The sequence below is a fragment of the Rhinoderma darwinii genome, chromosome 2 (assembly GCF_050947455.1).
Source record: "Rhinoderma darwinii isolate aRhiDar2 chromosome 2, aRhiDar2.hap1, whole genome shotgun sequence".
Classification (NCBI taxonomy): domain Eukaryota; kingdom Metazoa; phylum Chordata; class Amphibia; order Anura; family Rhinodermatidae; genus Rhinoderma; species Rhinoderma darwinii.
Genome location: NC_134688.1, coordinates 417290154 through 417362242, shown reverse-complemented (window position 1 = coordinate 417362242; position 72089 = coordinate 417290154). Strand labels below are relative to the sequence as shown.

The 72089-nt window shown below is 41.7% G+C and overlaps 1 long non-coding RNA gene across 1 annotated transcript; it reads left to right on the top strand.

Moving 5' to 3' along the window:
- Positions 1-16159: 16159 nt before the first annotated feature.
- LOC142741457 (uncharacterized) lies at positions 16160-37190 on the top strand. The gene is made up of 4 exons (XR_012881149.1): positions 16160-16236; positions 17348-17424; positions 36531-36668; positions 36831-37190. It is a non-coding gene; the product is annotated as an uncharacterized LOC142741457 (long non-coding RNA).
- Positions 37191-72089: the final 34899 nt, after the last annotated feature.

Sequence of the window (72089 nt, the reverse complement as noted above, 5' to 3'; positions counted from 1 at the left end):
CAGAAAGTGGAAAAATCTTCTATTGAACTGATTAAATGGTCGGATCATGCAGCCATTACTATGAGTGTTAGGGAAGTTCACAATACAACTTCACATTTCTTATGGAGAAATAATGCCTATTTGATGTCTCACCCTAAGTACAAAGACGAATTGCGCAAGGGTATAGAAGAATATTTTCTACTGAATGTTAATTCTGTACGGGACCCTTTTGTTCTGTGGAACGCCCATAAAGCGTACATGAGAGGTATTTTTATAAAGTGGGGACATAGAGCAAAGAAGGAAAGGGATAGTCAATTTGATGACACAATAGCACAACTGCGTCTGGTAGAAGCCCTGAACAAATCGAGTATCTCCCAAGCCAACACTGAGAAGATAAGGAATCTTCGGATTAAATTGAGGGGATTGTTTAATGTATAAATATGAAAAGAATTTGCAATCTATAAAAGCACATTACTACTCTCAAGATAATAAAGCCAGTAAGCTTCTGGTGCATAGATTAAAAGCCAGGGCCGTGAAGAGTAAGATACCATTTCTCAAAGATCCCCTAGGAACCACTAAAATATATTCAACTGGGGATATAGCACAGAAATTTAAGGAATACTACGAATCCCTATATAATTTACACTCCCATACAGCAAATCCACAACCAGTCCAACAGGTCGTCAAAGATTTCTTGACTGACTTAAAACTCCCACGTCTATCACCCCATCAATTGGCCGATCTAAACCTCCCTTTATCAGAGATAGAGGTCTCCAAAATTATCCGGGCTCTCCCGTTACATAAAGCCCCTGGACCTGATGGCTTATCTGGTGCCTATTATAAAACTTTTGAAGAATCTCTTCTTCCTCACTTGTTTGAAATCCTGAAACATGCCATTATGAAAGGTTCTTTTCCAAAGGAAATGCTGAGTGCAGTGATAGTGACACTTCCGAAACCAGGGAAAACACCTGACTCACCACAAAACTTTAGGCCCATATCCCTCCTTAAAGGGAACCTGTCACCAGCATTTTAGCTATAAAGCCAGCAATATGTTCTAAGTAAGCTCTGTAACTTTAGTATTCCGTTTTTCAGTGGTCCCACGCCGTATGCAAATGAGCAGAAAAGAGTCAAATCTTCATCTGAAAAGAGTCAGATTTTCATTCCTCCAGCGTCTCAGAGTGGACTCCACCTCCTTCTTTTTGATTGACAGCTCCTTAGCCAGTCAGGGCCGGACAGGTGCCGGCGGTGGGCGGGGTTAAGAAGCTGAGTCCCAGAGGGAAAACTAATTACCATAAAAGGCGGGAAAAGTTTAAACGACTATATTTACTGACAGAGGAGGACTTCAGGAGAGAAGAGAACAGGAACGAACTCTGGACAGCTGCGGCCATTGAGGGGTCAGGCGAGTTTGACAGGTAAGATGTTGATGACAGGATCCCTTTAACTCTGACGTAAAAATCTATGCTAAAGTTTTGGAAAACCGCTTGACAGACGTGATCCCACTTTTAGTCAATAGAGACCAGGTCGGTTTTGTTAAAGGTAGGCAGGCTCCGGAGAATACCAGGAGGGTTCTTAATATTTTAGACTATGTAGACAGAAAAAGGACTAAAGCTGTTATGGTAACTCTAGACGCCGAAAAAGCCTTCGATAGGGTTAATTGGTCATTTGTCTTTGCGGTCCTAGAGGAAATGGGATTTGAAGGTTCTATTTCAAATGCAATTAAAGCTTTATATTCCGTTCCGTCGGCGAGAGTTTTTGTCAATGGTGCTTTATCTGAGGACTTCGAGATAACGAATGGGACAAGGCAAGGCTGCCCATTGTCACCTTTGATTTTTGTCCTATCCATAGAGCCCTTAGCTCAAGCTATTAGACAACACCAAGATATTCAAGGGATAAAAATAGGAGGACGTTCTCATTGCATTTCTCTATACGCAGACGACATAATATTAACCTTAGAACAACCAGAAACCTCATTATCAGCTGCATTTACGATCATACAGAAATTTGGACAGATAGCGTTTTATAAAGTTAATATGGGAAAATCACAAGCTATACCCCTGAACTGCTCATTGTCGGACCTCGGATCTATGAGAGGGAAATTTCCGTTAGATTGGCAACAAACACACATAAAATACCTGGGGATAAACATCACTCCTAAACTTTCGCAGTTATATCAGGCCAATTATTATTCTATGTTATCACAAATAGACCTAGATTTGAAACAATTAGCAACGCATGAAGTCTCGTGGATAGGACGTATAGCGGCTTTTAAAATTCTAGTACTCCCGAAGTTATTATACCTGTTTCGGACATTGCCGATAAAACTGCCTTTATCCTTTTTCAATAAAGCACATAAGTTGGTAAGCGCGTACATTTGGCAGAAGAGTAGGCCGCGAATAGCGGCTCGGTTATTGAATAAAGGGAAAAAACATGGTGGCTTGAGTTTACCCAATATTCAACATTATTATCTATACACCCAGATATCCCAATTGAAGTATTGGTGGGAGGGAGACACTTCCAAACATTGGGTACACATTGTAACATCAGTATCTCCTATAAACAATTTAAAAGCTCTTCTAATAGTAAAATTACACTCTAAACCTCAAAATTCATCCCTGCCATATTTTCTAGCTACTTCCTTACAGAATTGGGTAAAGTTCCACTCCTTGTGTAGTACATCTTCATTCTCTATACTCCCAAATTCACCGTTAGACGTTCTAGAGTTCCTTATACCTGACTTGGATCTTCGGTCCTGGAAGATAAGGGGTCTGACACAGATGATATCTCTAATGGAGCATAACCAAATGGTACAATTTAACTCCTTACACACTAAGTTTGGTATCCCGAACACCGAATTTTATAAATTTCTCAGAATCAGGCATCTTTTGCAAGCGGATTGCCCATTTGAGGTTACAGCTAATGCGGATATAATCCGATTATGGTCTCAACCTGGGACGCATCTTAAAGGATTGCGGCCTATATATGATCTTATGGGATTTAAGAACACATTTGAAAAGTCTCCCTCATTTTTGGCCTGGGAAAAGGAACTTACGAGTGTATATTCTACACAGGAGTGGATTTATGCACTTACTTTTGTAGCGAAACACTGTAAATGTACTCTTCATTATGAGTCAGTGATGAAGACAATGCTCCGATGGTATTACACTCCAGATAAGCTTCAACGCATATACCCGAATGCCTCTCACTACTGTTGGAGAAATTGCGGAGGTAGAGGGACTCTGTTACATATTTTATGGACCTGTCCGCTGCTCAAAAATCTTTGGAAGGCCTAATTTCTTTTATTGTCAGGCATTATAGGGACTACATTTGTTCCTTCCCCATCGCTAGCACTGCTCTTTCTAAACATTAAAGATATTCCGAGGGAATACAGAGTAATAGCCGCACATATATTTATCGCGACCAAATTAGTAATAACCCGACATTGGAAAAGTCAAACAATCCCCCCAATAACAGAAATCAATGCACATGTCAACAGTACATGCTCGCCTGAGAAAATGATGGCACATAAGAACCATTCAATCCCTAAATACGAGATAGAATGGGGCCCATGGTTGAGTAGCGTTCATAACTTTATTTCTTAGAGGGGAACTCTGCATAGGGGGCTACTTGATCCCGAGAGGCATTCACTCGCTATGATACAGAAGGAGAGATATTGTATTATTTCATTTGTATTGTGTTATTACTATTGTATTGTATTTGTATGATAATGCTGGTATTTCACATTTTACGCATTGGAATGCAAATGTCTGTTATTTATGTGTTGAAAAATTTTCAATAAAAACTTATTGAGTAAAAAAAAAAAAAAAAAGCAGGGAGAAATCTAGGGTAATCCCCTGGCGTCGCATAGCAATGCTTCAGTAATTACGGACGGCTACGGATGCACCCATAGACTTATAAAAAGGACATGTTCTATCATTTCTACGGCACAGGCTGCCATTCGTAAAAATACGGAAGGGTCTCCGTAGCCCATAGAAATGAATGGGTCCATAACTACGGATGAAAAATCATGTGCATGGAGCCTTAGTGCTATTTAGTAATTATTCATTTTTGGTCATGGTTTTCCTATTGCATGCAATGACAAAACCTAAATTTTTTTTGCTATATGTTTTTTTTCTTTCTTTTAGCTGAGGGATTTTCGTGCAATTGATCTAAACTGATACATAAAGTTTTTCAATCCGTTTTTGGATCAGGTTCTATTTACAATGTTTATATGATATTTGCATCCTATAAAAAAGAATATGGTAGATATCCAGGGAGTTAGAGGGTATGAAGAGCTAAAGCAAGCCAGCTCAAGACATAGATGAGATGGGCAAGGTGTTGTAAGTTTTTGAATGACTATGTAATAAAGAAGTGTGCGTTTGTGTTTGGAAAAGTCAAGAGATATTTTTTTCCACGGATAAGTTATTATTTGTTTTGCTGCTAGTAAGAAAAGTAAGTGTGCACTAGTCTAAAGTGTGCGATGTCTTAGTTGTCACCTGAGATTTAGGGTATGTGCACACACACTAATTACGTCCGTAATTGACGGACGTATTTCGGCCGCAAGTAGTGGACCGAACACAGTGCAGGGAGCCGGGCTCCTAGCATCATACTTATGTACGATGCTAGGAGTCCCTGCCTCTCCGTGGAACTACTGTCCCGTACTGAAAACATGATTACAGTACGGGACAGTTGTCCTGCAGAGAGGCAGGGACTCCTAGCATCGTACATAACTATGATGCTAGGAGCCCGGCTCCCTGCACTGTGTTCGGTCCGGTATTTGCGGCCGAAATACGTCCGTCAATTACGGACGTAATTAGTGTGTGTGCACATACAGGGGCGTAGCTAAAGGCTCATGGGCCCCGATGCAAAAATTCTTACTGGCCCCCCCCCCCCGCAGACTTCTCATGGCCGACGGTCCGCAGCTTTCAGCTGCATCGCTGGGTCTCCTAAGTGACCCAACAATGCAGCACTAGCAGCCGGGGGCGTCACTAAGGCTGGGTTCACACACACTATTTACGGACGTAATTCGGGCGTTTTAGCATTGAATTACGTCCGAAAATGCGGCTCTAAAGCGTTGGCAAACATCTGCCCATTCATTTGAATGGGTCTTACGATGTTCTGTGCCGACGGTCATTTATTTTTACGCGCCGCTGTCAAGAGGCGGCGCATAAAAAATAAAAAAGACGCCCGCGTCAAAGAAGTGCCTGTCACTTCTTCAGACGTAAATGGAGCCGTTTTCCATGGACTCCATAGAAAAACCGCTCCAATTATGTCCGTAATGGACGCAGCGAAAGACGCCTGCACATGCCATTACGGCTGAAATTACGGTGCTGTTTTCTACTGAAAACAGCACCGTAATTTCAGCCGTAACAGACGCTGCCGTGTGAACATACCCTCAGGGCTTAAAATGTCAGGGAAATAGCCCCAATACATATGTGTCCGCCCAAAAAAGTGTGTATATGAGACAGCATAGCATATATATAGCACTACGACCCTACAAACTATGGATAGGATTAGATACATTGGCTCAGCAGACAGTATCACACATGATAGGATTAGATACAGTGGCTCAGAAGGCAGTATCACACATGATAGGATTAGATACAGTGGCCCAGCAGACAGTATCACACATGATAGGATTAGATACAGTGGCTCAGCAGACAGTACCACACATGATAGGATTAGATACAGTGGCTCAGCAGACAGTATCACACATGATAGGATTAGATATAGGGCTCAGCAGACAGTATCACACATGATTGGATTAGATACAGGCCCAGCAGACAGTATCACACATGATTGGATTAGATACAGGGCCCAGCTCGCTGACATTGCGTCTCCAGTGCTGGACCCAGGATAGGTAAGAATAATAATTTTGCTTCTTTATGTGTTACTGATTATTTTTGTGTGTTTGTGTTTTTTTACAGGTTCGGTTGTTGGACTTGGGATACGAGGACTTCAATGACTGCGTTTTTTTTATTCTCAATAAAATGGTTAATGAGGGTTGTGTTTTTTTATTTCAATAAAATATTTTTTCTATGTGCTTGTATCTTTTTAAACTTTATTATCACCGCCTTAGTAATGGCCGCTGGCTTATAGACAACCTCCATTACTAAGGCGAGGCTTAAGCCGGTGCAGAGATCAACACTAACTCCCATTATTACCCCGGTACCCACCGCCACCAGGAGTACTGGGAAGAGCCGGGTACGAACCAGTACCCGACCATCTGTAGTGACGGGCAGGCACCGGGGTGGCCGCAGGCTGGTAGTATTAGGCTGGGGAAGGCCAAAAACAGTGGCCCTTCCCACCCTGGTAATGCTGCCTGCTGCTGCTGTGTTGTATCTGGTTGGTTATGAAAATTGGGGGGGACCCCACATCGTTCTTTCCAATTATTTTTTATTTTTTTAAATGATGTGGGGTTCCCCCCATTTTTCATAACCAGCCAGATACAATAAAGCAGCAGCAGCCTAGCATCACCAGGGTAGGAAGGGCCACTGTATCTGGCCTTTCCACTCCTGATAATACCAGCCTGCGGCCACCCCGGTGGCCCACCATCACTACAGATGGTCAGGTACTGGATCGTACCCGGCTCTTCCCAGCACCCCTGGTGGCGGTGGGTACCGGGGTAATAAAGGGGGTTAGTGTTAGCCTCTGCATCGGCTAACACTAAGCCCCGCCTTAGCAATGGATGCTGTCAATCAGCCGGCGGCCATTACTAAGGTGGTAATAATATAGTTTAAAAAAAAACACAAAGACATAGAAAAAATATTTTATTGAAAAAAAAAAAAAAAACCCACACAGCCCTCATTAACCATTTTATTGATAATAAAAAAAAAGCTGTCATCGAAGTAGTCCTGGAATCCGACGTAGTACAACGACCGAACCTGTAAGAGAACACACAAAAAACGATTAGTAGCACATGTGTTAGGCTTAGATACAGGGCCCATGTGTGATACTGTCTGTGGGACCCTGTATCTAAGCCTACCACAACGTAGGCTTAGATACAGGGTCCAGCAGACAGTAATCTTATACAGTATAAGATTACTGTGTGCTGGGGCCCTGTATCTAAACCTACAGTGTGGTAGGCTTATATACAGGGCCCATCAGACAGGATCACACATGGGCCATGTATCTAAGCCTACCATGTGATTGGCTTAGATACAGGGCCCAGCAGACAGGATCACGCATGGGTCATGTATCTAAGCCTACCATGTGATTGGCTTAGATACAGGGCCCAGCAGACAGGATCACGCATGGGCCATGTATCTAAGCCTACCATGTGATTGGCTTAGATACAGGGCCCAGCAGACAGGATCATGCATGGGCCATGTATCTAAGCCTACCATGTGATTGGCTTAGATACAGGGCCCAGCAGACAGGATCACGCATGGGCCATGTATCTAAGCCTACCATGTGATTGGCTTAGATACAGGGCCCAGCAGACAGGATCACACAATCTGTGATCCTGTCTCATGGGCACCCCTAAGCCTGCTACAGTGTGGTAGGCTTATATACAGGGCCCATCAGACAGGATCACACATGGGCCATGTATCTAAGCCTACCATGTGATTGGCTTAGATACAGGGCCCAGCAGACAGGATCACGCATGGGCCATGTATCTAAGCCTACCATGTGATTGGCTTAGATACAGGGCCCAGCAGACAGGATCACGCATGGGCCATGTATCTAAGCCTACCATGTGATTGGCTTAGATACAGGGCCCAGCAGACAGGATCACGCATGGGCCATGTATCTAAGCCTACCATGTGATTGGCTTAGATACAGGGCCCAGCAGACAGGATCACGCATGGGCCATGTATCTAAGCCTACCATGTGATTGGCTTAGATACAGGGCCCAGCAGACAGGATCACGCATGGGCCATGTATCTAAGCCTACCATGTGATTGGCTTAGATACAGGGCTCAGCAGACAGGATCACATAATCTGTGATCCTGTCTCATGGGCCCCCCTAAGCCTGCTACATCGTAGGCTTAGGGGTTGTGCAGTCCCTAAACATTGATGGCCTATCCTCAGGATAGGCCATCAATAGCTGATGTGTCTCCCGGGACCCGCAAATCAGCTGTTTTGAAGGGGCCGCAGCACTCTACGAGAGCTGCTTCCCCTTCATTTCACTACTCGCCCACACTGTGAATCGCCGACACGGATTCACAGTGTGACCGGAATGAAGTGACAGGAATGAAGGGGAGCAGCTCTCGTACGAGTGCTGCAGGCCCTTCAAAACAGCTGATTGGCGGGTCCCGGGAGTCGGACCCCGCCAGTCAGGGCTAACCTTACCTTCCTCTTCGGCCGCGGCGGGAGTTCTGTCGTCTCGATGCTGTGCGCGGCGCATAGCGCTGTGACGTCATGCGCTGCGCACAGCGCTTCACGTCAGGACCTCCGCTGCGATCCGGAACCAGGATGGTAAGTAAAGTATGTTACTATAGTAACAGGGGCCCGCGGCCCGAGTTACTATAGTAACTTTTTATTGATGTGGTGCGGGGGGCCGTGGGGCCCCCCTGGCTTCGGGGCCCGGTCGCAATTGCGACCGCTGCGACCCCTATAGCTACGCCAGTGTGCACATACCCTCAGTGACTTTTAATTAAAGAGGTTCTGTCACCAGTTTATAAGTGCAACACAGTGTACATTCTATGTCATGTATGCGTTCCTTGTACAAATTTTTGAGGGTGGCATACTTTTGTGCAGGTTGTGTGGGAATTGCTTATCTGGAAGCCCAAATTCTTGATCTATATCGCTGCGGGCAATTGACAACATAGAGAGGAGTTTGAGATACATGGGTTAGGGATGGAAGAATAGAGGTACAGGTGGATGAGGAATTTATTATGTGAAAATTAGGTGGAAATTTGGGGAGGGAGAAACAAAACTAAAATACTGATAGGGGCTTTGGAATGGAAGTAAAAGAAAATCTAATAGGAAAAATACATACATGAGTAAGCTTGGTGTGGTACACTTAGGGGACGTAACTAATAGGCTGTATGCCAGCATGGTGCACTACACGTAACCGTGTGATTGCCACACTTATAGAAGCCATATGTGAGTGCAATGATAATACTAGGCAGCCCCCTCTCATGAATAGAGTGGTTGTTCATCAGTATTTTGCACCTGTGCGTTTTTTCTCTATGTAGCATTGTGGTTTGTCTGCATCCTGCTGGGAACTGGTGTATAACCTGCCCTGGTATGAGTAAGTATGGCCTTTTTCAGTGGTTTAAAAAAAAAAAAAAATACTGTTCTTTTTTTGGTGATTGATAAATATATGAGGTAGGAAATTATAATAAAGTAATTATTAGGGGGGACTTGAACTACCCTGATATAAACTGAGCAAGAAAATATTTTTCAACTATATAAATAATAAGAAACTTAAGACTGAAAGTGTTTGCTCTCTCAGAATCTACTTGGTGTAATGGTGGAGGAGGGTGAGAAATAGGTCAAACTATTTAATTCATTTTTTTTCTACTGTATTTACACAGGAAAATCCTATGACAGATGAAATGATTAGGGATAAAGTAAAATTCTGCATTAAATGTCACCTACTTTACCAAGCAAGTACCGGTGGCAAACACCACCCTGAGTTCAGTGCCGCATCTGCCATGAGGCCAGGTGAACCGACGGCCTCAGGCGGCACTACCTACCCAAAGGGACGGACTGGACCGGGGGGGAGGGGCCATGCAGACGCACATAGCAGACGTGCCGAACGTCTGTAACACTCCTCCTCCTCTCTGACGCTGCACACAGCACATGCAGCCAGAGAGGAGCAAGTCTGCAGGAGGAGCGACGAGCAGCACCAGAAGCACGAGGTAAGTTCCTGCCTTGCTGGGACCGGGACCTGTGATGTGAGTATACTGCTAGGGGGTGTCTGGGCATTTTACCGACAGCAGAGGGCTCTATGGGGCTGGAATAATCCACCCCATAGAGCCCTCACATCACTATAATGCAACGATTAGTGTGGGTGGGGGAGGGTCTGAGCGTCTGACTTACTGCAGAGAGCTCTATAGGGGGGGATTCTGCCCCCACCCCTTTAGAGCAGTCAGTCAGATGCTCAGACCCCCCTAACCTTTCAGTATAGTAACTAGTCAGGGCTCTATGGTGGGGGGATAATTCCCCCCCTATAGAGCCCTCTGCTGTCAGTAAAACGCCCCCCCCCCCCTGCAGTATACTCCTGGCTTTGTAGCTTTCCTGTGCTTAATTAGCGTGGGAAAGCTACAATCAGAGCTGTGACTGGTGAGTCTCACAGTCACTCACAGTGCACACTGCATGCAGCAGCTGCGGCAGCCAGTCTGACTGTGAGTCTCTGACCAGTCACCACCCACACGCAGCAGAGACAGGAGAGACTAATAGTAAACCCTCAACTACTACAGTTTCACAGGCATTGACTATGACAGCTTCTATAGTGTAGTGGTTAGCTTGTCTGCCTTACACATGAAGGTTGCTGGTTAAAATCCCAGCTCGGGTTTTTTTTTTTTTTATATTAATATCTTGTATTGGGCTTTGTTCACACTAGCATTAATATAGGTTTACCTCTATTCCGTCAGAGGGAGAGGATCGATACGTTAAACGGAAAGCAACGGTTCCATTAGAATTACTATTGCTTTCAATGGTAATTCTTTTGTATCGGTTGCTTTCCGTTTGTCTCCGTTCGCTAGGTTTCCGTTCTTTTGAACGGAAATAAAAGTTCTGCAGACTGCACTTTTGTTTCCTTTAAAAAAAAACGGAAACTTAGCGAACGGACACAAACGGAAAGCAACTGATACAAAAGAATTACCATTGAAAGCAATGGTAATTCTAATGGAGCCGTTGCTTTCCGTTTAACGTATCGATCCTCTTTTCCTCTGACGGAAGAGAGGTAAACGTATATTAATACTAGTGTGAAAGAAGCCTTAGGGCCTGTTCACATCAGCATTGGCTTTCCGTTCTGGGGTTCCGTCGGAGGTAACCCCGCAACGGAAAGTTAAACTGAAACCACAGCTTCCGTTTCCGTCACCATTAGCGCAGTCGACTGCGCTATTGATTCCGTCACAAAAACTGAAACCTGCCAGAATGGTGACGAACGGAAACCATTAGCAATGTTTCCGTCACCATTGATTTCAATGGTGACTGAAACGGAAGCTGTGGTTTCAGTTTGACTTTCCGTTGCGGGGTTCACCCGACGGAAACCTCCCACGGAACCCCGGAACGGAAAGCCAACGCTGATGTGAACAGGCCCTAATCCTTCCCCGTAAACCTGCCCCCGCTAATTAAAATAAATATATTATATAATGTATCCTGTATCCGTCAGGTCAGCGGGTCCTGCAGGATCGACCTGTTACCAATCACATCTAAGTTCATAACTTAGATGTGATTGGTAATAGGCGACCTAATGGATTCAGGTTTCAGCGCTATATACAGCTGCTCTGTATACAGGATACAAAGCAGCTGTATCTCAAAAAGTACAAATCATTTTCAATAAAAAGTAATTAAAACTTGCACCAATCGCAGTAATAGATATCTTTATATATCATAGTGACATGTCCGAAGTTTTTATCGGTGGGGGACCGAGCACTGAGGCCCCCACCGATCGCTAAAACGAAGCAGCAGAAGTGCTCGGGTGAGCGCTATGCCGCTTCATTTATGATCGACTTTCAGCCGAGTGAGCGGTGTACGGACTCCTAGACTTTCTATTGAGCCCGTACACTGCCCGTACACTGCTCCAAGGAAAGCCAAACAGAATTGAAGCGGCACACCGCTCACCCGAGCACTTCTGCTGCTTTGTTTTAGCGACTAGTGGGGGGTCTCAGTGTTCGGACCCCACTGATCAAAACTTCTGACATGTCAAAAGTTTTTTAAAAAGTTGTTACACTTTAAAGAGAATCTTTCACCTGCCCACAGATTTGCATTTGAGTGCAGCATGTAATGGTCAGGGCTGCACAAACTCTGGGGCACTTTACATTTTTTTTTCCTACCCTCTTTCCTTACTTAGATATCGGTGCCGTAATGTTTGGCGCCGATATTTAAATAACCCCATGAACTGCCAATGGGGCGGTAATTGGCAAGGGGGCGTGTAAAAACGCTGTGACACTGTCCAATCAGCTACGGACAATGACAACAGCAAGAGCTGGAGAGAGGAGAGCATGTGCGCGTGCACACGCTCTCACTCTTCAGCTCTCGGCAGGCAAGTACAAGTCTGTGATCTCAGGTGAGAGATCAGTCTTGTCGTCCTTGTCTGCCGAGAGCTAAAGAGTGAGAGCGTGCGTGCGCGCACAGCTCCGATGCCATGAAACAGAAGAAGAATTCACACTCTTCTTCTGTTCCTCAGTGGTGGCGGATCTGCGCGCTCGCACGCACGCGCTCTCTGTCCAGCTCTTGCTCTGAAACTGTCTGTAGTGATTGCACAGTGTCACAGCGATGTTACACGCCCCCTTGCCAATTACCTCCCCATTGACAGTTCAGGGGGTTATTTAAATATCGGGCGCCAAATATTACAGCACTGATATCTAAATAACGAAGGAGGCTAGGAAAAAAATTTAAAGTGCCCCAGAGTTTGTGCGGCCCTCCCCATTACATGCTGCACTCAGCTGCACATGTATGACGAGGTGAAAGGTTCTCTTTAAAAGAAAGGTGTTCTAATTTTTTTATTTTTTATTTGATATGTTTTATTTTATGGGCCTAATTTTTCTAATTATTTTAATATGTTCCCGAAGGTAGCTATTTATTCATATGTCTGTACGTCTGTGGGGGCAGCGATCTTTATTTTTATTTTTCATACTGCTAATTTTTGTTTTGCAGGTTCCGCTGGACCATTTGGACTACGTCGTAGATTCGTTGGACTACTTCGCTGATGTAAGCTTTTTTCTTTTTTTTTTTAATAAAATGGTTAAAGTGGATTGTGTGGAAGAGTTGTCATTTCAATAAAATAAATTTCTTTATGGCTCTGTTTTTTAATACTTCATTACCGCCTTAGTAATGGCTGCTGTCTGATTGAGAGCGTCCATTACTAAGAAGGGGCTTAGTGTTAGCCAGTAATAAGGCCATCACTAACCCCTATTATTACCCCGGTACCCACCGCCACCAGGAGTAGCGGGAAGAGCTGGGTACAATCCAGTACCCGACCATCTGAAGTGAAGGGTACTTGGGTGGCCGCAGGCTGGTACTACCAGGCTAGGAAGGGACAAAAACCATGGCCCTTCCCACCCTGGTGATGCTAGGCGACTGCTGCTGCTTTATTGTATCTGGCTGGTTATGAAAAATGGTGGGGATCTCACGTAATTTTTTTTTCAATTTTTTTTTAAAAAATGACGAGGGGTTTCCCCAATTTTTCATAACCAGCCAGATACAATAAAGCAGCTGCAGCCTAGCATCCCCAGGGTGGGAAGGGCCACTTTTTTTGTCCTTCCCAGCCTGATAATACCAGCCTGCAGCCTAACCGTCGTTTCAGATGGCCAGGTACTGAATTGTACTCGACTCTTCCCGGTATCCCTGGCGGCAGTGGGAACCGGGGTAATAATAGGGGTTAGCATTAGCCTTTTTACTGGCTAATGCTAAGCCCCAGCCTTAGTAATTGAACGCTGTCAATCAGACAGCTGCCATTACTAAGGCCATAATAAAGTATTAAAAAAAAACAGACATAAGAATTTTTATTGAAATCAAAACTCCCCCATGCAACCCTCTTTCACAATTTTTTTTTTTTTAAAAGTAGATCATTGAAGTAGTCCAATGAATCTATGACGTAGTCCAAACGGTCCAGCGGAACCTACCCAAAAAAAGTTAGCAGTATAAAATGTAAAAAAAAATAAAATTTGCCACAATAGAAACCCCTGATCCGCCGTTTGCTCTTGTAGGCCACAGCCTGGTTTAGGCCTGAGGCCTACAAGAGATCGGGAGCACGCTGATGACGTCAACTTCCCGGCACGATGACGTCACTGCATCATGCCGACCACGCCAGGCCACTGAACTCGGTTAAAAATCATAAGTCAATTAGGTAATAAAAAGGGGGCATAGAAGATGTTAAACCATTTTCAGTGTTAATGCTGCGTTGCTGATCTATGATACTAAAGTAATAGGGTATGTGCACACACACTAATTACGTCCGTAATTGACGGACGTATTTCGGCCGCAAGTACCGGACCGAACACAGTGCACGGACGCGGACATGATTACAGTACGGGACAGTTGTCCTGCAGCGAGGCAGGGACTCCTAGCGTCGTACATAAGTATGATGCCAGGAGCCCGGCTCCCTGCACTGTGTTCGGTCCGGGACTTGCGGCCGAAATACCTCCGTCAATTACGGACGTAATTAGTGTGTGTGCATATACCCTTATAGTAAAAAGAGTTCTTTAAATCTTTTCTATACATTAAATAGCACTTTACAAATAAACAACAAATGTTTTCCTATTTTAAAAAAATGTATATATTGCGTGTTTGATGTGTAAAGCCAGTAATGAGAAAACTCCGATAGATTTGGGGGGGGGGGGGGCTCCTTTTTATAGTTCGCCTCAGGCAGCAGAGGGGCTAGGTTCACCCCTGCCTGAGTTGTGCAGGATTAAGTACCGTGATAGACAGACCATTGTTTCTAATATTTCAGGAATCTATAATGACAGGATCTATTTCACAACACTGGTGCTTAGAAATTATTGAGGCCAGTATTCAAAAAAGGGTTAAAAAAAAAAGTGAGCCCGGAGACTATAAGCTTGCTCCCTTTTCTTTTGTACATGTTTATTAATAAACTTGTAGAAGCCTTATAGAGTATAATCCCAGTATTTTCAGATGATACTAATCTCTGTAAAGTAATCAACACATAGGAGAATTATATATTATTACAGAGGGATTTAGGGAAGCTGGAGGCTTGCACGGAGAAATGGCAAATTACGTTTAATGTGAATAAATTTAAGGTTATGTACTTGGGCTAAAGTAACAAATTCTACAATTATGTATAAAATAGTAAAACACTGGGTGTAACTGCTACTAAAAAAGACTTTTGCATATTGGAGGACAGTAAACTTCACTTTAGCAACCAGGGCCAGGCAGCTGCTGCCAAGGCAAATAAAATCATGGGCTGCATCAAAAAGAGGCATAGTTGTTCAGGACAAGAACATAGTTTTGCATTTATACAAGTCACTAGTCCACACATGGAATATTGTGTACAATTCTTGGCACCTGTGTGTAGGAAGGAAATGGCTGAACTTGCGTGGATGTAGAAAAGAAAATGAATGGATTGCAGTAAAATGTCAGGTTATCAAACATGGCGTTTTAAGCTTAGGAGAGATCTAACTTGTTACCATGATAAGGCGGACATATTCTACATCTAGAAGTTAGAAGGTTTCATCATCATACTAGAGACGGGAATTCTTTACTATAAGAGCAGTTAGACTATGGAACTCATTGCCACAAGATGTGGTGGTTGATTCATCAAACAATTTCAAGAGGGGCCTAGACGCTTTTCTTGAAAAAATATAATATTACAAGTTACGTTTACTAGATTACTTAAGATGGGTATTGATCCATTTATTCTAATTGCCATAATTAAAGTCGGAAAATAATTTTTTACCCTAATATATGGCAATTGGCATCAGCCCCAAAGGGGGCTTTTGTTTTCCTCTTGATTAACACGGTAGGATTATAGGTTGGACTTGATGAACCTGTGTCTTTTTCTCAACCGTAATAACTATGTAACTTTGTAACCTCTAATGCATCTTTTTTCTTAGCTGAACAATTTTTTTAACCCCTCATTGTAAGAAAGACCTCCCATCTAATTTAAAGAAGCAATCTGTTTTTTTTTCTATGACTAAGTACCTATCCCCCTTATAGATATACTCAGTGAGTATTACCTTATGTAGTTATTCCATTCTATCTGAATTATTCTCTTCAGTTAAGTCATGTTACCTCACTCTGACCTGATAAAATCTACAGCAGTTGATGTAGATACGAGTCAGCCTCTTCACTTTTTGATTTATGGACTGTACCAAACAGGTTCTCCACAGAGGGGATACAGAAACAATTGTTATTAACTACTGATGAGCAGACACATATCTATCATATAGTTATAATGAAGGAGGTCGCAGCTCAGCCTCCTGAATTAGAACTGTGGGACAGTTAGTAACATAAGTTTCTGTATCCCCTCTCTAGAGAACCTGTTTGGTACAGTCCATAAATCAGGAAGTGAAGAGGCTGATTCTTATCTACATTAACTGCTGTAGATTTTATCAGGTCAGAGTGAGGTAACATGACTTAACTGAAGAGAAAAATTCAGATAGAAAGGAATAACTACATAAGGTAATACTCGCTGAGTGTATATATTAGAGGAATATGTATTTAATGATAGAAAGAAAAAAAATAAGGTGCTTCTTTAATATTCTAGTTGCCAGCCTTTGAACCCTCTCTTGCTCTCCTTTATCCTTTTTACAACGTGATCACTTTTGATATTTGATTTGCAGACTGTCATGTGTAACCTGGATAAACAACTCCCAGCTGCTTTACTTTTTATGATATTTATTGCATTCAACTCAGGTTGTTAAACTTCACATACAATAATGTACAATTTTTGGCACCTGTGTATGAAAAAGAACAGAAAGCATAGCATTTACTGATAGCACCACCTCTCACACTAAGCTAGGACAGATTCTAATACCAGGACGCTAATCTGTCATAATCTATTGAAAGTTAGTTGGGCTCTCCTTTATGCTGGGAAGCGGTTCAAACTTCTTGTCCACTACTAGCTCAAAATGGCCGCAAGTCTGGTTCATTCAGTCTTTTTGTCACACGAACTTCTAGCTGCTTACACTAATAAAATCTTCTTCACACTGAAATCCTTCCTCCACCTATCAGGTGAGGTTTCTGCTGTTTCTCTTCTGTGAGACTGCACAGACTGTTCAGATGACACGTAGTCATCACTGTCTTACACTGCTGCCCCCTCCACACAGTCTCCCAGTCTCCATTAGAGCATAATTACCAAAATGTAAATCCCCCAAATCCCCCAAATCAATACTTAAGTACGCCCATTTCTAACTGGAACACCCCAAAACATTTGGAAATGCCCACTTGTCATGCAAATTTGCATAAAACACACCCCTTTTGTGGTCTGGTTTGCGGGATTTTCCAGCCAAAATCTGGATTGTTGGCAAGTATATTAGACTACCAACTGTCAATTAACCCTATCCTTCCCACTTGAACCATGCACCAGATTATGATCTCTAGCCAGATTGTGGCTTGCCCTACAAGATCTGCAAACGTAATGTCTGTCATATTTTAAGAAAACCATGGGAAAGCCATCACTTTCACCATACACATTGGATAATATAATAATAATTAACCCACTTAACACCTGTAACGGAGTCAAACAAAAAAACCTGTAATTGATTTATTTCTGTTCCTTATTTGTTCACAGATGCAGTGGACTAAATTTATGATGTTCTGACGACTGCTACATTGGTCGATTAAGTCTTCGCTTTACCAGTTCATTTGGTAAGCACAAATTGTTGCATCATGATTTTTCTCTTTTTAACCCTTCACATAGTTACATAGTTACATAGTTAGTACGGCTGAAAAAAGACACATGTCCATCAAGTTCAACCATCAACCATGATGTTGTGCATGATCTTCGTTTGCAAGATCTCCATTTTATTTAGTCCATTTTTTTATGTCAGTACTGACTACATGAAGAGAGATCACAGATTTGAAGAACTCTACTTCCTTCCAAGTGTTTTGCATTTCCCTACCTGAACAATATTACTTAATGTAAGTGCAATACCATAATCGGCTGTCTTATGTAGGTTAAGATGTTTCTTTACGTTATGTCTGGTTACTCTCGCGGATTTTGCTACTGTATATGCAGGTTAGGAATACAAACTGTATTTTCCAAATTAACAACTATAGACAACATGCAGATGCTTGCTACATGGATGATAAGTTCAAATATTGCAAAAAAGTATTTGCATGCATTTGGGAAGAATAGGTAGTACTCTGAATAAAATATTTAAGTACTGCTGCAGGCAGGACAGAGAAATGTGTTATGGAATGAAACTGAGATGCTGGGCTGTTATATTGCATTAGCCACAGAGGACTGCTTGTACACTTCCAATCATATGATGAACTGCGAGCAGGCATGCCAGCAAATGCAATGATTGTTCAGTAAGGCAAAGCATAATTTCCGCAGACATCACAGCTAAACTAACTTATTGGACATTAATACAGATCTATGGCCAAGTGGCAGAACAGCAAATACCAGAATAGACTCCTAATGCGCCAATTTCTAGGCAGCAGTATGGATGTGTTTGGTGGGAATAGTGTCGAAACAGAATAATATCCTAGACTATCTATCACCTCCACCTCTTATGGCAGAGCTTTGCTGCAGGCTTTAACACTAGATTATTCACATCTTAAATACTATTACATATTGCCTGAAAAAAACTTTTACAGCGCTAGCTGCCCGTCTAACCCACTGCAATATTTACATGCTTTCCAGCAGCAGTATAAATGTACACTGTCTTCATTTATTTCACCCAGATGTTTATGGGATGCGGTTTTACTGGAAAGCATTTGGTTTGCGTACTTAGGCGAGGGAGAAATATAAGTACTTTTTCCCTAGACATCTAAACCACAGCCTATTTTGTATACCTATTTGGAGATGTTAATTTACTTTTTAACTCCCTGCCTCCTCCTGCTTCTGTAAGATACTTCAGCCGAAAATCGGGGTGTAACTATAGAAGGGCAGAGGTTGTAGTTGCACTTGAACCCTGGTACCTAAAGGACCCAACAGCTCCTTTGCTACAGAAGTGTACAGCAGTCGCATCAATTGTATGTGATATTAGATGTTCCACCTCTGCAAAATCAAAAAAAGTATATTGCTGCTAAAATAATGTATAGAAGCCAAATTGTGTGAGTGATGTGTATCTTCTGTATTTTAATTGGATCATAAAATACTTAATTTTTGTAACCACTCATGCTTAACAGATAAAGAAAACATGCACTAATTACATGAATTTAATACAGGAAATTAAAGCTATTTTGGGGTACTTAGTCTTTATTTTAAACAAAAGGTAAGACAAAAAATGAAAAGTCAAAAAGACCAAAAGTACCACAATCACTGACGTAGCTATAGGGGTCGCAGCGGTCGCAATTGTGACCGGGCCCCGAAGCCAGGGGGGCCCACAGCCCCCCCCCCCCGCACCACATCAATAAAAAGTTACTATAGTAACTCGGGCTGCGGGCCCCTGTTACTATAGTAACAGACCGTACTTACCTTCCTGGTTCCGGATCGCAGCGGAGGTCCTGACGTCAAGCGCTGTGCGCAGCTCATGACGTCACAGCGCTATGCGCCGCGCACAGCATCGAGACGACAGAACTACCGCCGCGGCTGAAGAGGAAGGTAAGATTAGCCCTGACTGGCGGGGTCCGACTCCCGGGACCCGCCAATCAGCTGTTTTGAAGGGGCGGCAGCACTCGTACGAGAGCTGCTCCCCTTCATTCCATTCACTTCATTCCGGTCACACTGTGAATCGGTGTCGGCGATTCACAGTGTGATCGAGTAGTGAAATGAAGGGGAAGCAGCTCTCGTACGAGTGCTGCGGCCCCTTCAAACAGCTGATTGGCGGGTCCCGGGAATCCTGTGGATAGGCCATCAATGTTTAGGGACTGCACAACCCCTAAGCCTACGATGTAGCAGGCTTAGAGGGCCCATTAGACAGGATCACAGATTGTGTGATCCTGTCTGCTGGGCCCTGTATCTAAGCCAATCACATGGTAGGCTTAGATACATGGCCCATGCGTGACCCTGTCTGCTGGGCCCTGTATATAAGCCAATCACGTGGTAGGCTTAGATACATGGTCCATGTGTGATCCTGTCTGATGGGCCCTGTATATAAGCCTACCACACTGTAGGTTTAGATACAGGGTCCAGCACACAGTAATCTTATACTGTATAAGATTACTGTCTGCTGGACCCTGTATCTAAGCCTACCATGTGGTAGGCATAGATACAGGGTCCCACAGACAGTATCACACATGGGCCCAGTATCTAAGCCTAACACATGTGTTACTAATAGTTTTTTTTGTGTGTTTTCTTACAGGTTCGGTCGTTGGACTACGGTGGATTCCAGGACTACTTCGATGACGGCTTTTTTTTTATTATCAATAAAATGGTTAATGAGGGTTGGGTGGGGTTTTTTTTTATTTCAATAAAATATTTTTTCTATGTCTTTGGATTTTTTTAAACTATATTACTACCGCCTTAGTAATGGCTGTCGGCTGATTGACAGTATCCATTGCTAAGGCGGGGCTTAGTGTTAGCCGGTGCAGAGGCTAACACTAACCCCCTATATTACCCCGGTACCCACCGCCACCAGGGGTGCTGGGAGGAGACGGGTACCATCCAGTACTTGACCATCTGTAGTGATGATCGGCCACTGGGGCGGCTGCAGGCTGGTAGTATCAGGAAGGGAAAGGCCAGATACAGTGGCCCTTCCCACCCTGGTAATGCTAGGCTGCTGCTGCTTTATTGTATCTGGCTGGTTATGAAAAATGGGGGGGACCCCACGTCATTTAAAATAAAAAATAAAAAAATAATTGGAAAGAACGATGTGGGGTCCCCCCCCCAATTTTCATAACCAGCCAGATACAACACAGCTGCAGCAGGCAGCATTACCAGGGTGGTAGGTGCCACTATTTTTGGCCTTCCCCAGCCTAGTACTACCAGCCTGCGGCCACCCCGGTGCCTGCCCGTCACTACAGATTGACGGGTACTGGTTCGTACCCGGCTCTTCCCAGTACCCCTGGTGGCAGTGGGTACCGGGGTAATAATGGGGGTTAGTGTTAGCCTCTCTGCTTGCTAACATTAAGGCCCGCCTTAGTAATGGAGGTTGTCAATCAGCCAGCGGCCATTACTAAGGCGGTGATAATAAAGTTTAAAAAGATACAAGCACATAGAAAAAATATTTTATTGAAATAAAAAAACAACCCTCATTAACCATTTTATTGAGAATAAAAAAAACGCCGTCATTGAAGTCCTCGCATCCGAAGTCCAACAACCGAACTTGTAAAAAAACACAAACACACAAAAATATTCAGTAACACATAAAGAAGCAAAATTATTATTCTTACCTTTCCTGGGCCCAGCGCTGGAGCCGCAATGTCAGCGAGCTGAGTCCTGTATCTAATCCTATCATGTGTGATACAGTCTGCTGAGCCACTGTATCTAATCCGCTCATGTGTGATACTGTCTGCTGAGCCACTGTATCTAATCCTATCATGTGTGATACTGTCTGCTCAGCCACTGTATCTAATCCTATCATGTGTGATACTCTCTGCTGAGCCACTGTATCTAATCCTATCATGTGTGATACTGCCTTCTGAGCCACTGTATCTAATCCTATCATGTGTGGTACTGTCTGCTGAGCCACTGTATCTAATCCTATCATGTGTGATACTGTCTGCTGAGTTATTGTATCTAATCCTATCATGTGTGATACTGTCTGCTGGGCCACTGCATCTAATCCTATCATGTGTGATACTGTCTGCTCAGCCACTGTATCTAATCCTATCATGTGTGATACTGTCAGCTCAGCCACTGTATCTAATCCTATCATGTGTGATACTGTCTGCTGAGCCAATGTATCTAATCATATCCATAGTTTATAGGGTCGTAGTGCTATAGATATGCTATGCTGTCTCCTATACACACATTTTTTTTTGGGCGGACACATATGGATTGGGGCTATTTCCCCTGACATTTTAAGCCCTGAGGGTATGTTCACACGGCAGCGTCCATTACGGCTGAAATTACGGGGCTGTTTTCAGGAGAAAACAGCACCGTAATTTCAGCCGTAAGGGCATATGCAGGCGTCTTTCGCTGCGTCCATTACGGACGTAATTGGAGCTGTTTTTCCATGGAGTCCATGGAAAACGGCTCCATTTACGTCTGAAGAAGTGACAGGCACTTCTTTGACGCGGGCGTCTTTTTTACGCGCCGCCTTTTGACAGCGGCGCCTAAAAAAAATGACCGTCGGCACAGAACATCGTAAGACCCATTCAAATGAATGGGCAGATGTTTGCCAACGCTTTTGAGCCGCATTTTCGGACGTAATTCAATGCTAAAACGCCCGAATTACGTCCGTAAATAAGGTGTGTGAACCCAGCCTTAGTGACGCCCCGGCTGCTAGTGCTGCATTGTTGGGTCACTTAGGAGACCCAGCCATGCAGCTGAAACCTGCGGACCGTCGGCCATGAGGAGTTTGCGGGGGGGGGGGTGCCCAATAAGAACTTTTCCAGATTCGTCTTCTCCTTCTCCTTCTTCTTCTTCTTCTTCTTCTTCTTCTTCTTCTCATCAAACTTTGCATAAATTAATGGTACAAGCGAATATAAGAAACTTTGAAATAAATCATATTAGAGAAAAATGCCTTTCTCCACTTATCAGGCTTCTTTTCTCCCCCCTCTGGCCCCACCTCATCCCTGTTTACTCACTCTGAATAAACTGCTAAATCTGTCTCCTCAAGAAGAGACGGAACATTAGCTCACTGAAGGATCAGGTTACAGCTGTCCTTAAAATTCTATAGAGAGGGGAGCGAGCAGGAGCAGAGTAAGAGAGAGACAGAGAGAGAGAGAGACACACAGAGACGCTGCTTCTAGTAAGTGTTCTATCTCCCCCATTGCTGAATTCTCATATACACTGCTCAGTACTGTTGTATAAACTCCTCCATGCTGTTGCTGTTTCTATATGTGTGATATATAGAGATAGGAGAGTAGGATTCTCCTCTTATATGCGTACAGTGTATAGAAGACATGACAACAGTTAGGCTCCACCTAATAGCTCAGGAAAAACGGAAAATTAGAGATAGAGCATGCTGAGGGGAAAATTTCAAAAAAAAAAAATGCCATATACAAGTCATATAATGACCAAAAATAGTGTTATTCCTCATGTACACACACATGGCAGCTTATTCTGAAAAGTCACCTGAAAGCTTAGGTTCGCTTTGAGTAATTGTTGAATCTTAGTACAAATTTGGTCATAGTCATATTTTGATTTTTATTAAAACCAGACATGCTTTGTTCATATTATGTATTAATACATTGCTCTCTACATACCACCATGGTATCCATTAAAAAGGAAAAATAATAATTGAAATAAACATTGGAAAGCATTGGACACTAAGAGGGGCAATAGATCTAAGGTTTTATGCCTTTTCACATATTTTAAGATGGATGAAACAGTGCATGTGTAGTCAATTATCCATTTGGAAATAAGTGAAAAATCTATAAATATTGCTCCAAATTGTTTTTTTAAGAACAGGTAGAAAAGGTAGATGGGGTGATAAATATTGCAAGAAATTAAATATATAATTTAGCAATTGCATTTAGCATGTAAATAGAATATGTGTTAACTAATATTGTATAGAGCATCTTGCTTCAAATATCAGAATCACAGTTGAACCTAGCTTTAGGTTAATAAACTTAAAACAGCGTGAAGATGAAAGAGGTTACAAAGAATTCAGTGGTTGCCCTGCAGATTCAAAGTCTACAACCCCCATACACACAGTGACTCTTAAATAATGCATAATTCTCTTGAACTATTCTTCAGGGTAAATAAATAATCCTGAAAATACAGCAGGTCAACTGTCTGCATAATTATGGCTCTCTTCAGGTCTAGTTTTAATTGTCATAGTATTTCTTCTGCTGTCATAGAGAGAAGTATTGCATAAATCAGCGGCAGGTAGTCATCCATATATAATGACATTTACAGTACATCACAGGCAGGCAGAGCTGAGAGTGGCGAAGAAAATCTAACACATAGGGGAATGTTGTACTTGTTATCTGGAAAGTGAAATTGTTTCAGGAACTGGATTTTGAGAGTAGACTTTACATGTTGTCTGTTTTATCCTGATGGTGTCACTTTCCACTTTTCATTTAAATTGGTCATTACTTTTAAACTATACTCTGCAGTAAGGATCAGTTCATGTGTCTGAGATACTCTAACTTTGATTTATAATATGCATGGAGATAATTTGTGTTGCTGAAGGTCACAGATAAATACTGTAGTTCTTAGGAACCTGGAGCAATGTCTTGTGACGTAGAGAGATAGGTGCACAGTTGTGAATGGATCTGGAACCGTGGTCACATCTTAAAAGCATTTTTTAATTTACGCAAGTATTTTATAAAGGCAAATTGACATTTCTTAAAATGACAAAAATCTGTAGAATTAAATTTTTTACGATTAGACATGGAGTTGTAATATAGAGGACCTGTTACCTCTCCTGATATGTCTATTTTAGTGAAATATCAATTCTTAGAACTCTATGTCGTGCTGGTCCTCTGTTATTCTTTCTAGAAATATATGAATAACCAGGTGTTACCAGTTGGGGGTTTGTCCCTACACAGACAGACACTATCCAATCAGTGCTGACATAGTGAGACTGCATAGGGACGCCCCTATTAGATAAGGGGAATGGTAACACCCAGCTGTCAATTTATACATACATTTCTAGGAGGAATAACAGAGGAACAGCACAACACAGAAAATATGTGCCAGACCTGTCACTTCATGGGGAATACAAATATTTACTAAAATAGACATGTCAAGCACATCCCTTGTTTACACGTGGAGATGTGCTGCAGACTAATAATATTTTTTTTTACCCGTATAAAAGATGCGATTAGCTGACAATTGAGCATTTGCTCGTTTGTTAGCTGATCGCTGACATGTTTACATGGGGCAATGATCAGGAACGAGCATTCGCATGGCTGATCATCGATCTGTGTAAAAAGGTCCTTTGGTTTCCTTATGAGAAAATATATCTTATAGTTACATAGTTAGCATGACTTAAAATAAACATATATCCATCAAGTTGAACCAGGGGAGTGGAGGTTGATGTAGCGTGTAATAAAAAAAAGTAATCTCTTTTTACTCTTGTTGATCCACGGTGAGGCAAAAAAACATTGCAAAAACTAGCTTGTGGTGCAGATTTTACATTCTGCAGCATGCACAGTCTGTTGCGGAGAAGCAGCGGATTTTCACTGCGGACAAGCCTGAACAGATTGCAAAATAGGCAAATTTTGAAGCAGATTCGTTGCGTAAATGCCGAGAATTTGCAGCAAAATCTGCATCTGTAAATTTCCATAATGTCTGAACATGCCCTTAGGTTATGTTTACATGCGTTGAATTGCTGTGAAAAAATTTGTAGCACATCCAGTCCAGATATGGCAGGGAATTCTGGATGAAAGTCCACACCAAATCTTGTACTATTTGGTGCAGATGTTTGGCTGGGTTTGCCACTGCATAGAAGAATAGGAGAGCAGGGGTGATTAAAAACAAAGACTATACTCACCTCCCCTGTTGCTGCCTTATCGAAGAGTTCCTACTTCTCGGCTAAACTTTGTTGAGCAGGTCTGCAGGGATGACATCTGGTCCCATGTGACATTATGTTCACATGGGACAATATGTTCTTCTAGTTGCGATTTTTGCTGCAGAATACACAACTTTTGCCATTTGTTGCAGATTTTCCCTTTTTTATTAAACTCAATGAGGAAAAACTGCAACAATTGTGCAACCACTCCGCATCACAAATTGTCATGCTGCAGTTTAAAAAATCCACACCATAGGCCAATATCTGCATGGAAAATGTTTCGCAGGGTCTGGGTGAGATTTGTTAAATCTCATTAACTTTGCTGCTACTGTACTGTGCTAACACAACCAATCTGTACACATAGGGAGCTAAAAGATTGTCTCAAGATGCACAAATGCAAAGTATATCAGAACGGTAATGAATAGAAAGAAGAGTTCACATGTATATATAAATAGAGACAGCCAAACATGTAAACCAAGCGTAACTTGGTGCATTGGCCAGAAACATATAGATAAACCTACAAACAAAAAGAACAATTCTCGCACAAAAAATCTATATCATTTGTCATAAAAAAAAAAGTCGCTTTATTAAGGGGATAAATACAAAACATTTAAAAGATGAGTCACACAATGTGAAAAACATGGCGTCAGCCTATGCAGGACAAAATATGGTAAAGTCAAGGCATGTACATGCATAAATGGAAGTATACAGGCATGTGGATATAGGAAAAAATAGGAGGACGCTGACTATGCCTGGCACATATCATGTCAAAATATGATGCTATCAATGGCAATATATAATGCTAATGCAAATAACAAGGAGGCACCGAGGTGCACATGTATGGAAATAGGAGACAAGGCATAGGCAATGACCAGTGAGGCATAAAGTCAATACTAAACACATGCCTGGGGAGCATACAACAGATGCCCTACAAAATGGAGTACATACCTAAATACATGTTCCTGCATAGGAGAGACGCCGGAACCCGACGCGCGTCCCAGATGAAGCCGGGAGGGCGAAACCCAGGGTCGGGCGCGTTTGTTTGACGTGCTTCTATTGATTTTATTTGAATCACCAATGTTTTTATTCTTCTATTTTCCTGTAAGTATGGAAAAAATCTTGTGTATTGCAAAAAAAAAAAAAACAGAGGGTGTTGCACTATTTCTCCTTTTCTTTATTGGAGTCAGAGGATTTATCCTGCTTGGACCCTGAGCATCGGAACACGGTGCAGAGCTTCGTGGGACTACAAGGATCATAACAACTGCATACACCTTCTCTGGATTGTGGATTGTCTATTGCTTGTGGACTGAGCAGAACCGTCTATAAGGGCATGGCCCCACGTGGCGGTTTTCCTCCGCAGCTGTCCGCATCAATGCCGCACAGAATCTGCGTTGCAGATTCTGCGGCGGATCTGCCCAAAATGTGCAGTAAATTGATGCGGATTAGCTGCTGCGGACTGCGGTAAAAGTGCTTCCCTTCTCTCTATCAGTGCAGGATAGAGAGAAGGGCCAGCACTTTCCCTAGTGTAAGTAAACAAATTTCATACTTACCGGCCGTTGTCTTGGTGACGCGTCCCTCTTTCGGCATCCAGCTCGACCTCCCTGGATGACGCGGCAGTCCATGTGACCGCTGCAGCCTGTGATTGGCTGCAGCCTTCACTTAGACTGAAACGTCATCCTGGGAAGCCGGACTGGAGACAGAAGCAGGGAGTTCTCGGTAAGTATGAACTTCTATTTTATTTACAGGTTGCTGTATATTGGGATCGGTAGTCCCTGTCCAGGGTGCAGAAACAGTTACTGCCGCTCGCTTAACTCTTTCAGCACCCTGGACAGTGACTATTTACTGACGTCTCCTAGCAACGCTCCCGTAATTACGGGAGCCCCATTGACTTCCTCAGTCTGGCTGTAGACCTAGAAATACATAGGTCCAGACAGAATGAAGAAATGTCATGTCAAAAAAGCAAGACGCATCCGCAGCACACATAACATGTGCATGACATCTGCGGACTTCATTGCGGAATTTAGAATCTCCATTGAAGTCAATGGAGAACTTCCGCAATGAGTCCGCAACCAGTCCGCCACTGGTCCGCAACATCCATTGTATGCTGCAGACACCAAATTCTGCACCGCAGCCTATGCTCCGCAGCAGAATTTTCAGCCTCGTCTAAACGAAGCCTACTAAAAAGAAGTGGAAGGCAATGGAGAAACGGCTCCGCTGCGGATTAATGCTGCGGAGTGTCCGCAGCGGAATTCAAGAGCAATTCCGCCACGTGGGGCTTTGCCCTAAGACTACAGGTTGGACTTTGTTCCTTAGTGCTGTTCGAGCGGTGGAAAACTTGATTTACTTTTGTTTTATTTCTAGGTGTTTGGATTTCACCTGACTTTTTGCCTGCTCCAGCCTGAAAAATACTCATTGTTAATAACATTCATTGTGGTCATTTGAGCCAGGATTTACCTATATAGTCTATAAGCATTTTACATTATATTATGGTCAAATGGGAATATACCTTTTGGATAAGATCACATGTAACGGATTTGTTGTGGAAATATTGCGCAGCAAATCTGCAGAAAACCACAGGAAATCCGCAGTGGATAAATAACATCAAATCGTCTGTCTTTAACGGCATATTTAGCTGATTATTTCAGTGTGCATTTTCATTTCATCACATGCATTGCATTTAAATGAGGAAATTTTGCAATAAATACACAAACTTTCCACAGGAGAAATTGACATGCTGCGGATAAAAAACAAACCGGAATGCAGGCCAAAAATGCCCACAAATAAACCCACTTCACTGCTTTCAACATACATTAGATTACTGGAGTCTTAGGGCAGATTCACACGAGCGTTGCGTTTTTGCGCGCGCAAACAACGCAGCGTTTTGCGAGCGCAAAAACCATTTGACAGCTGCGTGTGTCATGCGTGTCTGATGCGCGGCTGCGTGATTTTCGCGCAGCCGGCATCATAGAGATGAGGCTTGTCGACGCCCGTCACTGTCCAAGGTGCTGAAAGAGCTAAATCTTTCAGCACCCTCGAGAGTGAATGCCGAACACAACAGCGAAAAACCTGTAAAAAAAAAGATAAAGTTCCTACTTACCGAGAACTTCCCGGCCGTTGCCTTGGTGACGCGTCCTTGGTGACGCGTCCTTGGTGACGCGCCTCTCTTGACATCGGGCCCCACCTCCCTGGATGACGCGGCAGTCCAAGTGACCGCTGCAGCCTGTGATTGGCTGCAGCCTGTGCTTGGCCTGTGATTGGCTGGAGCTGTCACTTGAACTGAAGTGTCATCCCGGGAGGTCGGACTGCAGGAAGGAGACAAGAGTAATCGGTAAGTTAGAACTTCGTTTTTTTTTACAGGTGCATGTATTTTGGGATCGCAAGTCACTGTCCATGGTGCTGAAACAGTTTAACTCTTTCAGCACCATGCACAGTGAATCTCTCCCGACGTCGCGGACCGGAAATTTTTTTGCCGGGTTCGGCCAAAACGAGTTTGGCCGAACCCGGTGAAGTTAGCTTCGGTTGTCGGGGTTCGCTCCTCGCAAAGACACTCCGTTTGGATGCTTGGAAACAGAAAAGCACGTGGTGCTTTTCTGTTTCCATTCATCCTTTTGACAGCTGTTGCGCAAACACGCAGTTCGCACGGAAGTGCTTCCGTGCGACATGCGTGGTTTTCACGCACCCATTGACTTCAATGGGTGCGTGATGCGTGAAATACGCAGAGTTATTAAACCTGTCGCGTATTTTGCGCAGCGAACAAACGCTGCACAAAATACACGGACTGTGTGTACTGCCCCATAGACTTCTATAGGGCATTGCGTGCCGCGCGAAAACCACGCGGTCTACACGCTGCCAAATCACGCTCGTGTGAATCCCCCCTTAGACCCAGAACCGATGCTTACATATTTGAGTCCGCACTTGTGTTTTTTACATTTTCTACTACAGTTTTTTAGTGTTGAAAAATGTATTTTCCTTTTTATTTCCAATTAAAATATATTTCTACTTTCATGATAATTTTTTTGTATCAAAAGATATTTACTTATTCCTACCAAATATTATAAAAAAAGAATGGAGATTAAATCAATGGTTTGAATGTGCCTTTCCGAGCAAAAATGAGTCTCCTTCTAGAATATATTTGCAGAGCCGTGATCTCAACCTCATAAACCCCCTTTCGGATGTAGTGGCCTTGTTCTATTGCCCCCCCCCCCCCCCATATTAATGCTCCTGTGGATGTATGGACATGAACTCTGCATCTATTTTCCACACTAGTGGAAAGCCTTTGCATTTTTCTGAGAGGCAGGGGTCCCGCAGGTGAGAAGCTTATGCAGATGAGTCCTTTCTTACATTTCCTCATATCCCAACATATCCTAAAACATGGCGCGAGATCACCAGCTTTGAAAAAACAAATATGCTTTTGCAATACTCTGTCCCGAGATATCTATGCTACATATGTTAACCAGTGGTCGTGATGTGTTTTGCAACCTGACAAGGATTTTGCTAGCATGTCGCGATATTTTATTGAATTTGTTTTATAGAATGGTTAACCAAATTCAAGCAAAGGTAAGAGTGGACACATCTGTACACTTCCCATTAAAATAGTGACTGCCTGCATAGTAACTAGAAAATACTGGATTCCATAGTACATTTTATGAAAGCCCCCCCCCCCCCTAAATCAATCACCGAGTCAGGGTAACCCCTCCTATATAGAACTTGTTGTCTGCACCATATGAAATTACAGCTTCCAGTATGGTCTGGACAGTGGTAAAATTATGCTGGGAGTTGTTGTTTCGCAAACAAATATGGTACCACATTATTACCACAAACAAGTGAATACCATAATGATCTGGCAAAGTTACAACCACCATAAATAACAAATTAAATACATTGACTCATAGTTGACATCTTCTCTGATTGTAGTAGTCCACTTTTGGACTCCATGATGACTTCTCCAAGCCGTAATGCGCCTCTCAAGTTATTCATTAGGACATCTTTGACTCTTTTTTTTTCACTTTCTCTAGAAACACAATCTCTTCATCCTGCTTTACCCGGCACTGTGCCTGCTGCTACACCCAATACTATGCCATGCTGCTGCCCCCAATGTTACCTGTTCAATTTTATACAGTATTACACCATAAAATATTGCCATACACAGTGTCACACAAAATATTTCCATAAGCATAGTGCCTCCTAAAATAGTGCCACACATTGCTCCCCAAATAATAGTGCCACAATTTATGTTTCCATAAACAACCTTTACTATACTCGCCTTTCCCCATTCCCAATTTGGGCTGTCTGTGGCTCCATGCAGGTGAACGCAATGATGATATGCATGGAGAGAGGCTGTCTGGCAGTTAAAATTAGCCTGCAACTAAAAAGGTGCTCCCTTGCATTTGCTGGACAATAGATCCTCCTGTTTAAGTTGTTAAAATCACAGGAACCTGCCTGAGCAGAGAACGTACGTAGTCGAGGCCCCTAGGACCCCGAGGCGGTGAAGGATCCGGTCATATGTCTGTATGCTTTTCCTATAATTTGGTCCAGAGTAGAAATTACATTCTTGTATCTTGTTGATATTTCCAGTATTCTTTTTTGCTTTGTTTTAAAAAATGTTCATTGAAAAAAGAATGCAATGGGATGCAACAGAATGCTATAGACAAAAATTAAAATATAATGATACAAGTCCACAGGGACACAAATATGTGGTAGGCTATTTTTCTCTGTCCCGTTGAACCTTGTCAGACAGATGCCTACAGGATACTTTCTTATATGGAGATTTGTTCTATAAAACCCTATGGGCCCTATGCAAGATACATTGGTATTAAAAAAAACTAAAATACAGCTTTTGTCCTAGTGGGACTGGCAAACATGATGCATAGGGCCCTTGTTTTAATGCATTATTGATTAAATAGATATCATACTTTAGATATATTTTTACATAAGGTACAAATGCTAAAAAAAACACCAAAAAAAAAACTCTATATTGCAACAGTTACAGGCCAAAATACAAAATCAGCTTTTCAGTGTGTGCTTCTCATCAATAAATGACAATCATTTATGGAACTCATAGCACTTGACAAATAATTATTCCTCTATTAACATTGCTTGCTTCAGGTCCTTTTATTAGTGAGGCTACAGAATAATATATTAAAATGTTGTACTTTGCAAAATGCTGAAATTAATGTGAGGATCTGCGATTTTTAATCAACGCTGGAAGATAATATCTGCTTTTCACTTAATTTGCTCTGCATGTGTCTCTTCGAAGCTGTAGTTTGTGTTAACTGACCTAATTAGTGACCTGTACTAATTGCAAAGCTCCTGATTTATTCTCAGCCAGGAACACTATATGATCATTCTTTTGGAACCTTTAATTGCTAATGTATTTATCAGATAATAAGATAAAACGGTGTATATATTATAGGGTTGAAGTATTATCAGAATAGGATTGAACAGGGGTCAGCATCTTTCGGCACTCCAACTGTGGTAAAACTACAATTCCCAGCATGCCCTAACAGTCTTTGACTGGAATACTAAAGCCTTTGGCTATCAGGGCATGCTGGGAGTTGTGGTTTTACAACAGCTGAAGTGCCGAAGGTTGCTGACCCATGGGATAGAACAAACCTGTACCTTGAATTGTTGGAAAATGCATACATTTAAAAAACAAAACAAAAACAACAACAAATAAAAAGATTAAGGGGTTTTAATAAGATAAGAAAACAATATATATATATACACTACCGTTCAAAAGTTTGGGCTCACCCAGACAATTTTGTGTTTTCCATGAAAACTCACACTTATATTTATCAAATGAGTAGCAAAATGCCTAGAAAATATAGTCAAGACATTGACAAGGTTAGAAATAATGATTTTTATTTGAAATAATAATTTTCTCCTTCAAACTTTGCTTTCGTCAAAGAATGCTCCATTTGCAGCAATTACAGCATTGCAGACCTTTGGCATTCTAGCTGATAATTTGCTGAGGTAATCTGGAGAAATTTCACCCCATGCTTCCAGAAGGCCCTCCTACAAGTTGTATTGGCTTGATGGGCACTTCTTGTGTACCATACGGTCAAGCTGCTCCCACAACAGCTCTTTGGGGTTGAGATCTGGTGACTGCGCTGGCCACTCCATTACAGATAGAATACCAGCTGCCTGCTTCTTCCCTAAATAGTTCTTGCATAATTTGGAGGTGTGCTTTGGGTCATTGTCCTGTTGTAGGATGAAATTGGCTCCAATCAAGCGCTGTCCACAGGGTATGGCATGGCGTTGAAAAATGGAGTGATAGCCTTCCTTATTCAAAATCCCTTTTACCTTGTACAAATCTCACACTTTACCAGCACCAAAGCAACCCCAGACCATCACATTAACTCCACCATGCTTGACAGATGGCGTCAGGCACTCTTCCAGCATCTTTTCAGTTGTTCTGCATCTCACAAGAAGTCTGTGTGCTTTTGCCCATATTAATCTTTTCATTTTATTAGCCAGTCTCAGATATGGCTTTTTCTTTGCCACTCTGCCCTGAAGGCCAGCATCCCGGAGTCGCCTCTTCACTGTAGATGTTGACACTGGCGTTTTGCAGGTACTATTTAATGAAGCTGCCAGTTGAGGACCTGTGAGGTGTCTATTTCTCAAACTAGAGACTCTAATGTACTTGTCTTGTTGCTCAGTTGTGCAGCTGGGCCTCCCACTTCTCTTTCTACTCTGGTTAGAGCCTGTGTGTGCTGTCCTCTGAAGGGAGTAGTACACACCGTTGTAGGAAATCTTCAGTTTCTTGGCAATTTTTCGCATGGAATAGCCTTAATTTCTAAGAACAAGAATAGACTGTCGAGTTTCACATGAAAGCTCTCTTTTTCTAGCCATTTTGAGAGTTTAATCGAACCCACAAATGTAATGCTCCAGATTCTCAACTAGCTCAAAGGAAGGTCAGTTTTATAGCTCCTCTAAATAGCAAAACTGTTTACAGCGGTGCTAACATAATTGCACCAGGGTTTTCAAGTGTTTTCTAATCATTCATTAGCCTTCTAACACAGTTAGCAAACACAATGTACCATTAGAACACTGGAGTGATGGTTGCTGGAAATGGGCCTCTATACACCTATGTAGATATTGCATTAAAAACCAGACGTTTGCAGCTAAAATAGTCATTTAGTACATTAACAATGTATAGAGTGTATTTCTGATTAATTTAATGTTATCTTCATTGAAAAAAACGGTGCTTTTCTTTCAAAAATAAGGAAATGTCTAAGTGACCCTAAACTTTTGAACGGTAGTGTATATATATATATATATATATATATATAATATATATATTTCCCGTAGAAACAGCGCCACTCTTGTCCATAGGCTGTGTCTGTTATTACCACCCAGGACAATTCACTGGACAAAGTGGCACCATTTCAAAAAAGGCAAAAAACCTTCCACACTTGTTGATTCAACACGTCCATGTATTACCTGGTCGTCCTTTCATTTAATCTGGCCACACAGTTCTTTCCATGGTGCTAACAACTGATCGCTGAGGATTTGAAAAGCTGGAATCACAGAGATTAGTTGGTTGCTTGGATGGCTTCAATCTAAGAATGGTATGAGATTGCTATTCACCAGACAGTATACCCTTCATATGGTTGTTACTTTTCTACTTAATACACCACAGTTATGTCAATATACCACCACTTTTCTTCCTCTTATTCAGGCTCCTTATATTGTCTTTTAACGAGATGTGGATATAATACATATATTGTACGATACAAGTACTGTCAATGTGTATTAGTTGCTATTCTTTTATATACACATAGAACACTGCTGTTGCTTTATTGATATAGGTTACTCGATCTCTACTGCTGTAATGCTGCTTTTCCTATAGTTTTATTTTGTGTATTTGGAATATATATTAACAATTCTTGAGTGTACCCTAGTGTAGAGGTACACAGATTTTAATATACAGTTGTATTATGTACTACTAATCAGAATATCTTTATTTTTGATCATAGGTATTTATTATCTATAATGTGAATTGTCACATTATAAGTAATTATAATATTTATGCATTTGTATTGACTACTGCCAAGATTAAGGTTCTGGAAGGACCAAAACCTTAGCACATATTCTCTATTGGGTATTCCTATTTTCCTTCTATATTGAAGAGTATCAATTCCTCAAATTCGTTTATTCACCAATAAATATTCTAAGTTGCATCGAAGAAGAGTGCCGTGGTTTTTCTATTGTATATACTGGACATTGATAGACTGAGTCCTTACCAGGTGGTACCATCACCTAATTCTGGAGAGCTGACCATAAGCCTAAATTTCAATCTAAGAATGGGACTACTTCTTTGGAAAACTGAACTTCGAAATTAATGCTAAAAGTAAATAGCAGATAGACTTGCTTACAATGTTTGTTAGTCTGTAGGATTTTCTGCCTTTTCCTGTAGAAATCTTGCAGAGAACAGATCCCCTCATTCTTTTTTGGTAGACAGCTAAGGAACGATTCAATGGGGCATGGTTTATGTTTCTGGTTTTCAACTGAGCAAAAGGTGGGCTACTGTTTCAGCTAACTGTCTTACAGCCAGGCAGAAAGTTCTGAGGAGATGATGGAAATGTTTAATCTCCTGGCTCAAAGATAAGAATTCCCTATATATTTATCTTTTACAGCCCAAAGTTTACACATATGTCCCCTAAATGGGCAAGAGTATGTGGATACCTAAACATATCACACCTATCTAAGCTTGGACATTCCATTCCAAAACCATGAACATTAATATGGAGTTGGGCCCTCCCCTTTTGTAGTGATAAACACCTTAGCTCTTCTGAATAGGCCTTCACACAAGATTTTGGAGTGTGTCTGTGAGAATTTGTGCCTATTTAGCCAAAAGAACATTTGTGAGGTCAGGCACTGATGTTGGACGAGAAGGTCTGGCTCGCAATCGGCATTCCAATATTTCGCAAAGGTGTTCCATTGGGTGCAGGCAACCTGAGTACCTCCACACCAAACTCGTCACACCATGCCTTTATGAACTTCACTTTGTGCACAGGGGCACAGCCATGCTGGAGCAGGAAAGGGCCTTCCTCAAACTGTTGCCAGAAAGTTTGAGGCATACAAATATCTAAAATATCTTTGTATGCTGTAGCATTAATTTTTTATTACCCTTCACTAGAAAGCATTAATACAGAAGAAATATCCAATAAAATTGTATAGGGTATTTCTGTTGGAAGGTACTCTTTAGGCACTCAGCAGCACCGCTCTGCATGTTTGCCTGGTCTACTGCTTCGTGGCTAAACTGTTGTTACTTCTTGACACTTCCACTTCACAAAAATAGCACTTATAGTTGGTTGACCGGGACAAATCTAGCTGATCAGAAATCTCACAAATAGTCTTGTGGTAAAGGTGGCATCCTTTGACAGTGCCATGTTTAAAGTCACTGAACGGTTCAGTGTGACCCATACTACTACTACAAATGTTTTCCTTCGGAGATTGCATAGCTGTGTGCTTGATTGTATGCAACTGGCGTGGCTGGAACATAGAAACTCAATAATTAGAACGATTGTCCACATACTTTTGGTCATAAAGTGTACATCATTGGTAGTTTCAAACAAATAACAATGTAGTTTATGATCTTTCATAAAAATAATTACATTTCTGTAATGTTCACATGGCAACATACTGGGGTTGGGAGCGCTTGGCTTTTTCTTTATTTCCTATAGAGTTGTATAGAGCAGCAGTGCTTATGCATGACTGACACTCCATACAATTCATTCTCACCACAGATTAACCTGTCCCCTGTACTAGTCATCATGAGAGTTCCAGCACTGGCTATTTATCTATCTGAAACTCTATTTATAGTATATTTCATATATGTTTAAATGATGACATTAGTTTTTTCTGAATTCGGAATCCTGTTCTTATAGATGCTTTTTTATGCATAAAATGAAAAACATTTTCAAGTTTGTCGAGTTTCAAGTTTGTAATCTAAAATTGATGACATGCAATAGTCCCCAAGAAGTTTGAAGAGTAAGGGCATGGCAAAATTGCTGTGGAATTCTGCTGCGGACAGTCCGCAGTCGAAATCTGCAGCAGACAGTTTGTCCATTGTTTTCAACACCTTTTTAGTTAACTTCGACAAGATGTTGCGGAAAACTCCGCTGCGGAACATAGGCTACATTACGCAGTGGAGTTTCAAAATTACGCAATGAAATCCACAGATGTAATGTGTGTTGCGGATTTGTTATGTGTTGTGTTGCGGATTTCTTCCAGGAACAGGATAAATCATCATTCTGATGAAGAAGAGAAAACCTCAATTTTCGCCTTCCAGGCTTATTACATGAACACGGAGCTATTACCATGGCCAGATATAGGCGAATGGATATGGAAGTGTCCACTCTTATTAACCTTGTAAGTAACTTTACATGTTTATGTCATATTTTCACTAGTTTGTATGTATGATGTCTGAATAGCATCATCTGCTGTATGTAAACATTATAACAAAGATAAATATATAACATAATTCATAAGTACAAATCAAACTTCAACATGCACTGTCTATTTGTTTTTCAGGTACATACAGTGCAGGGTATAGTGAGCGCAACACACGGGATCAAGGCTGGACCTATGTGTGTCGAGGTCTATACCCAGACTGGGATGGAATGTTTGAAAGAGAGCAGGGTGTGATCCGAACCTGAATCCACAACGACAAATCCGCCGCATTTTACCTAACATTTTAGCCAAATCCGCAACTGAATCCGCAACATTGTCTGCAGCAATTCCGCCACGTCTGAACATGCTCTAACTCCAGTAAAGCATGGGTTTAAGTACAATTTCAGCAGCTATATCTTTTGCAGAAAATAGCTCTATCTTATGCTCTAGAAGTTGCATTCCGAAAAAGCAATCTCTTTAAGGAAAAATATATGTGGATCAGTCCAATTTCCATTAATCTTGGACAAAATCATTGTAGTCCAATAAGAAATCAAAAAGATTTTTTTTAAATGGTTTGAGTTCTATATTATTAAAGAAAATTGAATATTAGATTGAGAAAATTAATTTAACTAATTTCATATTTGTCTTATTGATTACATTTTTTAAATACCTTTTATATATATATATATACACGATAATTAAAAAGCCTTATCATAAATGAGCTGCTTCCATTACTGTATATCCTTATATTGATTTATTTACTGTTTATATTAAAAGAGATGCCATATATTTTGAAGCACTATAATTTTCTGAGTCATTCGCCAATCTGAAATTGCCAAGATATGTATTGACAAGGACAAGACCAAGAAGGTTCAGCTTAGAGGACACTCGACGCAGGAGAACCTGAAGCAATTTGTCACAACAAGCGCGAGGCTACTCCTCCAACCTGCAGCAGCAAACAGTTATTTGGTACAGACTGATAAACTCTTTTGCTTCACAGGTAGAGTCACATGACAAACACCTTTTATAAGATTATGTTTTGGAAACATAGCCACCGTCGTAGATTATACTTAAAACAATGGGTGGAGGAAAGATATAACTAGCCTGCCTTTTTACCATCCCATCCATCCATCATCCAATATATAAATAACACCGGATTCAGGCATCCATATTGTGGTTATATTTAAGCATCCCCCACACTTCAATTGTACCAAACTTAGATCACTGTAGCATTCTATTGTGATTTTAATTCTATTCAATAGGAGGTCCGGGTATTTTGGCCGTAATGCAGACACTAAAACGACGGTTGCATTGCAAAGTCTTCTTATGAAACAACGTATTTCTCTCCACATTTCACCTCCCTCAAGTTTCACATGGTAATTTTGTAAGTGTCCTTTACAATGTGCACCTATAGAAAATTATATGTAATGCCACAGTATCTAATTTTATTTATGAATACTCACATAGTTCATTTGCATTAGGTTGCTTTATCTATACTTAGAAAATTAAAATAATCAAACTGGTACTCTGAGAAACATCTCCTTAATTCAATGCATAAGGATCAGACAATGTTTAATCCCAAAACATCTGTAAGAATTAAGAAGAATCTATTATCTATTGCCACAATAATATCAGCGGAAGCTTAGGAGCGCCAGCAATTATTAGAATTGCCAAGTTCTACAGGAGAGCGTTCCACGTCTGTTATATCATCCAGCCTCTCTGCCCATGAATATTAATGCAGTCTCAAACTTTGAACTGAATAACTTTTGTATGTGCTCATTGTGGTGGAATTCTCCATAGACTGGTTGAAAAAACAAGGATATTAGAAATAATATAAAACAGAATAAAGGAGCTGGAGTGAAGATGGAATTGTAAAAATTTTTACTTACTTTGTATGACACAGATACCCTTACACCATACATTTAACTTATCAGTCTTTTCTGAAATATTCCAACAATGCAAAACTCACAGGCATCAATCTATTAGATGCTGCAAAACATGAGCTTCTGTACTTTCAACCCACGCATATGCATCAATCTTACGTCTATTGTTTATTTTCTTTAGAATTGATGATTCTCTCTTTCATGTGTCACTCTTCGCTTTCTTGCCTTTTTGCTCATTTTAATTTTTCTTTCCTTTGTTTCATTTGTCTTTCATTGTCTATGGAACAATGCTGCAGGTAACAGTTCTTATTTTTACTTTATTTATTTTTTTTAGCTTAAAAAGATAAGTTTCAGGAGAACATATTCACAATCTGCTCATGTGCAATGATTGTGTCATTTTATGTTGTTTTTAACTAAAGGACAGTTTGTCTTTGATTTGTTTTTTTCTTACTATTCTACTAAATAAACATCCAAAAATAAATATAGATTGGTGTTTGTTGTATTCTGTGCTTCAATTGCCAAAAAATTAAACTATCCAGAGGTAACAAGGTGAGGAATAGTGATTTTTTTTTTTTTTTGGTCAAATAAATTCCTAACAAAAGATTTTTAAATAGATTGAGATCTGAATATATTTGTATCAAGCATAGAAACATTTGGCCAATGTAAATGTCAAACGTTCTTATGTTGTTGTTTTTTTTTTTCAATTCTGTTTTTCTTACATTTTTTTAAAGAAGTAAACAAACATCCAATGTGGTATATCATCAATCGAATTACTGCAATAAAGCAATGTATGTCGGACTCACAAGTCCAGGAAACTCAGATATCTGGTAAGTGGTAAATAGTTGTGCATTCACCAAATACTTCGGGGGAGGAGCACCTATTAACTACTTTTGCAGGATTGTTATTCAATGATGAATTATACTTTGTTGGAATAGATCAATTTAACTATTGCTCAATTTGAACTCCTTTGAAAGGGAGTGGCACTGCGCCTTTAATTAAGGATGCAGCCTAGTTTTGGCATTTTTCAAATCTGACATATTTCACTTTATGTGGTAATAACTTTGGAATGCTTTTACCTATCCAAGCGATTCTGAGAATGTTTTCTTGTGAGACATTGGGCTTTATGTTAGTGGTAAAATTTGGTCGATATATTCAGTGTGTATTTGTGAAAAATAGCAAAATATAGAGAAAATTTAGAAAAAAATAGAAATTTTCTACATTTAAATGTATCTTCTTGTAAGACAGATGGTTATACCACCCAAAATAGTTACTAGTTCACATTTCCCATTTGTCTACTATATGTTGGCATCAATTTTTGAACATTCTTTTATTTTTCTAGGACGTTACAAGGCTTAGAACATAATCAGCAATTTCTTTTATTTTGAATAAAATTTCAAAAGCCTCTTTTTTTCTTAGGTACCAGTTCAGTTCTGAAGTGGCTTTGAGGGTCCTATATATTGGAAACCCCATAAAACACCCCATTTTAAAAACTAGACCCTTCAAAGTATTCAAAATAGCATTTAGAAAGTTTATTAACCCTCTAGGTGTCATAGGAATTTAACCCCTTCTCTCTGCTTGCATTCTGGGCCCTAATGACCAAGCCATTTTTTACGTTTTTCCATTGTCACATTCGAAGAGCTATAACTTTTTTATTTTTGCGTCGACATAGCTGTATAAAGTCTTGTTTTTTGCGGGACATGTTGTATTTTTTAATAGCACCATTTTGGGGTACATATAATTTATTCATTAACTTTTTATTAGGGGGGGGATAGAAGAAAACCTGAAATTTTGCCACTCTTTTTTTGCCTCCTAAATCGACATAGTTTACCGTGTGGTATAAATAACACAATAACTTTATTCAACGGGTTGTTTAGATTGCAAAGATATCAAATTTGTATAGATTTTGTATGTTTTACTATTTACACAGTAAAAACACTTTTTTTTCAAAATTATTTGTTTTTGTGTCTCCATATTTGAAGAGCCATAACTTTTTTTTTTTGCGGGACAACTTGTCGTTTTTATTGGTAAGTCAGGATTCACAGAACACAGCAATTTTTCTATTGTTTTTTATTTAATTTTTCACGGCGTTCACCGTGCGGGTTAAATAATGTAACGGTTTTATAGTTGGGGTTGTTACGGACGCGGCAATACCAAATATGTGGAACGTTTTTGCTTTATTGTGTTTTTTCCAATAGTAAAGGGAAAAAGTGTGTTTTTCGGGGTTTTTTTTCCCCACATTTTTTTTATTAACTTTATTCAACTTTTTTTTACTTTTATACTAGTCCCACAAGGGGACTTTAATATGCGATCCTCCGATCGCTTTTATAATACACGGCAATACTTTTGTATTGCAGTGTATTACTGCCTGTCCGTTTAAAACGGACAGGCATCTGCTAGGCCATGCCTCCGGCATGACCTAGCAGGTATTCACTACAAGCAGACCGGGGGGCCTTTATTAGGCCCCCGGCTGCCATCCGAGACACAAACACTCGGTGATCTTATCGTCGGATGTCGGTGGGAGAAAGAGGGAGCTCCCTCCCTTTCTCCAAAACCACTCAGATGCGGCACACGCTATTGAGCACAGCATCTGAGGGGTTAAACGGGTGAGATCGATACTAATAGCGATTTCACACGTTCGAGCACGGATGCCCTCAGCTACCTCTGGTAGCTGAGAGCAGGGAGATTTAACGGCACCCTGCTCTGTTTACTTTATTCTGAAAGCAAAGTAGAGGTGAAATTGACAAATTTCTTTTTTGTCAGAAAATCCTTTTTCCATTTTTTTTTTCTGTAAAACAGAAGGTTTTACCAGAAAAACGCAACTCAATACTTATTGCCCAGATTCTGCAGTTTTGAGAAATATCCCACAAGTGGCCCTAGTATGCTAATGGACTGAAGCACCGGCTTTAGGAGCAAAGGAGCACCTAGTGGATTTTGAGGCCTCCTTTTTATTAGACACCATGTCCGGTTTGAAGAGGTCTTGTGGTGCCAAAACAGTGGAAACCCCCCAAAAGTGACCCTATTTAGCAAACTACACCCCTCAAGGAACTTATCGAGGGGTATAGTGGGCATTTAGACCCCACAGGTTTTTTGCTGTATTTTCTGGAATTAGGCTGTGCAATTGAAAATCAAATTTTTCCAATAAAAGGTACAAATTTTTAATTTTGACAAGGAATAAAAGAGAAAAAGCCCCAAAACATTTGTAAAGCAATTTCTCCCGATTACGATTACCCATATGTGGTCATAAACTGCTGTTTGGACCAACGGCAGAGCTCAGGAGCACTATTTGTCATGTAGATTGTGCTGGATTTGTTTCTCGGTGCCATGTCGCATTTGCAGAACTTCTGAGATACCAGTACAGGAGAAACCCCTTAAAAATGACCCCATTTTGGAAACTAGACCCCTTGAGGAATTCATTGTCGTTATTATGGGGTGCATGCGACTTTTTGATCAGTTTTTAATCAATTTTTTAAGTGGCGTGGAGACTAAAAAACAGCAATTCTACTATTGTTTTTTTATTCTATTTTTTTTACAGCGTTCACCGTGCGCTATAAATGACATATTCACTTTATTTTGTGGGGCGATACGAATACAGCGATACCAAATGTTTATAGTTTTTTTTATGTTCTATGTCATTTGCACAATAAAATACTTTTTATAAAAAATCATTTACTTATTGTGTTGCCATATTCTAAGAGCTTTTTTATTTTTCCATCAAGAAAGCCATGTGTGTTTTTTGCATAACGAACTGTAGTTTCGATCAGTACCATTTTTAGGTACATGCAACTTTTTGATCTCTTTTTAGTCAATTTTTGTGAGCTGAAGTGACCAAAAAATTGTGATTCTGGTATGGTTTATTATTATTTTATTTTATGGCGTTCACCATGCGGGATAAATAACTAAATACTTTTGTATAATTTATTATTAAAAATAAATAAATAAATAAAGGACTGATAAGAGAAAAAGGGGGATTTTTACTTTTATTACTTTTAACCAGCCTGCGGCCACCTCAGTGCCCAACCATCGCTACAGATGGTTGGATACTGGATCGTACCTGGCTCTTCCCGGTACCCCTGGTGGCGGTGGGTACCGGGTAATAATGGTGGGGTTAGGTGTTAGCCTTTTCACCAGCTAACATAAAGTCCCTACTTAGTAATGGACACTGTCAATCAGACAGCGGCCATTAATAAGGGCAGGTTCAGATGTGGCGAAATTGCTGTGGAATTCCACTGCGTACAGTCCGCAGTGGTATTCTCCAGCGGCCGTTTTTTACATTTGTTTCAATACATTGTTAGGCAAGTTAGTTCAGACGTTGCGGAAAACTTTGCTGTGGACCATAGGCTACGGTGCAGTATTTTCCCAGCCGCATGCACTGTCTGTTGCGGAGAAGAAGCAGAATTTCACTGCGGATTTCAGCCTTTGCAATGCAAAAACTGAAATCTGTGGCACGTTCGCTGTCTTTTTTGCAACGTCTGAATTACCATGCAAATGTTGGTGCAGATTCGTTGCGTAATTGCCGCAAATCTGCACCAACATTTGCAGTGGAAAAACTCTGCCACGTCTGAACGTGCCCTTAGGCAGTAGATTAATTTAAAAAAAACACTGAGACATTAAAACATTTTTTTATTGAAATAATAAAAACACACACAACCCTCGTTAACCAATTTATTGAAAATAAAAAAAGACACCATCATCGAAGTAGTCCTCGAATCCAAAGTAGTCCAACAACCCAACCTGTAAAAAAACTCAAAAAAAGATATAATTTGTAACATAAAAAAGCAAAGCAATTATTATACTTATGTTTCCTGGGTCCTGCTCTGGAGCCACAATGTCAGCGAGCTAAGCTGTTTCCGTAACTACAAGAGTTATAGGGGGCATCAAACGTCCTGTTTTCACGTACACTCTCCCCCTGGCCCCCCTACTTAACATCTGCCTCCTTCTATGTCCTTCTCCCCCTCCTCCCACAAAACCTCTGCCACCATCTGTAGCCCCCCACCATAAATAAAGTTCAAAATCCTCTTTGGTGTCCCCTGGCCCCCCATGAGACCCTCCTGACACTTTCTGTTCCCCGCGCCATTTTTGGCATTCCCTGTCCGACACTTTCAAAGCGCCTCTGGCACATTCTGACCTCACAAATAGCCCCTTCCTCCAACTTCTGTCCCCCTCACCTAAAACAGTGGCCTATCTCCTGCTATCTATCCTGTGCTCTCGCAGAGCCCGTTACCTTCTGAACTCTGCTTGGTTCTTTGTTCAACATTTGCGGTTGCTGTCCGAATTGCCAAGCAGACAATGGTTACTGGGCGATCATGTGACCTTCCTGTGTGTGTTTATAGTGGGTTTGGACCAAAAAAATGAACAACTAAAATTCATCCATTTTTAAAACGGACAGTGAAAAATGGACGCAAAACGGGTCGTTAGAACCGGAAACTAAACGGATGCAAAACAGATGCAAAACGGTTGACAAAATAGGACCAAAACGTTTTTTTTCATTTGCCGACACCCGGACCCTTTCGTGTGAATAGAGCCTAAGACTACACCTTTTATTTTTTTGCACCTTTTACCAAGACTTCACCAATGTCTTAGGGCTCATTCAGACGAACGTGAATAACGTCTGTGTGCTGGGCATGGAAATCACGCGCAGCACACAGACCCATTGTTTTCAATGGGGATGTTCACACATGCAGGAGTTTTCATGCAGAGAGAGTCCATTGCCTGAATCTCACTGCGTGTCCTATATTGGTGCGTTATCACGCACCAAAGCACCAATTGAAGTCAATGGGTGCTAGAAAACCACGCATCGCACACGGATGCACATCCGTGTGTGATGTGTGATTTGCGCATCAATTCAGTTGAAACTAATAATAATTAAAAAACACTGATGCATAATGGACTAGATTCACTCGCGTTTTTCACGCGCGTGAATCTGATACAGTCGTGTGAATGTAGCCTTAAAGTTTAAAAAATGTTGGGGGAACTGAGGCACCAAGGTTATCAAACATCTCACTCTATCGTTCATGTTTTGAGTGATGAACATTTATTGGTATTTTAAATAAATTAACATTTACGTATGGGTTTGATTGTGTACAAAAAGCAAAGTATGAAAAGGAATGTACAGAAAGAGGTTAGAAAAGAATTACACAAGATTAGAGGAGATTTACTAAAAAAATTCACCCGAAATTTGGCAAAAATTGTGCCAAATGTAACTTTTTTAACTATCCTCGACAGTTTTAAAAAGTGCCTAGAAAAAGCATTGTGGCTAAGAGGAGTCGTAAAATGCAATAAATTTATTAACGAAGTGTCTATTTTTTTACACTAATATTGATGTAAAGAACGCCAGCCAAGAGATGGAATAAGTAAAAGTGTCTACCATGTCTAGAAGATGTGCCAAATCTATTACACAGCGTCCGCCACTGTGATTAATTTAACACAGTTTCTGCCTGTCTGGCCTCGTTTTTCTATTGTATAAATTCAGGACAGAGCGAATAAATACGCCTCATTGTCTTTCATTACATATTGGATTTTCTTGGTAATTATTCGGTTTAACCCCTTCCTGCATCATCACGGAAGATTTACGTCACAAGAAGGCCTGCATATTCACATACATGTATGTGATAGTGATCGCGCAGGGCACAGACACTGAGCCCATGTGATTACCCTCTGGGGGATGAGTGTAATTACATGGCACATGCTGTATGATAAATATATAAAATAAATCTGGTGCATCTTACGATTCCACTAAGCCATGTCCCTGCTCTAGACACAAAACTGTCTAATAAAGTAAAAAGAGGCTAAAACACATAATACATTTGGTGCAAATAAACCAGGTTTTTTTTTTTGTTTTACATTTTGCTTAATCATTCTTCCCCAATGTTATTCATATTTTTGTAAAACAATTTTAAATGTTGTTAACTCTTAAATGTTTTCATTTCGGAACAACTGGATTGGGACGACCATATTTTCTAGTGCAGCAGAGTGTGTGCTTTATGGCAGCTGCAATGAATTGGAGTTTATAGTCAGAAAAGTGTCCATAGACTAATACAATCTTCAGAAAGAGATGGAGTAGAGCTCCCTCCCCTAGAGACAGGGGAGATGAATACAGAACATTATCGGGATTCCTTCTATATACAGTGAAGGAAATAAGTATTTGATCCCTTGATGATTTTGTAAGTTTGCCCACTGTCAAAGACATGAACAGTCTAGAATTTTTAGGTTAGGTTAATTTTACCAGTGAGAGACAGATTATATAAAAAAAAAAGAAAAAAAAAGAAAATCACGTTGTCAAAATTATATATATTTATTTGCATTGTGCACAGGGAAATAAGTATTTGATCCCTTTGGCAAACAAGACTTAATACTTGGTGGCAAAACCCTTGTTGGCAAGCACAGCAGTCAGACGTTTTTTGTAGTTGACGATGAGGTTTGCACACATGTTAGATGGAATTTTGGCCCACTCCTCTTTGCAGATCATCTGTAAATCATTAAGATTTCAAGGCTGTCGCTTGGCAACTCGGATCTTCAGCTCCCTCCATAAGTTTTCGATGGGATTAAGGTCTGTAGACTGGCTACGCCACTCCGTGACCTTAATGTGCTTCTTTTTGAGCCACTCCTTTGTTGCCTTGGCTGTATGTTTCGGGTCATTGTCGTACTGGAAGACCCAGCCACGAGCCATGGCTGGGTAATGTCCTGGTGGAGGGAAGGAGGTTGTCACTCAGGATTTGACGGTACATGGCTCCATCCATTCTCCCATTGATGCGGTGAAGTAGTCCTGTGCCCTTAGCAGAGAAACACCCCCAAAACATAATGTTTCCACCTCCATGCTTGACAGTGGGGACGGTGTTCTTCGGGTCATAGGCAGCATTTCTCTTCCTCCAAACACGGCGAGTTGAGTTAATACCAAAGAGTTAAATTTTTGTCTCATCTGACCACAGCACCTTCTCCCAATCACTCTCAGAATCATCCAGATGTTCATTTGCAAACTTCAGACGGGCCTATACATGTGCCTTCTTGAGCAGGGGGACCTTGCGGGCACTGCAGGATTTTAATCCATTACGGCGTAATGTGTTACCAATGGTTTTCTTGGTGACTGTGGTCCCAGCTGCTTGAGATCATTAACAAGTTCCCCCCGTGTAGTTTTCGGCTGAGCTCTCACCTTCCTCAGGATCAAGGATACCCCACGAGGTGAGATTTTGCATGGAGCCCCAGATCGATGTCGATTGACAGTCATTTTGTATATCTTCCATTTTCTTACTACAGCACCAACAGTTGTCTCCTTCTCACCCAGCGTCTTACTTATGGTTTTGTAGCCCATTCCAGCCTTGTGCAGGTCTATGATCTTTTCCCTGACATCCTTAGAAAGCTCTTTGGTCTTGCCCATGTTGTAGAGGTTAGAGTCAGACTGATTAATTGAGTCTGTGGACAGGAGTCTTTTATACAGGTGACCATGTAAGACAGCTGTCTTTAATGCAGGCACCAAGTTGATTTGGAGCGTGTAACTGGTCTGGAGGAGGCTGAACTCTTAATGGTTGGTAGGGGATCAAATACTTATTTCTCTGTGCACAATGCAAATAAATATATATAATTTTGACTATGTGATTTTCTTTTTTTTTTTTTATATAATCTATCTCTCACTGGTAAAATTAACCTAGCCTAAAAATTCTAGACTGTTCATGTCTTTGACAGTGGGCAAACTTACAAAATCAGCAAGGAATCAAATACTTATTTCCTTCACTGTAGATATTCACATAAAAAACAACAACAGCAAAAATAATAAAAATGTTCACAATAGAATCCTGTTATAAATAATATAATAAATAATAATACTATAATAAAATCCTGTTAGAAATAATATATAATTTTTTGATAATTTGGTGTGTTGGTTACTTACTGTGGGGGTATCAAAACAGATAATCTAAACATAAATTTAGGTTTTTTTTATTATGAAATCAGCAATCAGCAAATTAGCAGATCCATTAGATCGTTTCACCAATATCTATATATATTTAGTTAGTTATAAATGTGATGCTTCTACTACTAATTTAGTTTTTAAATGCACGTGGATAAATACTAGAGAAATTCTATCATTTCATATTAAGGCAACAATTACAGAAACTTTTAGGCCACTTTCACTTGACAAAATTTGGGTTTGTATCAGTATTTATAAGCCAAAACCAGGAGTGGACCAAAGACACAGAAGAGGTGCAAACTACTTCATTATAGTTTTTCCCTGTGTAGGTTTTATTCCTGGGGTTGTCTTACAAATACTTAAGGACAATACTGAACTAAGTACTCCCGCGTGAAAGTGACCTTAATCAATAAAAGTCATAGGAATTCCTGGATATATTAAATTGCGCTATGAAGGGATCAATCTTCCCACTGCAGTCTTAGCCTTTGGATAATACATGATTCTAGTAATTTTCCGCTATATACTTGCTAAAAAATCAATACAGCTGATAATGGCTCCAATTTGTATTACTGCTCATTTGCACTGAATTGGAATATTTATGATCCTAGAAAAGAGAACAAGAGAACAACATAACTGTTATGCCAATGAGCGGAAGTCGTATTAGCCTTGGTGTAACTTAGCAACTGGATCATATAATGGAATATTGCATAGCACAGTACAATTACCGTAATCGCCCACCCAGCCTCAACCCATCTGTCTGTCTAGGAAAAAAATATATCTTGTCAGAAAAAATATTATTGAATAGACACTTTCTGAATGCATTATAGGATATGATAGAACAGGTTTTTAATAGCAATTTATCTCACAGGAAGCTTTAAAGTCTCAATTTGTCTCTGTCATTGGCAATGTTTGGATTAATCTGTTGCTTTGCGACTCCCTCACTGTAGTCATTCCCTGTGGGATAAAAGGGAATTGATATACACAGAGAACTGGATTTCAATTAATGCAAACTCTTACTAATTTCTTTCCTAGTGCATAACAGAGAAACATTTTAATTCAATACTGTTTTATCATGGTTGAGTCCTCGGGGGGATTAGTTGCTGAATATTTATTGAAACTGCTGTTACTGTTCATCTCTGCAGTAACAGGGGGTTGAAAGTGCTGTCTGATATTTCTTACTTTCCCAAAGATAAATATTTTAATTAAAGTAACACATAGTGTTTCACAGATCTTCATAGACAGCACTTCGTAGCATGGTTCAAATTACGGATGAAATACTCCGAAAGTGTCAATAGAAGAGTAAGTAGAAAAATGATTTTATGTTTTTATGTTTATTTTTTTAAATGCCTTGAGGTAAAGAGAACAAAGTGGAATCAATGCTTATGATATACCAGCCTACAATCTGCTGAATATTGGGATCTACATTTACTTCACAGAGATGGATCAAACTCCTATCTTCCAATATTTTAGTTACCTGGGGTACTATAAGACATTTTTGAGCTTCTACCTGTCATTTCATGACACCCAGAACAATACTATGGAGTTGTCTCATGGACAAACTCCAAAAAACAAAGCTAGGCAGCACCTTCTATCAAAATGAAATAAATGCATAGGTGCCAATCTTCTATGACTGCAATGCCATGGTAGAGCCTATCCTACCTGTGGGCAGTAGTTATAGAGCAGGAGACTCTAAACAGATTTTCACTTGTTGTTCCGTGTGGTGGTGTCTGTTGCTGTAACGCTGCACTTGTGGGGGATGTGGCCCAGAGCCAAGGTTGGTTTGGCCTGGCAGCAGGGGTGCTTCTGGGGCTCTGGGTTGCTCCCTCTGCAGGTGCGGTATTGTGGTGGCGGGTGCCGCAATGCGGTGCTGAAACCAATAGAGTAGGGACCCACTTAAAGGAGGTCGCCGTGAAGTGGCAAATGGGCTTATACAATTTGATCAAAATGTTAACAAAGAACCTCATGTTCATGTTTACTGATTAATATTGTGGATGTGCAGTCCTTAGTTTCTCCTTTTCAATTTCAGATTCATATACAACCTGTAGTTTATTGATATAAATCCCTGCTCACTGTGGGATTAAGAGTCCAGTGGGCGGTGCTTTTTAATGATTGACAATCATTTCTGTATGCAGACTCCTACAGACAAGGCTGTCAATCAATAGTCAAGACCGCCCACTGGACTCTTAAGCCCTAAGTGAGCAGGGATTGAGCAGCTCCTGCTACTGCATTATTGTGTTTGTTGGTTTGCTTTTGCATTGCAGTCACAGAAGATTTATACTTGCCCATTAATTTCACTCTGTTAGGAGGTGCTGATTAATTTGATATAGAATACAGCTGGTTCCTATCTATCCTGTGTATATTTTGTAGGGATATGCCAAAGATAGAGGCGAGTCTCATGATGTACAGGTATAAAGTTAGTGCAGGGACCAATCTGAATGAGGTTGCCTTGTCGTAACTGGTTGGCTCTCACAAAACATATGCTAAGGACCTTACATTTAGAGCATAGTAAACCTAACAGTGATGCAATTTAAAATAATCCAAATATTTAATGCTCGTATATATATATCTTTGCCATCTTGCACATGACCAAGTTTTTTCACGCCATCCGAGTGGCACTCAATAGTTTTCATGGACCCATTCACTTCAGTGGGTGAATCAGTCCATGAAAACAGATCCGACTCTCAGATCCTTGGAAAGATAGAACATGTCATATCTTTCCATGGATCATGGACAGAACTTGGGCGGCACACAAGGTCATGTGCAAGAGTCATTCTTTAACTAATCATTGTGTGAAGAAAAGCTCCCACTCCTGGATCCTGTAATATTCATAGAAAGACAAAACTCTTAAAACATAACTTTTACTAAATGAATCAATAAAATTGAAAACATGATAAACTTCTCATAGATACATCAGGTAACAAAACCGTCCCAGCAATGCTATGAAAATAACAGTGGCGTGATGAGCAGTCACTAATATGATTTATATCCCGCAAAACAATAGATAATAAATAGCCTGAAAAGGGCAACGCCAATGTAAACTTGCTGTATCTATATTAAATTACAAAATTAAGCCACTGTTAAAACAAATAAATAAAGATATAAATATTACACAATCTAAATATAAAAAAGATCTCAACGTGTTTCCTCTAAACAATTAAAAATGGGTTCATCGGGGGATCAGAAATTCATCACAGCTGCGATTTGCTACTCATTATTTATTTTCTTTATTGCTTGATATCTGGTCGGTTTATTAGTGACTGCTTAGTGAGTTTATTATATTTTACAATGTAATGATTAATTTAATAAAGTTATATTTTAGGGTTTAGTTTTTCTGGGAGTCTATTCATATAACTGGGAAGCATATGTAGCGTCCATGACCGCGGACCGGCGGGTTTGCTCACCTCCCGACGCCCGCAGCCATGGATCCGTGAGCTCTGGTCCCCATCTCTTTGCTAGGAGACGCCAGCGCTCACTTCCGCTCCGTTCTGCTGTGTCTCGTAGGAGATCGTCATCATCATCAACTGCCATGATTTCCTGGTCTATAAGAAGGCCCCAGGCCTTCTGATCCTTGCCTGAGCGTTGTTAGTTATCACAGTCTGTCTTGCAAATGGTCCCTTAGTGTTTCCCAATCCAGTTGTTACCCGTGCCCTGTTTCCTGTTCCTGTGTCCCTTACTGTTCTTGTTCTTGTGCATACCAGTGTTGGAGTCGTGCCTACTGCACCTGCTGTCGTTTGCCACGTCCAGTGTCTTTTGCCACGACCAGTGTCTTCTGCCACGTCCAGTGTCTTCTGCCACATCGGATACTACCCGCCACATCTGGTGCTACCTGCTGCACCGGCATCCATCCGTGCTGAAGCCACAGCCACCGTCTGGACTAGTTCAGGTACCCAAGCGTTACTATTGACTTTCATATAGACTGTGACCTGGTCAGCTGCCTCTCCGCTACAGCGGAGCGGCATAGTGGGTCCACATATCCTGTGACCGTGACAGCATATATATATATATATATATATATATATATATATGTTCTGAGAGCTAACTATTTCTCCCATCAGTTCTTCTGACGTCTTTGAGGTGAAGGAAATCCTGGACTACAAGAGGGTAGGAAAAAAAAAAAGTTCTATCTGGTGGACTAGATAGGGTTTGGTCCTAACGAAAAGTCTTGGGAGCCATAAGAGAACATCAATGCCCCAGTTCTCATCAAGAAGTTCTTCTTACGCTCTGGACCTCAGAAGTGGGGACGTAAAGGGGTACTGTTGTGCCCGAGGTCACTGAACGCAGGCTTGTCCAACTTACCGGAAGCCACGACCGAAGACACTTTTTTTATGCCGGCGTCTCCCAGAGACGCCGACATATGCTGCTGCCGCTCCCCTCTGTGTCCTGTAGGGTGCGCATGCGCGTTCACTCCCGGTCTTAAAGGGCCAGCACCTGTGCAAATTTCCCCAGCCAATCCCTTTACACCCTGGACTTTAAAAAGGGCTCTGCCCTTCCTCTCCTTGCCTGAGCATTGTTGTGTCTGCCCATGTTAGTCTTTGCAAATGGTCCCTTAGTTGTATCGTGTATCTAGTGTTCCCGTTCTCGTTTCCTGTATCCCGTATCTAATAATTGTATTTGTTCGAGTGCATTATCTAGTGTCGGAATCGAGAGTGTCTTCTGTGCCAAGTGTCTTCTGTGCCATGTGTCTTCTGTGCCAAGTGTCTTCTGTGCCAAGTGTCATCTGTGCCAAGTGTCATCTGTGCCAAGTGTCATCTGTGCCATGTGTCTGCTACACCTCGGATCTGCTACGCCTGGTGTCTGCCATGCTGAGTGTTTCCCAAATCATCTATCCAGGTGCACATGCCCTAGAGACTGTTATTGAATTTTGTTTGGTCAGCTACTACTCCACTATGGCGGAGCGGACTAGTGGGTCCACATCCCCCATAGCCGTGACACTAACTAAGTCACAATTATAGATTATTACTATTATTACAATCAAACTAAACTAATAACACAAATACAGTTATACTGTTCATGCTTTTTGTTGAGGACATTAAGTAAACATCCACAGTGCTTTTATGACATCCAGTTAAAATCCATAGGCATGAATATGAAGTTGGCCCCAACTTTGCAGCTAAAAACATCTTCCATTCTTCTGGGAAGGCTTTTTACAAGATCTTGGAGTGTGTTTGTGGGAATTTTGTTTCTGAAAAGCATTTGTGAGGTCAGACACTGATGTTAGACGAGAGGGCCTGGCTCACATTCTCTGTTCTAGTTCCTCCTAAAGATGTTCGATGGGGTGGAGGTCAGGGCTCTTTGTAGGACTGTCAAGTTCTTCTACAACTCACCCAACCATGCTTTTATGGGCCTTGCTTTGTGCACTGGGGCTCAATCATGCTGGAACAGAAAAAGGCCTTTCCAAAACTGTTCCTACACAGTTGGAAGCATTCAATTGTCCAAAATGTCTTGGTATGCTGAAGCATTGAGATTTCCCATCGCTGGAACTAAGGGGCCTAGGCCAACCCTTGAAGAATAACCCCATAGCATTATTTCTACTTCAACAAACTTTACAGTTGGCACAATGCAGTCAGGCAGGTAAAGTTCTCCTGGCATTCGCAAAAACCCAGACTTGTCCATTAGACTATCAGATAGAGAAGCATAATTCATCACTCCACAGAACACGTTTCCACTGGACGGTTTGAATGGTGAATGCCACTCTATATTTGTATAGTCTATATGCCTGTTTTTAAAGCTCGCTTGTGAGTATGATAAACACCCTTTCAATATTTTACCTGCTGTGGAGGCATTATTGCACTATCCCTACATGTTATACTCCATAGTTTCGTGGATATATTGTATTCAACGTCAAGGATTGAAAACGCATTGAAAATGCAGTGACCAGCTGGTGGGGATTGTCCTTGTTCCTGGAATTAAAGGAGAAGGAATACTGCTATATCTCTCTTCATGTCACACTGGTAGAGCACAATTAATGTTTTGCATTTTGTATGATTTTGAAGAATTTGGACACTGTTTCTGTTACATGATTTGCTGATCCCGGTCTATATCTATCTATATCTATTATTATATTTTGTGTTATTGGATTGATAACTTTTATCATTAGCATAGGTTATATACCTATTATATACTTGGCAGATATATGGGACTAGAGATGTTGGGTACCAAACTTATTCTGCTTTAGTTTTCTTATTTTTTCATGTTAGAGTACTAGTCTTTTTTGACAGGTTGCCGCCTGGGTGAGCAGCAAGACTTCAATGTTGATGTTAATACCCTGTTCACAAAATAATTGGTCGCATGGGATTTTCTTTATGAGCAAACTATTGATTTTTACAGAATGTTTAGTGCATTAGACCTATAAGAGAGATCCATAACCAGAGCATTAGACACATGGATCTAGTAGCTGCTGATGCCTTTTGTGGAAACCAATATTAGGGCATGTAAAAATGTGGATGATTTAGGAGAGGGCACATAAAATGAAACATTCATAACAAATGGAAAATATTACAGTAGTTACCACTCTGTTCTGTTCATGATCATACAAATCGAACTAAACAACTTTTTTGTGATTCATTTTTGAAAGTTTCTTCTAGGAATGTTTTTTGTCTGACGAGCAGTATAGTGGAAACACAGTATCTAGCACATATTTAGGTTGGGCCTGGGTTGTTACAGTAATAAATGGCCATATGTCAGCAACATTCATGATCTTAAGGAAAAAATGTGATGGACAGAATAAAATGTTAATTGAACAATTTTGCACTTCAGTGAATTCAGCATCGACAACATCAGATGATAAATAGGAAAGTTGGCAAAAATATCTCATTTGTAATTTTGTGAATCTGGTCTAAAGTGCTTTATTTTCAGTGAGTATTCAATTTCTATTGCTTGGTCCTAAATGACTGCAGCTGCACATCAAAATATAATGGAACTAGCTCGCTGTTCTTTATGGAGAAAATAGTATGAATATTTTGTGGGAAAAGCCATTTAGCCAAAATAAAGGAAGCAGGAACCTTCTAATATAGAAGACAGTGAGAAAAAACTCGGCTACTGGGCCAGAAAAAGATTTCAGAATTGTGATTTTACTATAAATCAGGGGAATAGCAACAGGTAAATGTTAACTGTGAGAGTTGTATAGGGTGGAGAGCTTCTTTATCCAATTTTTAAAACAATAGGGCAGATTTACTAATACTGTCTAAAATTAGACAGGGTATATTTAGACCAAGTAGTCAGAAGATGCACCAGATTTATCACAGTGGTGCACGCTGTATGATAAATATGGTGCATTTTGCTAGACATGTTAGACACTTTTGCTTATACCACCTCTTGGCAGGCTTAATTAATTTATTTTTCACTCAATTTTGGTGCAATTTTGGCTCACTGTGGGCCACCCCCCCCCCCTATATTTTGCTAACCCACACCACCTTTTCTAGGCACTTTTCAAAAGTGTCTAGTGAGGCACAAACATCTTTTCTTTTTGCCGCATTTGCTTCATAAATAGGTCTATAACTAGATGTAGACTAGTACTAGACATTATGCTCCAGAAAAGCACAACATTTTGGTGCATTTTACGACAAGGTCGGGCGCAATCCCATTAGCAAATCTGGCCCAATATCTCTACAGATATTGTTGCAAGAAGGTTTAATTTACCCTTCGGACATTAAATAGACTTTGATCTGATATTAATAGAAATTTTAATTTATACTGGCATTAGAAATAGGTGAATCTATCAACTGGGTTCTACCAATTTGTATCCAGTAGAATTGATAGTGAAGTAGATTTTTAAAGCTTAAAATAATAATTTATTAAGCAGTAACATTTATAATTTAAAATCCATATCATATGTACACATTTAACATAAGCTAATAGCCTAGTAGAAAACCTGAATGCTGGAAGGCTAAGAGCTCCAGTGTAAAACAGAGTGATGACCATGATGTGACCGCAATGATTAACGGGGTCACATGAACCTTGTACTGGCTCTTTCTTGGTTGTTAAAAGTGCTAGTGGTGAGGTAGTCCTCTGCCTATGTTCACACTTCCTTTGGATCGAATATGGGTTCTCCTTTCAATAGTCGATTAGCAACTCCAGGAGCGGCCTCTATTTTTCAAACACCCATGATTGTAAACCAATTTGTGAAAATTCCTGAAATTCCAAGTTATATTAAGAATTTTTTCATTTTGTTTCCAATAACATGGTTTAAACTCTGGACAATTAAATAATAAATGCATAGTTTATGTTTCCTTTTAAGACTCTATATATATATTGAAACCACACATTGTGCATTTGGGCCTCTGTATTGTACGCCTCTCACCAAACGACAGAACTGCTTGCAAAAGAGTGCGTTCCGGCTGTCAAAAACACGTTTTTTTTTCTAGAATAAAGGAAATTCATGGCCAGCTGTTCTGTGTGCTCATTAGTGGATCGACCAGGTGTAGAATGAGGCTTATTGTTCATTTAACAGCTGATCAAACACTATTGTCTACTCAGTCAGCACAATGCAGGTGTGCAGGGTGTACTTATACACACACAAATTAATTCATGCATATTTCTAAGATTAAACATGAACTATTTTTATTATCTATTAAGAATAGCTAAAAGTTTCTTCTAGAATGTAGACTACATGGTCGAGAAGGTGCCTAAAATGTCCTGCTATAAATTGTATCGTCTTACACAGTGAAGAAATATTATCTCCGCTACAGAATTCTGGGCAGAGAAATAAAAGCCCTTCATTTTCTGTCTGTACACTGATCATCTATTAAATGTAGGCACTTTTAAAATAAAAATATATATTTTTAAGTATGATGTATTTTTATACAGTTTTTGGTTTCTTTGTTGCTGTCCTTACAGATGGTGTATTGCAGAAATGCACGTTGCAGAAATGTGCAGCTGCAGATAAGATATCCAGCTAATCTGGACACCCAGAAAAGAAGCAGAAATTTATTTTGTTTTGCAACCCCCTTTCAGACTTGCAGCCACCCCAGCGATGAGCTTAATGCCACAGGTCTGACTGCTGAGGCAAGCAGACATATATTTCCCTTGCAGTGGCCAAATTAGACTCAGGTAAATGTTTACGTTTGGCACATACAGCAGGGCCGCCATCAGGGGGGTATTAGGGGTAGTAGTGTAGGGGGCCCGGCCAAACTTAATTGAAAGGGGGGCCCGGCAACTTCCGCAACTTGCCTTTGGTAGAAAAAAACAGGCCCCTGCAATGGGGCCTGTGTTTTTCACCAAAACAATGTCGTGAGCTGCGGGCCCCCCTCTCGTGAAACACCGCCGTGAGCTGCGGGCCCCCCTCTTATCACCGCCGCGAAACACCGCCCGCTTGCGCACGTACGAGCGAGCGCGCGACCGCGCGCGAACGACCGCAAGCGCGCGCGCCCACGCGCGAACGACCAGGCGCGCCGCCGAGAGGGAGGCGGTGCACCCGCAACACAAGATCTAGGGGGAAGGACAGCCACACTGGACAGCGGCGCAGTCTACTTACCTGCTGGCCCGCCTCCGACTCATCCTCCTCGTCCGCCTCCAACTCCGCCTCCTCGTCCTCGTCCTCCTCGTCCGACTCCGCCTCCTCGTCCTCCTCGTCCGACTCCGCCTCCTCGTCCAACTCCGCCTCCTTCTCCAGAGCGTGGCTGCGTAAGGAGAGGGGGAGGAGTCTAGTTGTTGCGCGGCGGCAGTTCTACGATCCCCGCCATTTTCTGGAGCCTGGAGGTGAAGGACGACATCTGGACCGAAGACATCGCCTGAAGAGGACTGGAGTGGGAGCAGCTCTTCTGACACCGTGAGTAAAGTTTCTCAAAGTGCTGTTTCTGTATGGCCCTGTTCACACAGAGTATTTTGCAGGCCGAAAAAATCTGCCTCAATATTCCTTAAAGAATTTTGAGGCAGATTTTGACCTGCCCACACTATCTTGCCGCGTTTTTTGCTGCGTTTTTTGCCCGCTGCGATTCAGGACAGCAGACAAAAAACGCAGCGAAAAATGCATTTTCTGCCTCCCATTGATTTCGATGGGAGGTCAGAGGCGGAACCGCGGCAAGAAAGGACGTGCTGCTTTTTCTTTTTTCCGCGACTGGCTCCCATTGATTTCAGATTAAATCAATGGGAGGCGGTTTTGGAAGTTTTTTGGTGCTGATTCTGACGCAGTGCTTGAGTCAATATCAAGGCCCAAAAACTCTGTGAACTGGGCCTTATTGTTAGGGCTTATTCAGACGAACGTGTAATACGTCCGTGCAACGTGCGTGATTTTCACGCACCTTGCACGGACCTATGTTACTCTATGGGGTCGTGCAGACTGTCAGTGATTTTCACGCAGCGTGTGTCCGCTGCGTAAAACTCACGACATGTCCGATATTTGTGCATTGTTCGCGCATCACGCACCCATTGAAGTCAATGGGTGCGTGAAAATCACGCCCAGCACTTCCGCAGCCGTATAAACTATGAATGAAAACAGAAAAGCACCACGTGCTACAAACATACAAACAGAGTGTCATAATGATGGCGGCTGCGCGAAAATCACGCAGCCGCGCATCATACGCTGCTGACACACGGAGCGGTTATGACCTTTTGCATGCGCTAAACGCCACGTTTTTGCGCACACAAAAAGCACACGCTTGTGTGAATCCGGCCTTAGTGTAGGAACACACTAGGCATGAACACTGCGGATTTTATGCAACACATTTTATTGTGGAAAATCCGCAGCGTATTACAGTCGCAGCAGAGTGGATGAGATATGAACAAATCTCATCCACACGCTGCAAAAAAAATGGACCTGCAGTGTGGCTTTTTAAGCCGCAGCATGTCAATCTATTCTGTGGAATCGCCGCTCGTCTGTTGCGGAAATGCTGCGGTTCTGCCGCAAAAATCACACATGAGAAAAAAAAAAGGTACTTTTTTACATTTATAAAAAAGTTTAGACTTGCCCCGGCCGTAGTCCTGGTGACGCGATCCTCTATTCTTAGCGCAGCCCGGCCTCCTGTCATGACGTTTCATCCCATGTGACTGCTGCGGCGGTCACATGGTCTACAGCGTCATCCCAGGAGGCGGGGCTACGTTCAGAAGAGAGAGATGCGTCATCGAAACTACGGCCGGGGCAAGTCTAAACTTTTTTTTCCCTGCATAATTCCCGCAGTGGACATGCCTCACGAAACCTGCGCCACTATTTGGTGCGGTTTTGCTGGCGGAATTCCCTGCGGCTACCGGGGCGGATAAGCTGTGGAGTTTTACTCAGCATATCCGCCTAGTGTGTTCCTTATGATGTCGCTCCTGGAGCTGCTGCCGGTCTCTAAATAGGCAGTTGGTCCAGTAGAATTTGGAATTATTTTTTTTTGTGAACCAGCTTAAAAAAATACAAAACTTTTGTGTTAGGGCCTGTTCACATCACCGTTCGCTTCCGTCTGAGGTTTCTGTCGGGTGAACCCCGCAACGGAAAGTGAAAGTGACAGCACAGCTTCCGTTTCAGTCACCATTGATCTCAATGGTGACGGAAACATCGCTAATGATTTCCGTTCGTCACCATTCCGGCAGGTTTTCGGACGGAATCAATAGCGTAGTCGACTGCGCTAATGGTGACGGAAACGGAAGCTGTCACTTTCACTTTCCGTTGCGGGGTTCACACGACGGAAACCTCAGACGGAACGGAAGCGAACGGTGATGTGAACAGGCCCTAACACAAAAGTTTTGTATTTTTTTAAGCTGGTTCACCCAAAAAAATAATTCCAAATTCTACTGGACCAATTGCCTATTTAGAGACCGGCAGCAGCTCCAGGAGCGACATCATAAGGGACACACTAGGCGGATATGCTGAGTAAAACTACACAGCTTATCCGCTCCGGTAGCCGCAGGGAATTCCGCCAGCAAAACCACACCAAATAGTGGCGCAGGTTTCGCGAGGCGTGTCCGCTGCGGGAATCCTGCAGGGAAAAAAAAGTTTCGACTTGCCCCGGCCGTAGTTTAGGTGACGCATCTCTCTCTTCTGAACGTAGCCCCGCCTCCTGGGATGACGCTGTAGACCATGTGACCTGCAGCAGTCACATGGGATGAAACGTCATGACAGGAGGCCGGGCTGCGCTAAGAATAGAGGATCGCGTCACCAGGACTACGGCCGGGGCAAGTCTAAACTTTTTTATAAATTTAAAAAAGTGCCTTTTTTTTCTCATGTGTGCTTTTTGCGGCAGAACCGCAGCATTTCCGCAACAGAGGAGCAGCGATTCCACAGAATACATTGACACGCTGCGGCTTAAAAAGCCACACTGCAGGTCCATTTTTTATGCAGCGTGTGGATGAGATTTGTTCTAATCTCATCCACTCTGCTGCGACTGTGATACGCTGCGGATTTTCCACAATAAAATGTGTTGCATAAAATCCGCAGTGTTCATGCCTAGTGTGTTCCTACCCTAAGGCCGGATTCACACAAGCGTGTGCTTTTTGTGTGCGCAAAAACGTGGCGTTTTGCGCATGCAAAAGGTCCATAACAGCTCCGTGTGTCAGCAGCGTATGATGCGCGGCTGCGTGATTTTCGCGCAGCCACCATCATTATGACACTCTGTTTGTATGTTTGTTTTCATTCATAGTTTATACTGCTGCGGAAGTGCTGGCCGTGATTTTCACGCACGCATTGACTTCAATGGGTGCGTGATGTGCGAACAATGCACAAATATCGGACATGTCGTGAGTTTTACGCAGCGGACACACGGACACACTCTGCATGAAAATCACTGACAGTCTGCACGGCCCCATAGAGTAACATAGGTCCGTGCGAGGCGCGTGAAAATCATGCGCGTTGCACGGATGTATTACACGTTTGTCTGAATAAGCCCTAACAATAAGGCCCAGTTCACAGAGTTTTTGGGCCTTGATATTAACTCGGACACTGCGTCAGAATCAGCACCAAAAAACTTCCAAAACCACCTCCCATTGATTTAATCTGAAATCAATGGGAGCCAGTCGCGGAAAAAAGAAAAAGCAGCACGTCCTTTCTTGCCGCGGTTCTGCCTCTGACCTCCCATCTAAATCAATGGGAGGCAGAAAATGCATTTTTCCCTGCGTTTTTTGTCTGCTGTCCTCAATTGCCGCTGGCAAAAAACGCGGCAAGATAGTGTGGGCAGGTCAAAATCTGCCTCAAAATTCGGTGCGTGGTTCCAGGCGGTCGCGGGTGCGCATGCGCGGGAGTTTGCGGGTGCGCGCGATCGGTCGCACGGGCGGCAGTGTTTGACGGCCCCCATGACGACCACCATGCTACCCAGGGCCGCCATCAGGGGGGGTATTATGGGTACTGATGTGAGAGGGCCGGCCAAACCTAATTGAAAGGGGGGCCCGCAGCTCACGACATTCTTTTGGTGAAAAAAACGGGCCCCATTGCAGGGGCCTGTTTTTTTTCTACCAAAGGCAAGTCGCGGCAGTTGCCGGGCCCCCCTTTCAATTAGGTTTGGCCGGGCCTCTCACATCAGTACCCATAATACCCCCCCTGATGGCGGTCCTGGGTACCATGATATAGTGCTGGACGGAGTACCGTTAACAGGCGGTGCCACGGTAGGGGGGCCCAGAAAATTTAGCTGTAGGGGGCCCTGAAATTCCTGATGGCGGCCCTGACATACAGTACATTGGAAGTTTTTTTTTCAGCATATGCCATACATTTGCATATGTCTTCCATGGGCTGTCTTGTTAAAAGAATGTGTACTACACGGTATATTCTTTTTGCTGTGGCCAACTGTATAGGAAAGTGCAGCAGGCATCGCTTTCCAACACAGTAAAACAGTTATACAACATATACCTGCCCAGCGGATGCTAAAAGGACACTCTGTGGCATCTTCCAGGTCTATAAGGGTCCATGGACATGTTCAGCATATGTGCGAGGAGTGTATGTGTTGGAAGGAATGGGTAAGTCCATTAAGTCAAGTCCATAAGGCACAATTTTTGCTTATCTCCATTCAAATAAGAATTTTCAGATATTGCAGGAATTGATAGTGTAATTTATTATTATTATTATTATTTTTTATTTTTTTTTACTAAGCCAGATCATTATGTAACTTCCTAAAACTTATATTCAAAACCTTATAAAAAAATTCCAACGGCATTCAAAGAGAAGGGGTTTCATCCAGTTTTAGTAGCCACACTGAAACTTTTGGTTTCTTTAACAAAAACTTCTGAAAATAGGCAATGGGCTGTATGATACTTGTCCATCAAAGCAATAGATATAGAAAGTATTTTCTAAAAGTCTACTTAATACACCACATAGAGCACTGTTTCAAAATCATGATCTTTTTTTTGTAGCCGGAGGTTCCCTGGTAACCAATGAGGGGTTTGCTGGCACTCAGTCAGGAGTTACCTGGCAGAAATGTAGGGAATACTTTTTTCAAATATGCTTGGAATGGGATGGACAAAGCATTCTACAATTTTGAGCAATGTAATGTCTTCTGGGGCTTCACATTGATCGTCTACGATCATGCTGAGATAAGCGCAATACACATCGGGGTAAATCCAATATGATGTGAGTTATGTTAAGTGGGTGTGTGTTTTCCATGCGATGGCGTTCGATGTGTGCAGGTTTACTCATGGTAAGAAGGTTGGAACCAACTAACAAAGCTTTATAGATGTTGTACAGAGAGGCAGAAATCATAAAATATGCAAACATATATTGAATATTCTGTAGTTGCTTTTGCAATCAAACATTTTATTCTTGTATAATCCAACAAGAATATATATGTTATGTATTAAGAGTACTATTTAAAAATAAGAGCTGTCAAAAAGTGAATACATCCAAAACACCCAAATTATTCCAAACCATTTTAGATTTTACAATAATTGAGAAGTTACTGGACCCATCTCCATGTTGTTCAATTATAGAACATGGTGTTAATTTTAAAGGCTTTTGTTTTTTTGTTCTTTATTTGAAGGCTGCCATATATAGTGCAGATATTCAAGTAATGAACAATTACAGACATGTAAGATTTTATAACAGCTCAATTGCATTTCCTTTGTGCTTCACTGCCCTTGCTTTGAAAATGCCACAGTAACTTAATGTCAGTTCTGCTGAAGTCCAATTTCATTCTAGTATAACCATAATCAACAATTCTGGTTTCCTCAGCATTGCTTGGAAGATTCCCACTTGAACATTTCCGTTTCAATAGAATAAAATTCAATACATGGCCTATTGTCCTTCAGGGGACACCATAAAGAATATATGTAAAGAAAAATATTCATTTTTACATACTACGAGAGGCTTCATTTATAATGAAACAAAAATATGAAGTGTACTTGTCTATTTTACTGTTTGCAGAGAAAATGTACAGTATATTACATGTTAACATATTCACATGACATAATGGTAGCTGTCATACTGGGATAAGGACTGGATTGTAAATTAAAGCAACTCCCTGACTTAGTATTCACAATATAAAACATTTGATCCAGCATAAAATAATAAAATAATTGTTGATAAAAAGCCACAGGTAGAAAGCAGTACAGTATATGTAGAGCAGATATATAACAGTACAGTACATGTAGTATAGAAAGAGAGCAGTACAAAACCTGTAGTACAAGCAGGGAGCAGTACAGTACATGTAGTATAGGAAGAGAGCAGTATAGTACATGTAGTACAGATAGAAAGCAGTACATGTAGTACAGGTAGATAGCAGTACAGTGCATGTAGTACAGGTAGAGAGCAGTGCAATACATGTAGTACAGGTAGAGAGCAGTACAGTGCATGTAGTACAGGTAGAGAGCAGTACAGTGCATGTATTACAGGTAGAGTGCAGTACAGTACATGTAATACAGGAAGAGAGCAGTACAGTACATGTAGTACAGGTAGAGAGCAGCAGAGTACATGTAGTACAGTCAGAGAGTAGTACAGTAAAATGTAGTAGAGGTAGAGAGAGCAGTACAGTACATGTAGGTAGAGAGCAGTTTAGTAAAGGGAGAGAGAAGTACAGTACATTTAGTACTGTGAGAGAGTAGTACAGTAAAATGTAGTACAGGTATAGAGCAGTAAAGTACCTGTAGCACAGGCAGGGAGCAGTACACTACCTGTAGTACAGTAAAATGTAGTACAGGTAGAAAGCAGTACAGTACATATAGTACAGGTAGAGAGCAGTACAGTACATATAGTACCGGTAGAGAGCAGCGCAGTACATATAGTACAGGTAGAGAGCAGTATAGTACATGTAGTACAGGTAGAGAGCAGTACAGTACATGTAGTACAGGTAGATAGCAGTACAGTGCATGTAGTACAGGTAGAGAGCAGTACAGTACATGTAGTACAGGTAGATAGCAGTACAGTGCATGTACTACAGGTAGAGAGCAGTACAGTATCTGGAATACAGGTCAAGAGCAGTACAGGACATGTAGTACAGGTAGAGAGCAGTACAGTACATGTAGTTTAGGAAGACAGCAGTACAGTACATGTAGTACAGTCGGAGAGTAGTACAGTAAAATGTAGTACAGGTAGAGAGCAGTACAGTATATGGAGTACAGGTAGAGAGCAGCACAATACATGTAGTACAGTCAGAGAGTAGTACAGTAAAATGTAGTACAGGAAGAGAGCAGTACAGTATATGTAGTACAGGTAGAGAGCAGCAGAGTACATGTAGTACAGTCAGAGAGTAGTACAGTAAAATGTAGTACAGGTAGAGAGAGCAGTACAGTACATGTAGTACAGGTAGAGAGCAGTATAGTAAAGGGAGAGAGCAGTACAGTACATGTAGTACAGTCAGCGAGTAGTACAGTAAAATGTAGTACAGTATGATTAGAAAACTAGTCTCACAGGGCATATAAGCATCAGGGTGGGAGACAAATCTCAACCACCCATTCAAATTGATTAGAGATAAGGACTCTAACTATAGATAATATAAACTAGAGAGCAAAAAGAGTCCATACATATCAAAGTATGAAAAAATTTACCATCTTTATTAGTAGCATCAAAGACAAAAAACAAAAACAGAGAATCTAAAATAAGTCCTTGTCTGGATCACCAATACATACATTGATCAAGGTAAATTACATACATTTTGTATATAGTATGAAAGGTTTATTAGATCAATGTAACTCCAACACAGGATGCATCAATATTAGTGGGTTAGGGTAAGAACAGTACAAAAGCAAGTATGAAAAGCTCAATGTAAAAGCTTATGTTTGTTTAAAGTGACTAGTGCATTTAGGTATATGGCATAGAGCCAAAACAAACCTAACTAATGCACTTACCCATGTTTAGGAGACTGTCAGTGTGACCCAAGGTGTGGAAGAGCGCCCCGACGTGCGTTTCGCCTGTAGCTTTCTCAAGAAACAGTACAGTACATGTAGTACAGGTAGAGGGCAGTACAGAACATGTAGTACAGAAAGAGAGCTGTACAATACATCTAGTACATGTAGAAAGCAGTACAGTACATGTATTACAGGTAGAGAGTAGTACAGTACATGTAACACAGATAAATAGCAGTACAATAGATCTAGTACATGTAGAGAGCAGTACAATACAGTACATGTAGTACAAGTAAAGAGCAGTACAGTACATGTAGTACAGGTGGAGAGCAATACAGTGTATGTAGCACAGGTAGATAGCAGTACAATTCATCTAGTACATGCAGATAGCAGTACAGAACATGTAGTACAGGTAGAAAGCAGTACAGTACGTGTAGTACAGGTAGAGGGCAGTACGGTACATGTAGTACAGGTAGGGAACCAAAAGTTATTTTCTGATCTTTCAGGGACAGATCATATTAATAAAAAAATAAAATTAATATAAAGTGCAAATAAACGAAATAATAAATACACATAAAATACCAACCTAAAAAAAAAGCATTCCCCACACCAATCGTTGTCGTAACTCTAGCACTGAACCAATTACCCTAAAAAAGACATAGAATATATACAAATTTACGGTAGACAATGAAGATCACAAATAAAAGGTCTATTTTAGGGTAAACTACTGTATATTATTACCAGAAAAAAATTAGATGAAATGTAAAAAGCCATATTTTTTTACTAATATTTTCAAACTATAAGCCTGAAAATTCTATAATAGCAAAAAGGATGTGTAAAAAAAAAAAGAAGCATGCATTGTCAATGAAAAAACATCGCAACAATCAAGTCGCTAGCCCAACAAATAAAAAAGTTATAAAAAGTGGTTAAAAGGTGCCTGGTCCTGAAGGCTCAAAATAGCACGGTCCTGATTTTCTAAATATCAGAAAATATATTGGGTCTAGCTTATGGTGAATGCATAGGTATTTATTCATATCAGCTTAACTGTGGATTTTAGAACAATACTCATTATCCAACTCTATAAATTACCGTCTTTACTTTAACCCTTTTGCAGCCTTGGTTCTACTTCAATATTTGTAAGTGATACTGTCAAGCTGACAAGTGACGACAACCTTCACAAACTGGAAAAACACTATGCAATTTAAAATAAAATGTTCCTTTTATTATACAGCTTCACCAGGCAGAATCAACAATTTGTTCAGATTATGCCTGGAGGTGCAGAGCAGAGGAAGCCTGACGTTGTATTAACACGGCCAGCTTTTTTCCATTCAACAAAGAGAATGTTGAGACATAAAATTGAATCATCAATATCATCTCTGGAACACTGCGGATCTCCATTTCATAAATTCACAATAGAAAAAACATAGAACATGGGAAGTTTACTGATAACTCTGAATTACATTTGTTATTGCATGTTTTCATTTCTCATTATATATAATCTGTATACTTTTGGTATCCCTTCTCAATGCTACTAGATTTGGTACCAGTTCTGCAGTATGTGCAAACATCTTATGTTGGGTTTTTATATACATAGGTAAAGATGGGGGAATTTCCCAAAAATTGGTTATGGTCCGATTCTATTGAGCCAGCTGTCAGATTTGAGTTGGTCCAAATTAGATATAGTTACAAAGTTACATGGGTTGTAAAAAGACACAGGTCCATCAAGTTCAACCTTTCTCAATAAATTACACGTCATTCATTGCTTGATTAGTTATAACCCTCATTGCCATTTGTCAGTAAATAATCATCTAGCCATATTTTAAATGCTGACATAGTATCTGCCATCACTACCTCTTGGGGCAGGGCATTCCATGGAGCAGGGTAACTCTAACTGTAAAGAATCCTTTCCTATATTGATGTCTGAAACGTTTTTCTTCCAAACGCAATGGATGTCCCCTGGTCCTTTTGTAGAGTTTTTGGAAAGAACAGATTATGTGCTAGTTCTCTGTATTGACCACACATATACTCTTACATGTTAATAACATAACCTCTAAGGCGTCTTTTTTTCTAAGCTGAACAAGCCCAAATTCTCGACACCTCCCATCGCATTTAATAATCTAGTCACCCACCTTTGAACCCTCTCCAATTCTCCTATATCGTTTTTGCAACATGGTGCCCAAAACAGAATTCCATATTCAAGATGTGGCCTTACAAGGGATTTATACATTTGTTGTGATTAAATTTGTTGTGAATCGAAAATTCCCTGATTGCCCTAAAAGTTGTGAATGACACTCTGCGGTCTTCTAGGACTGTATCTAACCCCCTTTCAAGCTCTTTAACGCCAAGACAGCATTACTAATGTCAAAGTGATAGTAACATATATGGCTTTGAGTTTGGATGGTAGCCAGTGGTAACAAACAGCATGCTTAAAATACACTGATTGTGGATTTTATTATGCATTTTAAAGTTAAAATAAAGGTCCAAGAATTATCCCTTGGGGGGGGGGGGGGGGCAGATGCCTGATAGCGTTTAGATAGTGTTATGCAGTACATAGGGAGAACTATTCAACCCCTGCATTCTAGAATCAACAAACATAGGTCAAACTGTAACAAAGGATTTCATATACATAGGATATCGAGGCACCGTACACCTAAGCATAATGGCAATTTTAGCTGCTACTCTATTACTCCCATTGACCAGATTTGGGAAAACCAGGCACATAGATTTGCATCCCTCTGCAAAATAGAGGTCTATTGGATTTAGAAACTATATACCCTTATGACAAATGGACTAAATAAAATAACAGAGACCATTATATAAACCACCATTTTTTACTTATCATCACACCACATTTCTTTCCACACAATTCGAGGATTACAATTAAGAACAGAGCACATAAACCAGCCAATCCATTAGTCCGCTCAATTCACTCTAGAAATAGAATGCAGTCCAGTTCACACTAAGCAGCCCAAAAACATCTGGTAATTCTATCATATTACATCCAACAGTCCTCCACACAGCACGCCACCATGCTCACTTCATTACTAGACTAAAAATTAGTGAGTATAATCTTCTAGACAGCAAGATTATTCACAGAGAGAGTAAACTATGAGGTTCGACCCTGCTCCATTCCATCATGAAAAAAACAGAAAAAAACATGGGTTTCATATTTACCACTTTATATTTACTACAATATTAGCGACTACAATAACAACTACCACCTTAACAGAAGGGCCGGCGTTAGGGGGAGGGAAAACTGGACAGTTGCCCAGGGGCCCCATCCTCTTAGGGCCCCCTGCCCGTGGCTGCAATAGGGCCCGCACTGCCGGGCTCATAATATTTATGGGCCTGGCGGCATGAGCCCCCCATGCCCAGTAGCGTTGCTAGCACCGGAGGAGGACCCGGTTCTAGCGACAGCAACATTCACTTGTATCTGCGTCCTCAGGACGCAGATACAAATGAATATTATAGGTTGCAGGCCATGTTCGGCCTGCAGCCTATAAGGCGCTAGGAAGACTCCCTGCGCAGGCCGGCATGATGAAGTAACTGCATCACGCTGGTCTGTACATGTGTCCCGCCTGGAAGTAGTGCATTGCTCCGTCCGTCGCGGTAACGGGGCAAGGTAACCACAACTTTTCAATTTTTTTGTGTGTAGCACTATATACAAGGGGGGAGCGCTGTGTAGCACTATATACAAGGGGGACTGTGCAGCACTATATGCAGGGGGCACTGTGTAGCACTATATACAAGGGGGGGCTGTGTAACACTATATACAATGGGGGGGCGCTGTGTGTCGGTGTATACAATGAGGGGGCTGTGTAGCACTATATACAAGGGGGGTGCTGTGTAGCACTATCTACAAGGGGGGTGCTGTATAGTACTATCTACAAGGGGGGCTGTGTAGCACTATATACAAGGGGTTGCTGTGTAGCACTATATACAAGGGAGAGTGCTGTTTAGCACTATATACAAGGGAGGCTGTGTAGCACTTTATACAAGAGGGGCGCTGTGTAGCACTATATACAAGGAGGGAGCGCTGCATAGCAATATATACAAGGGGGGCTGTGCAGCACTATATACAAGGGGGGTGCTGTGTAGCACTATATGCAAGCGGGGGCACTGTGTAGCACTGTATACAAGGGGGAGCACTGAGTAGCACTGTATACAAGGGGGGCGCTGTGTAGCACTACATACAAAGAGGAGCGCTGTGTAGCACTATATACTAGTGGGAGCGCTCTGTAGCACTATATACAAGGGTGCACTGTGTTGCACTATAAATAAGGGGGAGCTGTGTAGCACTATATATAAGTGGGGAACTGTGTGGCACTATCTACAAAGAGGGGGATTGCTGTGTGGCCCTATATACAAGGGGGGGCTGTGTGGCACTATATACAAGGGGGGCTGTGTGACACTATATACACGTGGGACTGTGTGGCACTTTCTACAAGGGGGGCTGTGTGGCACTATATATACAAGGGAGTAGCACTATATAGAAGGGAGGGGGCTGTGTGGCACTATATACAAGAAGGGCTGTATGACACTATCTACTAAGGAGGGGGGGTTGTGTGGCACTATCTACTAGGGGGGTGGCACTATCTACTAAGGGGGGTGGCACTATCTACTAAGGGGGGTTGCTTGGCACTATATACAAGAGGGGCTGTATGGCACTATCTACTAAGGGGGTTGTGTGGAACTATATATAAAGGTGGGAAGAACTGTGGCGCTATCTACAGGGGCTGTGTGTGGCACTGCCTACAGGGGGCTGTGTGTGCTGCTATCTACAGGGGGCACAAAATGGGCATTACTACTGTGGGGGCACAAAGGGGGCATGGTTACTGATGAGGCACTTTTATTGTGATAAGCACATACATTACGGGCCCCCTCTGCAGCTCACCTGGAGTCCTCCATGCTCTTCCGCACCTGCTCTTCCACAGTGTCTGGAACGCTCCTCATGTGACGTCACGGTCACATGGTACACTGAGTGTACCATGTGACTGTGACGTTTAAAGGAGCCCTGCATGTAACCAGAAAGTGCTGACGTCACGGCACAGAAAGAATTAGTATTAGCGTGCTGTGTGGCAACGGGGACACTTTGGGCCCCCTAGGCTTAAGGGCCCGGTCGCAAGTGCGACTGCTGCGACCCCTATAGTTACACCACTGTACCTACTACTATTATAGTACATCTAGGCATCACCTTATAGGTTACATTCTTTCAGAGAGCATTAGTAATTTTAATAATGTGTGTTTTTTTCTAGTGTATTCTAATTTGAGCTAATAAAAGTAATTTTGAAACTTTAAATAAAAAAATATTTTGTATAGGTAGTTGGAAAGTTGGGTTTATTTTCTTTTGCCCCAGGCAAATAGTGTTTAGTATTGTCTCTATGAGGGCGGATTAAGTAGAATATATGCCCTGGGCTGTTACCCAAACTTGGGGCCCCCTTCTCCACCGCCGCCCTGCCGCTCCATAACTATTGTTAATAGTACCTTTTTTGTGCAAGCATTAACAAATGGGTGTTACGATTCCCCTTGTCAAAGGCCTGTGTCCCTACATACTGACAGTCTCCAACCATCGCTGACAGTGTCACATCCTCCTGACAAGGGGAATGGTAACACGCATTTGTCTATCAGTCCTAGACTGCACAAAGACTTTTTGTGAAACACAAGGATTTCCTATAATAAACATGTCAAGAGAGGTGACAGATTCTCTATAAATCTAGTGACTCACAGGTGATGACTTCTCAGATTCTAGTAACTTTTTTCCTCTTCTCTTCTCCATCTGGTCCAGACTTCATCACGACTTCTCCCGGCGGTGACCCATTTCTGCAGAATTTGCCACTCAGATGTCTTCTGCTCCTCACTTTTCCAAAATTTCCACACCTATAAACGAAGATAAAATTATCATGGTGCCACACACTGTGCCTCTAAATATAATAGCACCTGCGCCCCTGAATATAATTGTGTCAAACACTGTAAAGTAAAGCACCACATGCACAAAGGCCCCTGTAGATAGTGCCACACACAGCCCCCTGTAGATAGCGTCACAGACACAGCCCCTGTAGATAGCGTCACACACACAGCCCCTGTAGATAGCGCCACAAACATCCCACTGTAGATACCGCCACACACCCCCTATAGATAGCACCACAACCCCCCTATAGATAGCGCCACACACATCCCCCTGTAGAAAGCATCACACACAGCCCTACCTATATATAGCGCCACACAGCCCCCCTGTAGAGAGCATCTCACCCCCCCCTGTAGAGAGCACCACACAACCACATGTAGTTAGCGCCACACAAACACCCCCATGTAGATAGCATCACACACACCCCCTGCAGATAGCGCCATACACAGCCTCCTATAGATAGCATCACACATATCCCCCTGTAGATAGCACCACACACCCTCCTGTAGATAGCACCACACACAGCCCCCTGTAGATAGCGCCACACACTGCACCCTGTAGATAGCGCCACACACTGCACCCTGTAGATAGCGCCACACACCGCCCCCTGTAGATAGTGCCACACAGCACCCCCTGTAGATAGTGCCACACACCGCCCCCTGTAGATAGCGCCACACACCGCCCCCTGTACATGGCGCCACACACCGCCCCCATGTAGATAGTGCCACACATCTCCCCCTGTAAATAGCGCCACACATCTCCCCCTGTAGATAGCGCCACACACAGCCCCCTGTAGATAGCGCCATACACAGCCCCCTGTAAATAGCTCCACACACAGCCCCCTGTAGATACCGCCACACACCGCCCCCTGTAGATAGCGGCATATACTGCCACCTGTAGATAGCGCCACATACCGCCCCTGTAGATAGCGCCACACACTGCCCCCTGTAGATAGCGGCATATACCGCCACCTGTAGATAGCGCCACACACTGCCCCCCTGTAGATAGCATCACACATTGCCCCCTATAGATATCGCCACACACAACCCCCTGTAGAGTGCGCCACATACACTCCCTGCAGATAGCGCCATACACAGCCTCCTATAGATAGTGTCACACATATCCCCCTGTAGATAGCGCCACACACACCCTCCTGTAGATTGAACCACACACAGCCCCCTGTAGATAACTCCACACACAGCCCCCTGTAGATAATGCCACACACAGCCCCCTGTAGATAGCGCCATACACAGCCCCATGTAAATAGCTCCACACACAGCCCCCTGTAGATAGCGCCACACACCGCCCCTGTAGATAGTGCCACACACCGCCCCCTGTAGATAGTGCCACATACCGCCCCCTGTAGATAGCTCTACACACGGGCCCCTGTAGATAGCGGCATAAACCGCCACCTGTAGATAGCGCCACACACTGCCCCCTGTAGATAGCGCCACACACCGCCCCCCTGTAGATAGCACCACACACAGCCCCTGTAGATAGAGCCATAGATAGCCCCCTGTAGATAGCGCCACACACAG